The sequence below is a fragment of the Mesoplodon mirus genome (genome assembly GCF_964341445.2).
Source record: "Mesoplodon mirus genome assembly, chromosome: 11".
In the NCBI taxonomy this organism is placed as follows: Eukaryota; Metazoa; Chordata; class Mammalia; order Artiodactyla; family Ziphiidae; genus Mesoplodon; species Mesoplodon mirus.
This window is the reverse complement of record NC_138987.1, coordinates 94619459-94680406: the sequence shown is the minus strand read 5'-3', so window position 1 is coordinate 94680406 and position 60948 is coordinate 94619459. Positions and strand designations below refer to the sequence as shown.

At 40.4% G+C, this 60948-nt stretch overlaps 1 protein-coding gene across 3 annotated transcripts; it reads right to left on the bottom strand.

Annotated features, from left to right (window-relative positions):
• Window positions 1–675: 675 nt before the first annotated feature.
• STYK1 (serine/threonine/tyrosine kinase 1) lies at window positions 676–58382 on the bottom strand. Of its 3 annotated transcripts, none has more exons than XM_082636531.1 (10): window positions 58102–58382; window positions 23872–24026; window positions 23327–23461; window positions 20091–20357; window positions 19199–19380; window positions 17353–17436; window positions 12373–12581; window positions 10346–10386; window positions 9585–9681; window positions 676–1702 (listed from the first exon to the last, which is right to left on the bottom strand). In XM_082636531.1, the coding sequence occupies exons 2-10, from the start codon at window positions 23933–23935 to the stop codon at window positions 1498–1500; spliced, it is 1284 nt and encodes a 427-aa protein (XP_082492657.1). In that variant the 5' UTR covers window positions 23936–24026; window positions 58102–58382; the 3' UTR covers window positions 676–1497. The 3 variants fall into 3 exon arrangements, with proteins under 3 accessions (XP_082492657.1, XP_082492658.1, XP_082492656.1); XM_082636532.1 differs by lacking the exon at window positions 58102–58382 and adding an exon at window positions 25503–25593; XM_082636530.1 differs by lacking the exon at window positions 58102–58382 and adding an exon at window positions 25074–25243.
• Window positions 58383–60948: the final 2566 nt, after the last annotated feature.

Sequence of the window (60948 nt, the reverse complement as noted above, 5' to 3'; positions counted from 1 at the left end):
TAGAGTATCCAAGGTATTGTTTAAAATCACAGACCACATGTTCAACTGAACGTCATTATCATGATATTTCCAGTATTTTGAACTAGTAGGAGATGACTGTCATCATCCAGGCGCTCACACAAAAATTATGACTTCCTCTTTTTAGTCAAGTGGTATTTGTACCATACCATCATCTTTAAGCATGTCCTCCCTTGCAGTGTGACTGACAGACCGAGGTCCTCTTCTTGGCCACCGTAGGTGTTAAGTGAAAAAGATATGAAAGATTCTAGGCTAGTAAGGATGAGAGTAAGGAAATTAACATTTATTGAGCACATAGTATGTGCCAGATACGGTACAAATATATACTCTCATTCAATCCTCATGACAACCCTGTGAGGTAGGCAGTATCCCCTTTTCACGCATGAGGAATCCCTTTTCTGACAACGGAGATTGCCTCTTGAATTTTTCTGTTGACATTCGCTTTCATTTATCTACTGTTATCCTCCCTATTGGAGAGATTTTGGCAACTGTATAACCTGAAAAGCCTACTTTCACTCAATAAATATGAATTTAATGAAGTAAGTTTCACAGTAGATCATTGGATGATTGAAAATGGGAACCTATCCTCCTTCCATCTCAGGTTACATCCTTTTCTAGCCCTTGTTAAAGACGTCCTTGCCTACTAAGCACTCTTGCTTGATTTCCATATTTCCCATTTATTAAATACACAGTGTATTCATCAATTGACCCTCTGGGCTCAGTCTCCCTAGTCGCATAGGGGCCAGGAAGCCAGACTGTTGAAAAGTACATGTTGAATGTTCTTAATCATGAAATGACCCCTCCAGCTTCTAGTTCAAATAGTACCAACATGGTTCACCTACCTCAGACTTAGATCAAAGGGGACCATATTTCTCCTATATACACCTTAGGGGGAGCTCAGAAGACTTCCTTAATGGTTCTCCTTCAGCCCTGCATGAACGGACCAGGAATGAAGTCCTGTATGTCCTTCCTCCCCCTTCTCTCTGAAGGATGACCTTGGTCCTCATCTGTACTCCTGAGCAAGTAGAACCTTCAATTTTCTTCTCATCAACTTCTTTATCAGCTTTCTCTTCCCTCATTTGATTCCAATTTTCTGGACCTTATAATAGTCTAGATAAAAGCATGTTTCAAAGGAAACCAGCCTGTGTTGGGAGGGACCAGCTTATCTGTGCCATGTTGCGACAAACACCGCAGACTTGTAAAACCTCCCTTGCGTTTGACACGGTCCATCCCATCTACCCTGCATCTTCAGGACTGGGATAACAGAAATGAAACTGTACTTCTCAGTCTTGAGGGTATATGCTGTGTGCAGCCTCATCTAGCATCACTTCAGGTTTCTAGGGAAATGTGTAGGGGAAGATGCAGGATCCATGTCCCATTCCTCCCTTTATGTCCCACTAGAGAGTCTTTTCTCTGTTCTTGGAGGAATTGGTTCCGAGAGTATAGGATCTCCCAAAAATGTGTGTTGCCCCAGGATCTTCAAAGGATGCTATAGCTATAGGAGAGACTCTCCACGCTGACGCCTGCCACAGCTGCGTACAATTCAGGCACCACCAATTCTGGTACTTGCAACACAGCCTTGTCATTTGCAGTTCGAGCAGCAGTTTCTAGGCGTGAGTGTAGCTCTCTAAGTGAGGGGCGGCTGTCCTCACTCCAACGCCAGCAGGACTTCATGAGACCATACCTGAAAGGAAAACAAGAGAAACAAGAGAAACTGTCTCCTCTCCTAACAAACCTTAACAAAAGAAACCTATGAGTCTTTAACCTACTTCTCACTGCTGTGTCCCATATGCTTCCCAGAGAATACTGTTCCTTCTCATCTTCCTAATGCTAAGTCTCTTAATATCATCTTCTCAACAGGACCCTTTTTATCAAAGGAATGACTAAATATTTCCTAAACTACAATCAGTATGACAGAACAGTTTTTTTTCCCATTAGATTACCAAAAACTCTGAAGTGTTTTCATCTTACATGTTATTCATTTGCATCATTCCAAACCATTGCTATAACTTATCTACCAGTATGAGCTACATTACAGCAAGGAAAATAAGAAGGTATGGAATAATACGATTCATACTAATTTCAGATAATGTAATTAGATGGTTCCTTCCTTTAATCCAGGTCATTTCCCCCCTTTATTACTTACCTTCTCCAGGAAATTGCCTTAATCGAGATAGAAGTACTTACCACCTTTAATCTGTCTTCGCTTCAATCCAGTGTCTAGAGAATTTACAACATGGCCTGTTTTCAAACACTTTTCATCAAGTCTCATTCCTGCCCAGGAACCTACAGTGATTTACCACTGCTCACCATATAAAGTCAACATCCCACCCCCCAGCTTCTTAGCACATAGTTCTTGCCTAACTGAAGCCCTCTCCTCCTGGCAAGTCAGTGTCTTGCTATACCCTAGATATGGTTAGTAACACCCAACTCTGTCTTTGCTCATGCTCTGCCCAATTCCTTGAATATCCTCTCCATAGTTATCCTTTCCTACAAGTTTAAGTCTCAAATCCTTTCCTTATAAACCTCAGCATGCACTGTGTTTCCCACACTCTCTAATGTTGTACGATGAGACTTTGTATAAGATGCTACTTTAATAATACTGCTAACGTTTTACCAAGAACTTTTTTTTTTTTTTTTTTTTTTTAGTTTTCTGCATACAGGTCTTTTGTTTCCTTAGGTAGGTTTATTCCTAGGTATTTTATTCTTTTTTTAATTTATTTTTTATTTTTTATTTTTTGCTTTATAACAAATTTAATCAGTTATACATATACATATGTTCCCATATCCCCTCCCTTTTGCGTCTCCCTCCCACCCTCCCTATCCCACCCCTCCAGGCGGTCACAAAGCACCGAGCTGATCTCCCTGTGCTATGCGGCTGCTTCCCACTAGCTATCTACCTTACGTTTGGTAGTGTATATATGTCCATGCCGCTCTTTCACTTTGTCACAGCCTACCCTTCCCCCTCCCCATATCCTCAAGTCCATTCTCTAGTAGGTCTGTGTCTTTATTCCTGTCTTACCCCTATGTTCTTCATGACATTTTTTTTCTTAAATTCCATATATATGTGTCAGCATACAGTATTTGTCTTTCTCTTTCTGACTTACTTCACTCTGTATGACAGACTCTAGGTCCATCCACCTCATTACAAATAGCTCAATTTCATTTCTTTTTATGGCTGAGTAATATTCCATTGTATATATGTGCCACATCTTCTTTACCCATTCATCCGATGATGGACACTTAGGTTGTTTCCATCTCCAGGCTATTGTAAATAGGGCTGCTATGAACATTTTGGTACATGTCTCTTTTTGAATTATGGTTTTCTCAGGGTATATGCCCAGTAGTGGGATTGCTGGGTCATATGGTAGTCCTATTTGTAGTTTTTAAAGGAACTTCCATACCATTCTCCATAGTGGCTGTACCAATTCACATTCCCACCAGCAGTGCAAGAGTGTTCCCTTTTCTCCACACCCTCTCCAGCATTTATTGTTTCTAGATTTTTTGATGATGGCCATTCTGACTGGTGTGAGATGATATCTCATTGTAGTTTTGATTTGCATTTCTCTAATGAGTAAAGATGTTGAGCATCCTTTCATGTGTTTGTTGGCAGTCTGTATATCTTCTGTGGAGAAATGTCTATTTAGGTCTTCTGCCCATTTTTGGATTGGGTTGTTTTTTTTTTGTTATTGAGCTGCATGAGCTGCTTATAAATTTTGGAGATTAATCCTTTGTCAGTTGCTTCATTTGCAAATATTTTCTCCCATTCTGAGGGTTGTCTTTTGGTCTTGTTTATGGTTTCCTTTGCTGTGCAAAAGCTTTTAAGTTTCATTAGGTCCCATGTGTTTATTTTTGTCTTTATTTCCATTTCTCTAGGAGGTGGGTCCAAAAGAATCTTGCTGTGATTTATGTCATAGAGTGTTCTGCCTATGTTTTCCTCTAAGAGTTTGATAGTGTCTGGCCTTACATTTAGGTCTTTAATCCATTTTGAGCTTATTTTTGTGTATGGTGTTAGGGAGTGATCTAATCTCATACTTTTACATGTCCCTATCCAGTTTTCCCAGCACCACTTATTGAAGAGACTGTCCTTTCTCCACTGTACATTCCTGCCTCCTTTATCAAAGATAAGGTGACCATATGTCCGTGGGTTTATCTCTGGGCTTTCTATCCTGTTCCATTGATCTATCTTTCTGTTTTTGTGCCAGTACCATACTGTCTTGATTACTGTAGCTTTGTAGTATAGTCTGAAGTCAGGGAGCCTGATTCCTCCAGCTCCATTTTTCGTTCTCAAGATTGCTTTGGCTATTCGGGGTCTTTTGTGTTTCCATACAAATTGTGAAATTTTTTGTTCTAGTTCTGTGAAAAATGCCAGTTGTAGTTTGATAGGGATTTCATTGAATCTGTAGATTGCTTTGGGTAGTAGAGTCATTTTCACAATGTTGATTCTTCCAATCCAAGAACATGGTACATCTCTCCATCTATTTGTATCATCTTTAATTTCTTTCATCAGTGTCTTATAATTTTCTGCATACAGGTCTTTTGTCTCCTTAGGTAGGTTTATTCCTAGATATTTTATTCTTTTTGTTGCAATGGCAAATGGGAGTGTTTCCTTGATTTCACTTTCAGATTTTTCATCATTAGTGTATAGGAATGCAAGAGATTTCTGTGCATTAATTTTGTATCCTGCAACTTTACCAAATTCATTGATTAGCTCTAGTAGTTTTCTGGTAGCATCTTTAGGATTCTCTATGTATAGTATCATGTCATCTGCAAACAGTGACAGCTTTACTTCTTCTTTTCCGATTTGGATTCCTTTTATTTCCTTTTCTTCTCTGATTGCTGTGGCTAAAACTTCCAAAACTATGTTGAATAAGAGTGGTGAGAGTGGGCAACCTTGTCTTTTTCCTGATCTTAGTGGAAATGGTTTCAGTTTTTCACCATTGAGGACGATGCTGGCTGTGGGCTTGTCATATATAGCCTTTATTATGTTGAGGAAAGTTCCCTCTATGCCTACTTTCTGCAGCGTTTTTATCATAAATGGGTGTTGAATTTTGTCGAAAGCTTTCTCTGCATCTATTGAGATGATCATATGGTTTTTCTCCTTCAATTTGTTAATATGGTGTATCACGTTGATTGATTTGCATATATTGAAGAATCCTTGCATTCCTGGAATAAACCCCACTTGATCATGGTTTATGATCCTTTTAATGTGCTGCTGGATTCTGTTTGCTAGTATTTTGTTGAGGATTTTTGCATCTATGTTCATCAGTGATATTGGCCTGTAGTTTTCTTTCTTTGTGACATCCTTGTCTGGTTTTGGTATCAAGGTGATGGTGGCCTCGTAGAATGAGTTTGGGAGTGTTCCTCCCTCTGCTATATTTTGGAAGAGTTTGAGAAGGATAGGTGTTAGCTCTTCTCTAAATGCTTGATAGAATTCGCCTGTGAAGCCATCTGGTCCTGGGCTTTTGTTTGTTGGAAGATTTTTAATCATAGTTTCAATTTCAGTGCTTGTGATTGGTCAATTTTTATATCTTCTTCTTGGATCGATCCCTTGATCATTATGTAGTGTCCTTCTTTGTCTCTTCTAGTAGTCTTTATTTTAAAGTCTATTTTGTCTGATATGAGAATTGCTACTCCAGCTTTCTTTTGGTTTCCATTTGCATGGAATATCTTTTTCCATCCCCTTACTTTCAGTCTGTATGTGTCTCTAGGTCTGAAGTGGGTCTCTTGTAGACAGCATATATATGGGTCTTGTTTTTGTATCCATTCAGCCAATCTGTGTCTTTTGGTGGGAGCATTTAGTCCATTTACATTTAAGGTAATTATCGATATGTATGTTCCTATTCCCATTTTCTTAATTGTTTTGGGTTCGTTATTGTAGGTCTTTTCCTTCTGTTGTGTTTCTTGCCTAGAGAAGTTCCTTTAGCATTTGTTGTAAAGCTGGTTTGGTGGTGCTGAACTCTCTCAGCTTTTGCTTGTCTGTAAACGTTTTAATTTCTCCATCAAATCTGAATGAGATCCTTGCTGGGTAGAGTAATCTTGGTTGCAGGTTTCTCTCCTTCATCACTTTAATTATGTCCTGCCACTCCCTTCTGGCTTGTAGAGTTTCTGCTGAGAGATCAGCTGTTATCCTGATGGGGATTCCCTTGTGTGTTATTTGTTGTTTTTCCCTTGCTGCTTTTAATATGATTTCTTTGTGTTTAATTTTTGACAGTTTGCTTAATATGTGTCTTGGCGTATTTCTCCTTGGATTTATTCTGTATGGGACTCTCTGTGCCTCCTGGACTTGATGAACTATTTCCTCTCCCATATTAGGGAAGTTTTCAACTATAATCTCTTCAAATATTTTCTCAGTCCCTTTCTTTTTCTCTTCTTCTTCTGGAACCCCTATAATTCGAATGTTGGTGCGTTTAATGTTGTCCCAGAGGTCTCTGAGACTGTCCTCTGTTCTTTTCATTCTTTTTTCTTTATTTTGCTCTGCAGCAGTTATTTCCACTATTTTATCTTCCACCTCACTTATCCGTTCCTCTGCCTCAGTTATTCTGCTATTGATCCCATCTAGAGTATTTTTCATTTCATTTATTGTGTTTTTAATCGATGCTTGATTCATCTTTAGTTCTTCTAGGTCCTTGTTAACTGTTTCTTGCATTTTGTCTATTCTATTTCCAAGATTTTGGATCTTGGAAATAGAATCTTGGATTATCTTTACTATCATTATTCTGAATTCTTTTTCAGGTAGACTGCCTATTACCTCTTCATTTGTTAGGTCTGGTAGGTTTTTATCTTGCTCCTTCACCTGCTGTGTGTTTTTCTGTCTTCTCATTTTGCTTATGTTACTGTGTTTGGGGTCTCCTTTTTGCAGGCTGCAGGTTCGTAGTTCCCGTTGTTTTTGGTGTCTGTCCCCAGTGGCTAAGGTTGGTTTAGTGGGTTGTGTAGGCTTCCTGGTGGAGGGGACTAGTGCCTGTGTTCTGGTGGATGACGCTGGATCTTGTCTTTCTGGTGGGCAGGTCCACGTCTGCTGGTGTGTTTTGGGGTGTCTGCGGACTTTTTATGATTTTAGGCCACCTCTCTGCTAATGGGTGGCATTGTGTTCCTGTCTTGCTAGTTGTTTGGCATAGGGTGTCCAGCACTGTAGCTTGCTGGTCGTTGAGTGAAGCTGGGTGCTGGTGTTGAGATGGAGATCTCTGGAAGATTTTTGTCGTTTGATATTATGTGGAGCTGGGAGGTCTCTTGTGGACCAGTGTCCTGAAGTTGCTTCTCCCACCTCAGAGGCACAGCACTGACTCCTGGCTCCTCAATTTGGGATGATTTGTTGTCTATTCATGTATTCCACAGATGCAGGGTACATCAAGTTGATTGTGGAGCTTTAATCCGCTGCTTCTGAGGCTGCTGGGAGAGGTTTCCCTTTCTCTTCTTTGTTCTCACAGCTCCTGGGTCTCAGCTTTGGATTTGGCCCCGCCTCTGCATGTAGGTCGCCAGAGGGTGTCTGTTCTTCGCTCAGACAGGACAGGGTTAAAGGAGCAGCCTCTTCGGGGACTCCGGCTCACTCAGGCCGGGCGAGAGGGAGGGGCACGGAGTGCGGGGCGAGCCTGCAGCGGCAGAGGTCGGCGTGACGTTGCACCAGCCCGAGGCGCGCCGTGCGTTCTCCCAGGGAAGCCGCCCCTGGATCCCGGGACCCCGGCAGTGGCGGGCTGCACAGGCTCCCGGAAGGGCAGTGTGGACAGTGACCTGCGCTCGCACACTGGCTTCTTGGCGGCGGCAGCAGCAGCCCCAGTGTCCCACGCCCGTCACTGGGCTCCACGCTTTCAGTCGCGACTCGCGCCCGTCTGTGGAGCCCCTTTAAGCAGCGCTCTTAATCCCCTCTCCTCTCGCACCAGGAGACCAAGAGGGAAGAAAAAGTCTCTTGCCTCTTCGGCAGCTCCAGAGTTTTCCCGGACTCCCTCCCGGCTAGCTGTGGCACATTAGCCCCCTTCAGGCTGAGTTCTCGCCGCCAGCCCCAGTCCTCTCCCTGCACTCTGACCGAAGCCCGAGCCTCAGCTTCCAGCGCCGCCTGCCCCGGCGGGCGAGCAGACAAGGCCCTCGGGCTGGTGAGTGCCGCTCGGCACTGATCCTCTGTGTGGGGATCTCTCCGCTTTGCCCTACCCAGGTATGTGGGGAGTTTCTTGCCTTTTGGGAGGTCTGGGGTCTTCTGCCAGCGTTCAGTAGGTGTTCTGTAGGAGTTGTTCCACGTGTTCCACGTGTAGCTGTATTTCTGGTGTATCCGTGGGGAGGAAGGTGATATCCGCGTCTTACTCTTCCGCCATCTTACCCGGAAGTCAAGAACTTATTTATTACAAAAGGCATGGTAGGGAAACTTAACATGCATTATTTCATTGTAGCCTCAAAATAAATTTGAGGTAGGATTATCATTATACCTATTTTAAGATAAGTAAACAACGCACAGTAAAGTAGTAGGACTAGGACTGAACGTGTGTCTTTTTGACTCTATGAGATGAATCTGAGCTTTTAACCATTCTACTTATTGCCTCAAACTTGATGTTGATTTTCATGTTGTTTCTGATATCCTTCTTCAAGACCAGGTACTTTATCAGTTAAATGTCTCTCCCCAGTATCAAGGACAGCCTTTTATACACATAAAGCCTATCAGAAATATTTGTCAACAACTTCATTCTAGTATACCCAGCCAGTATCACTATACTGTGTGTATGTGTGTGTATATACACATAAAAATATATATCAACAGTTATGATATTTAACATTTTTAACATGCTTGATGCTGTAACTGTTTCAGGTTGGGAAACCCAGGTGCTGGAAATTTACCCTTTCAGTGCTGAAAAATTTACAAAATAGCAACAACTTTAATAGAAATGTATATTAATATATTAACTCCTGTCTTCTTAAAAATAATTTACCTTTCCTTATGTTCTATAACAACCTTTTTTGTACTTTATTGGTTATAAAATTCTGAGTGTAATTTTTAATTTTTCCATTTTCTGCCTCTACGTTAGTTCACCAACTGTCCCTTTCTGCTGACAATTTGGTATCCTCCTTCTCCTGCCTCATTTCTTCTCACCCCCACTTTTGGTTGGCTTCCAACATGCGTAGAACTGGGAAAACAGATAATCAATACGTTTTTAAGTTAAATATTAAATAGGAACCAGTGAGTAACTGTAGTGCAATGGATTTTATGACAACTATATTAGAACTGAAGCTAGTAGTCTCTAACTGAGACTGACATTTAAATAGATAAAACACTACTGTATTTGCATTGGATTTGGCCTATTTTAAAAGCTTCCAGAAGAACTAAGCTTTAACAACATTAGTGAACTTAAATTTCTAATATAGTACTCGGTGGTTGCCTCAATATTTTGTGTGTGTGTATGTATACACACATACGTATGATATACATATACATGTACATCGTATATGTGAGCAGATGTGTTTTACTGCAGAGGTTTGGTTTAGTGTTGTACATTAGCACATAAAGGACAGCTGAGGGTCATCTGAGCCACTCTGAAAGGGGCACGACTGATGAAGAGCAAAAAAAGATTTTAAAAACCATTTACATGCTGTGTGTGCAGCTACTGGGTCTCTTCATGATTTTCCTTCTTTGGAGATGCTGTAGGATGCTGGTAGGGGGGATTTCAGGATATGGAGGTGCCCCTGTTGGTATGGAAAGAATGAGAGTAGTAAGAGAACTTAAGGGTCCTTAGAATATAAAGTATAACTAACACTACTCTCCATCCACCTGGGCTAACTACCTGCAAAAGCATAGCAATAGGAAAAATAATAGATATAATATAATTGCTCCCTGGTGATCAAGTAAGGATATAGCTTAGAGAATTTTGGAAAAAAAGAGATGGGGGTGGGTACTGATAACTTAGCAGAACGTGAGTCTTTAGGAAAGTAACAAAATAAAGCAAAGTGAGAGATAAGATCTGCCCTCTACTTCCCAAACATGAGAAGGTGCTCTAGTTTCTCCATCAAGTGGATTAATAAATCTAAAGACAATATTTTTATGTTTATGCAAGATCATCCTTGGAATCATCCTTGGATTTTAAAACATCCCATGGAATTGGTAAAGTCTTGAGGGAAAGAAAGAGAAAGAAAGCAAAAGAAAGTTAAAAACAGAAGAGGGAAGGAGAGAGAGAGGGAGAGAATCAAGACATTACAAGACTATCTCAAAAATCAGGGTTCTATGTCAACTCAGTTCAACCTTCAGAGATTGTACCGAAACCCCTTCTCATAGCAAGTGTCGTCCACCACCCAAATAAACACCCTTGTATATTTTTGTAGAGGTGCACACTGCTTTGGGGATCCTCCTTACCTAGAGTCACCATCTCGTAGAGCAGTATCCCAAAAGACCAGCTGTAAAAGAAACAAGGCCATGGATTTAATTTCTATTTCTGCCTTTCGTAAAGACTGCTCACTTAAGTACCAGAGGCCTTCAGTAAGAACCCCATTACAAAGGCAGTGAAAGGGAATCAAGGGTGACTGATACAGTAAGCAATGAGGTAGTGCCATTAGAAAGCACTTCTGTCCAATTCCCTTAGAATCTAATCTACTTGAGTACTGAATTTAGGTCTCCTTGTTTCTATATTACACATTAATAGATATTTACCATTATTTGCTAAATTGTGAGTGTTTGTGCAAACATGCAAACATATTCACCCAAACATACAGAAATTCCCCTCTGCGTCTTTTTCATCCTTCCCATTTCTCCCTGCTGAAATTCTAGCCTTTATTCTTAGCTCAAGACCAAGCAAGTTTTATCATTTATCTACTATTTCCTCAGTAGGTCTAATTGCCCAAACCTAGGAAAAATATGAACAAGTTTTATACATAACTGGAGTAGGCATTTGCCTAAACAATATGATTCAAGAGATGTATATTTCACTATTCTATAATATCATCATTAAATGAGCAATATTTCCCAGTTAAGCTTATTATTCCCAGACCTCTATTCAAAAGGAGATGTCAGCGAAACAGCAATGAAATAAAAAAGCAGTCTTCTGGGGACTTCCCTGGAGGCCCAGTGGTTAAGACTCTGCACTTCCACTGCAGGGGGGCATGGGTTTGATCCCTGGTCGGGGAACTAAGCTCCCACATGCCATGTGGCACAGCCAAAAAATAAATAAATAAAATAAAAAAGCAGTCTCTTAATTGACTCACCACATCAACTGATGTTCTAAATTTCCCCCACAACTCATAACATTCATGGCTAGTAAGATGTTCTATATTGTGTTTATGTGCTCCTCCGAGCAGTTGAGTTGTATGGCTACCAAAGGTCAATCGCAGTTCTTTACAATCCTGTTTATGCCAATCCTACATGTAACTGTAATTATGTAATCAATTAAATATTATGTAAGCTGATTAAATATACATGCCAAAAGCATTAGCTCCCTGAAAACCAGATTGAATGCTTTGAAAATATTCTATAAAACCAAGCTGCTGGGCTTCCCTGGTTGCGCAGTGGTTGAGAGTCCACCTGCCAATGCAGGGGACACGGGTTCATGCCCAGGTCCGGGAAGATCCCACATGCCGCGGAGCGGCTGGGCCCATGAGCCGTGGCCGCTGAGCCTGCACGTCTGGAGCCTGTGCTCCTCAACAGGAGAGGCCACAGCAGTGAGAGGCCCGCGTACCACAAAAAAAAAAAAAAAACCAAGCTGCTAAAAAGAAAGTGTTGTCAAATTGTGTGGGTGAGACAACTGTAGAAAACTGGGGAAAAATTAACAATAAATGCCTGTAGTCAAATTGCGTCACAATTGTTTTCAAGTTTCTCACTCTATTTAGAGTCATCCCAAACTGAAACTCAAAAATAATTCATTATGGATGCTATTTATACAAGAAACACAACACGTAACTTCATTTAGCATAGCAGGTCTATCCCCTTGGCCCTCCTCCAAAAGATTGATAATTAAATATCTATTTATATGTTTTAAGTTAAAATAAATTGAGTATACACACACATATGTATTTATTTTAATAAGTCCTAGTTTAACTAAACTTTTGATTAAGCGGACCTACCTCTTTCAGATAAAACTAGATAAACAGATAAAACTCCACCAGATTAAGTCCTCAGATACTAGCATGAATAATCTATTCATTCTTTTCTCTCCTAATTAAGGTTTCTAATCTCACAGGGAGGGAATACTTCAAAAGGCACTAAAAAGGATTGCAGGCAGATGCCAAGTATGAGCTCTGCCACATAACACACATTTTTGCTTGAGAGTCTGACTTCTCAGTAGAGATTTCATGTGGAGACATAACGACAATAGACCCAGTCATGTTCATGAGCTGGAGGACACCTGGGTCAAGAAAGGGAGAAATCCACAGGGCAGGAACAAACCATACATGTCTCCTTTGATGCCAGCTGGTCTCAGCAGAAGCCGTTCTGGGGCGAGCCACTTGAGAGGTATGATGCGAGTAGACGAGATGGCCCCTCGGGAGTGGACTTCATAAGCCAGGCCCAGTCCGCAGAGTTTAGCAGTGAGATCACACTGGATCAGGATATTCCTGGCTGCCACATCCCCATGGAACAGATGCTTATCCTGGAGAAATTCCTGTCAACATGAGATCAAAGACGGATCAGCTCTCTGAGGTCATGGCTTAGCTCACAGATAAAGAGAAACAAATCCTTGAAAAGACAAGTATATTTTCTACTCTGAACAAGCCTCATTAATAATGACATATTGCTTCCAAGTATTTATTAATTTTTAAATTAATTTTTATTTATTTATTTTTGGCTGTGTTGGATCTCTGTTGCTACATGCAGACTTTCTCTAGTTGCAGCGAGAAGGGGCTTATTGTTGTGGCTTCTCTTGTTGCAGAACACAGGATCTAGGCACGCGGGCTTCAGTAGTTGTGGTACGTGGGCTCAGTAGTTGTGGCTCTTGCGGCACGCGGGCTTCGTTCCTCCACAGCATGTGGGATCTTCCTGGACCAGGGATGGAACCTGTGTCCCCTGAATTGGCAGACAGATTCCTAACCACTGTGCCACCAGGGAAGTCCAGCTTCCAAGTATTTATAATGAATCAGACATGTTTGCATTGTGTTTAAGATTAGCAAACTGATACCTATACTTCATTCCTTTTTTAAAAAAATTAAAAGACTTTATTTTTTTAAGAGTTGTCTTAGGTTGACAGCAAAATTGAGTGGAAAATCCAGAGCACTCTGACATCCCTTCCCTCCCACTTCATAGTTTCCTCTATTATTAACAACTAGCATCAGTGTGATACATTTGTTACAACTGATGAACTGATACTGATACACTATTTTCAACTGAAGTCCAGAGTTTACTTCAGGGTTCACTTTTCACATTGTACATTCTCTGGGGTTGGACAAACGATTTACACATTTTGGGTACACTGATATACCCATATATATATATATATATATTTTTTTTTTTTTTTTTTTTTTTGCTGTACATGGGCGTCTTACTGTTGTGGCCTCTCCCGTCACGGAGCACAGGCTCTGGACGTGCAGGCTCAGCGGCCATGGCTCACGGGCCCAGCCGCTCCACGGCATGTGGGATCTTCCAGGACCGGGGCACGAACCCGTGTCCCCTGCATTGGCAGGCGGACTCTCAACCACTGCGCCACCAGGGAAGCCCTACCCTTATATTTTTGAAGACACATTTATTAGTAAATACACTAGCTTTGCTTTAAAACAAACAAATAAAGCTTAGCAAGCTGAGCAGTTAATTCAAATAACATTTGTACTGGGTTTGGAAATTATAATCTCCTACTCTGACCCTGACCCTGGCCTGATTTTCCTCTCAGATAGGACCCAGCTAGACAAGGGGAAGGAGAGTAGGTTTCAAGTTTCTAGCAGCAGTCTTCCAAACAGGGTAATATATACATAGCAAAATTTAGTGTCATAATAATAAATTTATATACAGTTTTACATCATCTCATTTTGTCCCTAAAATAACTAGATGAGGTGAGTTAGGGAAGTAACTTTCAGATAAATCTAAATGATTATATAAGGTCACACTGGTACTAAGTGGTAGTGACCAGAACCCAGTATTCTAATTCATAGGAAGTACTACAAATTCTACTAATACTTTTCAGGCCAGGCTGCAAATCAGAATTGCTTGAGAGATTTATAAATTCATAAGGTTTTCTCTCTGGATTTACTTAACCAAAATCTAGGAAGAGGGACCTGATAATCTATATTTTTAAGAAGTATCAAAATGATTATAGCACAGCCAAGAAGACATTTGAGAACCACTGCACCTGAATGACACCAATGTGTTGAAATCATTTCCCCCAACATCAAGGTGTTCAAGGCATACAGAGATGCTGAAAACCTATACATGACTGAAGTGCTAGAGACTGAGGTCTATGATTACTAAACAAGAATGGTGTGAAAAAATAAAAGGTGAAGGTGGTAATTTCCAGTCATTGATGGTGAAGCAAACAGTGACTAGCAGGGATTTTTTTGTTTTTTGGTTTTTTGGTTTTTTGTCTCAGGTGAGGTCTCAGAACAAAGATATTATACTCTAATGAGAAGAACTGAAGAATATATTGATCTTGAGGTTGTTAAAAGTTAGAAAAAATAGTATGATATTGCCTTATAACTGGTAATCTTGGGCTCTGAGGAATGCTGCAGTGTGATCACTGCATCTCTATGGGGCACCCCTGCAATTATGGTTCAGAATACAAGGTAAGCTCTGTCCTGATACCCTAACTTTTTATTGAAGTATAGTTGATTTACAGTGTTGTGTTAGTTTCAGATGTACAGCAAAGTGATTCAGATATATATGTATATATATATATATATTATATATTTATACACATATACATATATATATATTCTTTTTCAGATTCTTTTCCATTATAGGTTATTACAAGATATTGAATATAGTTCCCTGTGGTATACAGTAGGTCCTTGTTGTTTATCTGTTTTATATATAGTAGTGTGTATCTGTTAATCCCAAACTCCTCACTTATCCCTCCTCTCCCCTTTCCCCTCTGGTAATCATAAGTTTGTTTTCAATGCTGTGAGTCTATTTCTGTTTTTTAAATATTTCATTTGTCCTGATACCCTAACTTTTTTTTTTTTTTTCTGGTACGCGGGCCTCTCACTGCTGTGGCCTCTCCCGTTGTGGAGCACAGGCTCCGGACGCGCAGACTCAGCGGCCATGGCTCACGGGCCCAGCTGCTCCGTGGCATGTGGGATCCTCCTGGACCGGGGCACGAACCCGTGTCCCCTGCATCGGCAGGCGGACTCTCAACCACTGCTCCACCAGTGGTTAGGGTATCAGGATACCCTAACTTTATCAAGGAAATATACCAGCTAGGCCATCCAAACACCACAGTTAACATTTATTTGTATGATGTGCTCTCTCCCTCGCTCCATGAGAACTTCAACTAACTTTTTCTCACTTCATCACCTCTTTTTTCCTAAGCTTTCTCTGATTCCATTTATATCCCTTGTATATTTCATACCTCAAGGTGGCAAGATATATCAAATACTAAAATAGTAGCTTCACAGAGCCCTGATTTTCCGTAACTAATTTTAAACACAATTATCTAAATAATTTCATAGGAATAGTCATCTAAATTTCCTGAGTAATTCTGGTAAAGGTAACTTTTTTTTTTCTTAAACCTTGAGTTCTTTCTCTTCCCTGTTTATTTAGGTTAGTTTAAAATAAAGAAATGCTCTCACCTTTGCCCCTTCTTATTCCTCCTCTTCCACTTGTTCCTTGTTCTTTTTAAAGTATCTGTAACTCCTATCACATTCAGTATCGAAGCAAATCTACAACCTAACATGTTCTGAACTAGTATTTCTTGTTTTACAGGTATAAATTATAAGCTTCCTTCTGGTTCTGTAGCCTTTCACCCATTCAGTTTCTATTCCCATTTCTTCTCCCAACTTGCTTCCCCGTTCCCCTTTTACATCTGTTAACATTAGTATATATCTGGAAGTATGTGGACATACAGCTCTTAGCCCTGGCGTTTTACACTTAAGACTGAGAAACCTTTTAAAACCCTTCCTGTTCCTTCTTTTTTTTCTAAAAAAAAAAAAAAAAAAAAATGTATTTATTTTTGCCTGCGTTGCCCTGGTTTTTTACCCTTAAGACTGAGAAACCTTTTAAAACCCTTCCTGTTCCTTCTTTTTAAAAAAATTTTATTTATTTATTTTTGCTTGCGTTGGGTCTTCATTGTTGCACCTGGGCTTTCTCTAGTTGCTGCAAGCAGGGGCTACTCTTCATTGTGATGCACAGGCCTCTCATCGCGGTGGCATCTCGTGTTGGGGAGCACAGGCTCGAGGCGCACGGGCTTCAGTAGTTGTGGCATGCAGGCTCAGTAGATGTGGCTCATGAGCTCTAGAGCACAGGCTCGGTAATTGTGGCACACGGGCTTAGTTGCTCCGTGGCATGTGGGATCTTCCCAGGGCTCGAACCTGTGTCTCCTGCATTGGCAAGTGGATTCCCAACCACTGTGCCACCAGGGAAGCCCCCCTGTTCCTTCTAAAAACCCTAAATTGGGACTTCCCTGGTGGCACAGTGGTTGAGACTCTGTGCTCCCAATGCAGGGGGCCTGGGTTTGATCCCTAGTCCAGGAACTAGATCCCACATGCATGCCACAACTAAGAGCTCACATGCCACAACTAAGGAGCTGGCGAGCTGCAACTAAGGAGCTCACCTGCTGCAATGAAGAAGCCCAGGGCTTCCCTGGTGGTGAAGTGGTTGAGAATCTGCCTGCTAATGCAGGGGACACGGGTTCGAGCCCTGGTCTGGGAGGATCCCACATGCCGCGGAACAACTAGGCCCATGAGCCACAACTGCTGAGCCTGTGCGTCTGGAGCCTGTGCTCCGCAACAAGAAAGTCCGCGATAGTGAGAGGCCCACGCACCGCGATGAGGAGTGGCCCCCGCTTGCTACGACTAGAGAAAGTCCTCGCACAGAAACGAAGATGCAACACAGCAAAAAGAAATAAATTAATTAATAAACTCCTGCCCCCAACATCTTCTTTAAAAAAAAAAAAGAAGCCCACGTAATGCAACTAAGAAGCCAGTGAGCTACAACTAAGGAGCCCGCCTGCCACAACTAAGACCTGATGCAACCAAATAAATAAATATTTTTAAAAACCACTTTAAACTGACTACTTTCTTCCTAGAATTACCAATCCTGAATTATATTATCTAAATAATTTCATGAAAGAATTGAAAACAATTTATTGGTGCTTGAGTTTCCATCCCCTGACTTCCATCTTCTTTCCTTTATAATATATACCCCATTTGAGAGCATAACTGAGAAACATGACATTAAATACCAAGCTAACAAGAAAAATCACTGCCATCTGTTGTCATTTCTCCAAGCCTTACCACAGCCAAAAGGACCTGCTTCCCTATGTGATATATTTGTTTTTCTGTGAGGTCATACGGAAGGCCATCCATGGTCATCACATCCTAAATAGATAGAGAAAAAAGCAGTATATCAAAATGACATGAACAGATCTGAAAGAAAAAATAGGGGCAGAGATATTCTTAAATGCAGTTATCAAAGCTAAGGAAAATACACAAAAATATAAGGACTATAAGATTCAAGGACAGATGATATGAGAGATTCTCAGATATGCAGAGAAGTACCATGATTTATTGGACCAGGAAAACAGTAAAGAATGTAGATGAATAGCAGAATGAAGGAAGAACAGAATAGCAGGTAAGAAAGACAAGTATATATAAGACTATCCATTGGATAAAGCAGCAGTTTTCCTAGGGCAGAATGTGTGTGTGTGTGTGTGTGTGAGAGAGAGAGAGAGAGAGAAAGAGAGAGAGAGAGAGATTAATTAAGCACATTAACTCAACACATCTTGACTGAATGCCTACTATGTGCCAGATTCCATCTTAGGAACTCAGAATACAAAAGTGAGCAAAATAAATATGTCTACTGCCTTCTGGAGCTTATACTGTGGCAAACACATGTGAATCAAAATAAAATAATCATACATAAATACATGGTTACATATCTATAAGTGCCATGAAAGAAATGTAAAAGAGATCATATGATTGTGAGGAAAGAGAGCTCATTCAGTTGGAGAAGCAAGGAAAGCTCTTGACAAGATCCGAAGAGCGAGTGGCCATTGACCCTACAAAGAAGGGAAAGGGAGAAGTCTGGTGTAATGAGAAAAGCATGTGAAAACAATCTGAAATAGAGAGGCATGCAGTCTGAAAAATAAAAAGAAACAAGTGAGGTTAGGGCACAGACCAAGTGACTGATGGATAACCTCTTAAAAAGTTTAAAATCTCATGACGTGCACATTGTCCTATTTGCATCACTGGATGGAAGAAGTCAACAAGGTCTCTTTTTCATACACATTTAGTAATACAATGATCAGCCTACCTAGCAGGCTTGATTAATATTGAACTTTGTTCATCAGCAAGTGACGAGCTAACTAGGAAAACATGGAGCACTTCAAAAAGAGGAGTAGATAGAGAAGTGGTGAAATTGTAAGGAATAGGACTTGCACTTTAGCCTGGAAATTTCTGAACATTAAAATTTTTTTAATATGAATTGGAGATATACAAACTTTCAGGCTGAATTTCTCCTTAACTCAGCCTCGGCACACTAGGGTGATGATACAGAATGGAAAATATACTTGACACTAACAACAAAATTATTACTAACAGTAGTTAGGTTGTTATGCAATTATCATTAAAACAGCTACCATTTTGAGTGCTTAATATGTTCCAATCACTGTTTTTACAGACATAATTTCCTTGAATTTTAATAAGTATTTATTATTACTCCCACTTTACAGATTCCGAAAACTCAGACTCAGAGAGGTGATTTGCCCAAAGTCACATAGCTTGTAGGAGATGGAGCCCAAAGTCCACTCTCTAAATCTGCACTGACCAATATGGTAGCCATTACCCACATATGCCTACTTGAACGTATATTATTTAAAATTAAATAAATTTGAAAATTCAGTTTCTTAATCATATCAGCCTCATTTCAAGGGTTCTGTAGCCACATGTGATTAGTGGCTACCATATTGGACAGAGCAGATATTCCATCATCACTAAAAATTCTATTGGTTGGTGATAATCACTCTCTGTTATGCTATTATAATGTCTCTCTAATTTGTCATTTATCAAGCTAATTGACAAATGAACAGCTAATAAGCCAGGTCAAGCCTTTCCTTCCCAACACCTCTACCCTACCACTTACCCGGCGACAGGTCCAGAGAAAGCTGAGCAGGTCCCCCTGGGCCACATCCTCCAACACCATATAGAGCGGCAGCCCTTCTGTGCAGCAGCCTTCCAGCTGTACCAGGTTCTTGTGCTTCCCCAGGTACTGATAGAACTGGATTTGCCCTAAGAACTCCTGCACCTCTTGGAGCCCAGCTGGTTCTGTGGAGGACAGAAGAACCATGGGGAGTGAGCAGTCAGAGTATCACCAATAAAATGGGGGTTCAAGTCAGGAAGCAACCTCAGATGATAAATTTCAAGGCTCCAAAGAGGAGTGAGTGTAGACAAAAAGTAAAAAGAAAGAGAATCAATTAGAAGATGACCTTCAATGTCACTGATCTTTTGTCAAAGGTAACATAGAACCGTAGGTCTTTAGAACTGGATGGGCTTTCCTCTGCCTAATAGACAAGTGTTCTGTTCACATTAAAATATTATCACACATTAAAATATTACCACTTCTAGACCTTTGGATTAATATTCTTGCTAATCCTATCCTTGTTCTGTTTTATGTATCCATCATTACTGGTCCATATCATGAGTATCAGCAAAAAGAAGAAAAATGCAGTAACTGGAAAAGATATCAAAACAGTGAAGAAACAACCACAAAATCCTCATTCAAGTAATATCTAATATGGAAAAATCAGTTTTAACAGCCTTGATAGGCAAGGTTGAGCTAGGGAAAGACCCAAAGAAGAACCTTTCTGTTGTGAGTTTTTACTTTCTATTCCCTTCTTATTCTGTGCCCAATTGTGACCACAACTATCTGTTGATTAACATCGTAATGTCTGCAAAGCCTTTTAGCATTCACTGTTGAGGGCTCACAGTAAAAAAAAGTTAAAAGAGGAAAGGAAGTCCAACACTTCTCCTTTTACCTTTTAAAGCCTTGAGGACAACACTCTTGGGCTCACCAGGGTCCCCAGTATATATCTTGGTTCGGTAGATGGTCCCAAAACTACCATTGTGGATTTGCTCCAGAACTTCAGAGAGGTGCTCCCGGGGCAACTGCAGCTTAGCCAGGGCATGTGTGGAAGTTCGTAGAAGGCTTTCCACCGATGTCTCCTTAAGTGGTACAAACACACTTCCTTCAGGTCTTGCTGCTTCCCAGCTTAGGCCCCTAGATGGAGGCACGTGGGCAACACCTAAAACAAAGAGGTGGCACCAACAAGCTTTTTCCTAGCCTAGGGACTCCAAGAAAGCAGAACCTGGAACAAACCAGCAAGGAGTCCCTTCAGCAATTTTCTCTCTGGCCAATGTGAGGATACCTTCTGATGCTTCTCTATGAACCAGCATCAATACAAACCTTGTAGAATTTATGTAATAATCCCATTACTTCTAAGACAACTGAAGATGGACCTCTGAAAATGGGTAATGACATTTCATCTCAGTCTTCCTCAGGATTACAGTTCAGTATGAGTATAGTATGAAGACAATTAAGGAAGTTACTGAATAGGTATTCAAACAACAGACACCTAAATGTGGTGGTAACTGCCAGTGGAGACTATCATTAAAGTCAATCAAATGGCTTCCCAAGGTGGAGGGTAGGTATGGATAACTACTCAGCTTTAAGTTAAAGTATTCCTCCCTCAAGTGGTCCCCAAAATTAAATTATTCCATATTTCCAAGAGTCTCAATCAAAAAATTCTTTTGGTACTTTCCCCCTTTCTAAACCAGCTTTTCTCCATTAGAGAAGAGAGATTCATTCTTTTTATTAAATCTTTATTCATTCATTAATTCATCCATTTATTCAACAAATATCACCTCCTCCGTGCCAGGCACTGTTCTAGGGGATAGGAATAGTCAAAGTCCAGATTCTCATGAAGATTACCATCTAGTGGTAGGAGAGAGGAAGCAGATAATAATATACTAGGTAAGGAGTGTTATGGAGGAAAAGAGAGGAATAAGAGGCATCAGTTATGCAATTTTATGTTTGAAGGTCAGGAGAGGTCTTTCTGAGAAGATGACTTTTGAGAAATAGAAGCAATTTGAGAGCAAACCATACTGGTATCAGGAAGAAGTGCAGAGGTTGAGGAAGGAGCATTCTTGACATATTTGAGGAAGAGTAATGAAATCAGTGCCCCTGGAACCAAGGGGACAACTGGAGGGTTACAGGAGATGAGGCCAGAGAGGGCCCAGATCATGTAAGACCGTTAAAAGAAATTTGTCTTGTACTTCCCTGGTGGTGGAGTGGTTAAGAATCCGCCTGCCCATACAGGGCACACAGGTTCGAGCCCTGGTCCAAGAAGATCCCACATGCCGCGGAGCAACTAACCCCGTGCGCCACAACTACTGAGCCTACGCTCTAGAGCCCACGAGCCACAACTACTGAAGCCCGCGTACCTAGAGCCCGTGCTCCACAACAAGAGAAGCCACTGCAATGAGAAGCCTGCAAACCACAACGAAGAGTAGACCCAGCTCACCGCAACTAGAGAAAGCCCGCGTGCAGCAACAAAGACCCAACACAGCCCAAAAAAATAATTAATTAATTAATTTTTTTAAAAAAATTTTGTCTTTTTTCATTCTAAGTTGAGAAGCAACTGGGGGTTTCATGCAGAGAATTGACAGGACTGACTTATGCCTTAAAAGAATCATTCTGCTGCTCTGGGACAATAGAGCATAAAAGGATACAGGCAGAAGCTGGGAAACCATTTAAGAGTGTATTACAATTATCTATGCGAGGTGAAGGTGGCTTGAGTCTATTTTGAAGACATAGTTAACAGGATTTGCTAATGGATTAGAGACGGAGTGTGACAGAAAGAGGGGTCAAGGACATCTTCAAGATTTTAGACTGAACATATAGGGAGCTGGGCTTGCCATTTACTAAGATAGGGAAGGCTGTTGGGAGAGGAAATTGTGAGGGAATTTCAGGACCTTCGTTTTACAAACATTATGTATTAGGTGTGTACTAGGTCCAAACTGCAAAGTACGTGGTTTAGTATAAAAATCTGAGTTCAAGGGGACTATGGTCAGAATCGAGAAAGTAATTGAATCCATAAGACTGAAAATGAGATCATTTACGAAGTGACTGTAGATTTAAAAGGAAAGAAAAAAGTGTTTCAAGGAGGAAGGGCAAAATAGTGTCAAATGCTTTTGACAGGTCAAGTAGGATGAAGACCCAACAGAGCTGACACTGGTGATCTTGGAAAGAGTTCTTTTGGTGGATTGGGGGGGTGGAAAGCCTTGTTTTAGTATGTTCAGAAGAGAATGTGACAAGTAGAAGTAGTGAGAGTGAGTTTAGACAAGTTCTTTGAGACGTGTTTTTTGGGGGTTTTTTTTTTTTGGTTTTTTTTTCTGTACGCGGGCCTCTCACTGTTGTGGCCTCTCCCGTTGCAGAGCACAGGCTCCGGACGCGCAGGCTCAGCGGCCATGGCTCACGGGCCCAGCCGCTCCGCGGCATGTGGGATCTTCCCGGACCAGGGCACGAATCCGTGTCCCCCGCATCGGCAGGCGGACTCTCAACCACTGCGCCACCAAGGAAGCCCTTGAGAAGTTTTTTGTAAGAGTGTGTTATAAGAGAATTGGGATACAATTTAGAGAAGGATTAGGGATCAGCCACTGTAGAGCTTCATTTACTGTCAGGATCTTTTTTTCCTTCTTTTTTCTCTGAGTTTCCTGTATGAGCTGATTCTCTTCCATTATATGCTCAGTGGTACTCCAGAATAGCACATTATCACCTCCTACCTAATGCTTCAAAGACTATTATGAAGGCTACCTCTTCACATAGTAAATTCCAGAAGCACAGGGTAGGGCTGTAATGCATTTTAGAGTAAAATGTCATCCTTCAAAGCTGGTTACAAAGCCTTAGGCTTTACCCAAGCCTTGCTCCCCAGTCCTTAGACACTCACATGGCCAAAGATTTGATAGTGCAATAGGACGAAGAAGACAGAAACAGGTTACAGGAGGCCTCTCTTGCCTACTCTTCTTTCAGCTAACAAGCATATATTACATGTCCTTGAGAAGAGCTCACCCCCCTCTCAACTACACAGGAGGGGACCCATACCCACTATCTCATTGCAGGGTCCTCTAGACTTGGGTTCATAGAGGCTTGTGCCTTATTTTCTACAATCTCCATCTTCCCCAAGCCACTGCCCAGCCCTGGTTTGAACTTTACCTCGTAGTCCAGGAGACTGCTGTTGCTCTCTTTGTTCTCTGATGAAAAGCCACAGGATGACCCCAAGGAGAATGAGGAAGATCCCAACCAGAAGGGTTGGGATGATGATGATTTCATACTGCTGCTCCCGGACAACTAGGTCGGAAATCAAGCAAGTAGAGAAGAGATTGAAGAAGCAGCCTAACCTGACTTCCCCTACCCATCAGTCTTCAGCTCACCCCACACGATCATCTCTTCCTTCTGATCCCTCTACCACAATTGGGATCAACTCCCTACTCTGAAATCCCAATGTCCCTGTCTCTTAGCCCATGAAGTATGCTATGCGCCTCATCTCTCATTTTTCCCACTGAGATGGAGGATGCAGCACATCTGGATCTATGATTGCCAGTCTCTCCCCCCGCCCAAAGCCACTAGTGCCAATTCAGTTCTCACCATTGTCTGCATTTCTATTAGAAATCAAATGACCTTCCTTCCAGAATCTATTCAGATCTTAATCTCCATCATCCTAAACTCAGAGGGCAGATCTCTATATCATCTGTACTTACTACACAACTTGTCACTGAGACTGCATTCCAACAGCATCCGCGTCATGCGCCTCTCATCTCCCATTGCCACACCGCAGTCCAGTTCAGCGCTTGACCCCCAGAGGATGCAAAGAGCACTAGAGAATAATCCCCAAGGACTGAGTTGTTCTGAAAAACTAAAATAGAATGGAGCACACAGAGAATTTTAAAACACCTCTCCAAATAACTAGTTATTAAGTACACAGGTACCTGGAATGCTCCAAGCCACCAATTCATCTCTATCCAACTATCTGACATTCAAACTGGGAGAACTTTTTTTTCCTGCCATTTTTCTTATACAGCTAATCCAGCCCTGATCTGGTGTTATCCTTTCATGCCATTGTTTCTCAAATTATTTTAAAGGCTCCCCTCCCACCCTAGACTGCTGCTCCACTGGTCAAGTTCATGAATGGTGCACAACTGTGGTCCATGAGCTATGTGGGAAAGATCTATCTCTCTCTCTCTCTTTTTTTTTTTTTTTTTTTTTTTTTTGCGGTATGTGGGCCTCTCACTGCTGTGGCCTCTCCCACTGTGAAGCACAGGCTCCGGATGTGCAGGCTCAGCAGCCATGGTTCATGGGCCCAGCCGCTCTGCAGCATGTGGGATCCTCCCGGACCAGGGCACGAACCCGTGTCCCCTGCATCAGCAGGCGGACTCTCAACCACTGTGCCACCAGGGAAGCCCAAGATCTATCTCTCTTACAGTCCTTAAGAAGGTCTAATTTTCTATTTCTGTGTATCCCCTAATTTTTAAACACAACACAATTTCATTTTTATACAAAACTAATTCAGACAATGAATCCATAGTTGGCAGATTTCAAGAGAGATGAGTTATGCATTTGCTTTCCTTCTCTGAAACATCCCTCTACCGCATTCTCACTACCAGTGAGCAGATAGCAGTTATCAATAAAACTATTTAATTCTGCAACTCTCGGAGCTTTCCCTGCCCATCATATACAGATAGACACTCATTCTTACCAATATTTGGATGAAAGCAAGTGTCAGTACTAAGCCGTCTTCTCTTCCTCTCTTTTTTTTTAACAAAAAGGAAATATGTTCATATGGTCCAAAAATAAAAATATAAAATTGTATACCATGAAAATCGTTTCCCCACCCCATCCTTCTCCATCTGTCCAGTTCCCAATTCTCCTCCAAGTAGACTATAGTTGCGAGTTTCTTGCTTACCTGGCCAGAGATTCTTTACATGATTATATTCTATATCATCAGCATATATTTCTATAGAATTCTATATAATCGGCATATGTTTCCAAAAACCCAATTCTTTCTTTCTGAAGAGAACTGGTGGTCACCACTCTTCCATGTATATAAAAACTTTATTTTGCCCTTGGTTAACTTGATTCCATGGCCAGCAAAGCCAGCTTCTTTCATTCTGATTGATCTGAAACAAATATGGTGATTTTTCACTGCCTAGGTAACTCTGAATATGTGATCCAGTTCTGTAGTGATTTAATAACAAGGTAAATTTTAGAAAATCATAACTGTAGCTTATACGATATTATACTATATTGTACACATGTGACATTAGCCATATTATGGTCCCGTCTGTTACATTACATGTTGTGTTTTATTATTAATACTAATAACCACTAATACCTTATCGAGGCAGAGTGTCTCAGTGCCGGAAACACATATGTAAAGAAACCTCCCAGCCAGCTGAGTCTTCTTTTCACTCTTCCTGGAGTTGCATGAGTTTGTCTGAGGGGATGAGAGTTAAACAATCCCCTTACAGCTCAGAAGAGAGACAGGTGTGTGGCTGGTTGACAGAAACCTAAGTAAACAGAGGAGTAGCCAGGAGAAGGACCATCACAGAGAGAAAGGGAAATTCTTATCTGTGGGCTTGCGCATAGGGAGGGATCTATGAAGCCAATGAATGGTAAGATAGCAAAGTCCATCTCATCGAGTTTGTAAGCCAAAAGGCAAGGTGATGGTTCCCACAATTCCACAAGACTGCATGAAAGGGAAAACACTTGTAAAAGGGCAAGAAACAGAGAGCCTTGAGAGGGCAGAGCGAAGAAGGTCCTAAAAATAAAACATTAGCTCAACCAGGAGAATTCAAACATAATTTGCAAATGTCATTCTGATTCTTATTTTCCTTTCCTCTTACTTCCTTTTCGGTGCATTATCAGATGTAATTATTTTCGTTCAGGGAGCAGCCAGTTAAACGAGTTTGGATCTCTGGGGAGTCGGTTCTGGGAGTATAATCTCCCTTACCACAGTACAAGAGGAAAAAAGGGTCGGGCAGCAGCCAGCTCCAACTTGTGAGCTCTGCCCAGAAACCAAACTACACACATGCTGACGCATACTTGAGCACGAAATGTAAAGCCCTGTGCACATGTCCCCAACGTAGAGCTGCTCAGGTGGCCACCCACAATGACAGCACATGGCCAAACATACCTGTGGCCAAGGACCCAAGTCCAGGCCTATCCCCTTTCACCTGGGTATCACACTTACTAAAGAGCACCCACCTTGGGATACAACGTGACCTTCTATTGCATTTCCTGAGCAAGGTTCTCACCATCAGTTGTAATTGTGCTTAGACAGTTTATAGAGACTGAGCTTAACAACACGTAGTGGCCCGACGAAACTGGATGCTGAAGCAAGAAAATAAATCTATAACGTGGCGAGGCCCACTCAATAAATTGCTTTCCAGATGTTTGTATAATAAGCCCTTTCCGAAGATTACACTTTGGCTAGAGGCATCTATAATATACCAAATAAATGTAGAATTTTTAAGGAATACACGCCAGGTATACGCCTATATCCATGAATGCCTACACAGGAAACTTACCACACAAAGCCCTCCAGAGCACTTAGGTCACAAAATTCTTATAATCACTTGTAAGAACAGTATTTCTCTCCACATCATTTTTCTCTCTGCAATTAGTTGAATACTAACATTCAATTACCACATGACTTGGCCTGCCCACTCTGTGTCAAGCTAAGAAAAGCCATGGCTCGATGAAAAAACCTTCTGGGGTGGCCGTTCTTATGCGTTTGATTCTAACCCATCTGATTATTAGAAGAATGTACCTGACCAGCATTTCTGTACAATATGACCAGTACTCTGTTCCCTTCAACTATATCTCACTGGGTTAAAAGAAAAAAATATGTTTGCTACTGCTTCGTCTCTTAATTGGAGTGTAACGTCCTTAAGTATGTAAAACACAACCCTATATGCCTTATCCTTTCATGCCATTGTTTCTCAAACTATTTTTAAAGGCTCCGCTCCCACCCGAGACCCCTGCTCCAGGGCTCAAGTAAATGTTCACAGCACCTGTCTGAACAAGTGTGGTCCGTGGGTTATGTGGGAAAAGTCTACCTCCCCTATGGTCGTTAAGCAGGTCTAATTTTCTATGTGTCTCACTTATTTTCTAAACAAAACATTTAATTTCATTTTTATACAAAGCTAATTCAGACAGCGAATAAAGAGTTGGCAGATTTCAAGTTCTCCCTTTAGTGCCACGTATTATTACGCGCAGGGCATTGGAATCAAGGGTCCAAGTGAGGTTGTGAAACTGTTAATTCTGATAACTATATTTGACAGTGGAAAATATGTACATAGCTTGCCTAAAGTTTACACATACGTATGGTGCCAAATCTCTCAGGCAGGGCTGTAATTAAAACAATATTATTGCCTCATTTGTGGTTATCCTTCCTTATTTTTTCTCTTTTCATTTGCTCCTGACTTTCTGTTAGCATATTAAAAGATTTAGTTCCCCCGCCCCCCAAATCGAGAATCTAGAGGGACACAGAGCACTATGAAGGAGATACAAATAGGGAGAGAATGAGAATAAAATCGGAAGCGAAATCCACCCCAAATTTTTTCAAGACTGCAGTCTAGAGACCATAGAAGTGATTGATCACAACTGGAATTGAACTAAGTATTCATATTAGCTCTCCAAATTCTTACACATATTTACAATGTAAGTACAATGCACACTGCATCTTTGCATCTGTTTTATTATACACAAAGAAAGACAGTTCTGTTTGCAATAACACAACTCTGATGAGTGACATTTCTGTTCAGTTAGCATAATAATGTCCCGGACATAAACAGCGATTTACTCGTGAGTGTCCAGAAGAAACTCTTCTTACCAAAATTCATCTACAAATAGAACTTTAAAAATTAGATGCAGGGTCTTCCCTGGTGGTCCAGTGGTTAAGACTCCAAGCTTCCACTGCAGGGGGCAGGTGTTCCATCCCTGGTCGGGGAACTAAGATCCTGCATGCCCCAGGGTGAGGCCAAAAAAAAAAAAAAAAAAAATTTAGATGCATTCTCCTGTACTCTGTCTGCCTATGTGTTGTGAGAACTTCCTCAAAAGACTGTATGACACATGGTCCCGTTCCCATAAGGTGTGATTAAATCTGTTATGCCTGCCTCACCCTCAATCTTACCACCTGCATCTCTGCACAAGTGGATCTGCCAGCCATGTTCTCTTCATACAGACAAGTGCCCCGTTGCCTAGCTGGGCACTGTACTGGGTCAAGGGGGTTATTAGTAGCTGTGGGCTATGGGGCAGAGGACACAAAGACCCAAAGTGAGGAAGATAAAATATATGGAGATGTCACCCCGAGACGGAGACCGTCTGCCTTCTGGCTCTGTCACTCAGCCTTCCCTTCTCTTCCCCCATCATCCTTACCCCTGAGCTGTCTAGCCAAAAAACTCACTTAATGGAGTAACAACGTTAAGTTGGAAGCAAGATAGAAAAGAACTGCTCAGATCTAGAGGATTCCAGAATTACTTATCTCCAACATTCTGAAAACCGAGCTCTCCTTCCTGTTTTCAGATCCAATAAACATATATTGATGAACTGCAGTGTGCATGTATCATGCTAGGCTAGCCACTTTCACACACAGGAGGAAACTGAGGCTCAGAGAGATTAAGTTCTGAATTAGGGTTTTAAAAAAAACAAAAGGCAAGTAAATAAATGTCAGAGAAAGGTTTCATACCCCAGTCTTTTTTCTTTCTTTTGGCCGTGCAGTTTGCGGGATCTTAATTTCCCAACCAGGGATTGAACCCTCACCCTCAGCAGTGAAAGTGCAGAGTCCTAACCACTGGAGCACCAGGTAATTTCCCATACCTCAGTCTTTTAACTACAAACCCAATGTTCTTTAAACTACTTCATTGGGACTTCCCTGGAGACGCAGTGGTTAAGAATCCACCTGCCAATGCAGGGGACATGGGTTCAAGCCCTGGTCCAGGAAGATCCCACACGCCGCGGAGCAACTAAGCTCATGAGCCACAACTACTGAGCCTGTGAGCCACAACTACGGAAGCCCGCATGCCTAGAGCCCATTCAACAAGAGAAGCCACCGCAATGAGAAGCCCGTGCACCGCAATGAAGTGTAGCCTCTGCTCGCCGCAACTAGAGAAAGCCTGCGTGCAGCAATGAAAATCCAATGCAGCCAAATAAATAAATAAATAAATAAATAAATAAACTACTTCATTACATGTATGTCCTTGCCATTCAAATGGACAAGACACATAGTGTCAAGAAGGAATTATGTCATAATCCAAAACAATCATGGAAACCACAGTGCTGAAACTAAATTTCACCAACAAATATACCATAAATTGGAGAGAACAGGTGAGTAGTATCTGTGTGTTCTCCAAGGTCACCTAGGGGCACATCTGCATGTCTGTCTTCAAAATGCATTCTGAATATAAGTGTCGAATCAGAAATGGTTTCCAGTACTCACCAGATGATGGAATCCAGGATCATTTTCTTTGCCTGTTCATTTTCCTGGATCTGAGCCTAAGCCTATTTCTATCTTCCATTTTGGGGAAAAGGGCCTGGTTCCCAGGACTAGCTATCTTCCACTGAAAGCCTGAGGATCAGGAAGGGGCCAGAACCCCCAGGGGACACAGCACTGGCCTGATCATTAGAGTTGGTCTCAGAGCGCCTCAGGCTCTACCTTTCTCCTGCAGCACACTCGTGAGAGGACAAGTAGATGAAAGGGCTTGCTCTCTAAACCCAGAGAATCAGACTTGCACAGATAACTCACCTTATGCCCAGTGATATCTCCTGGTACAGATAAGGCGGAGAGGAGAGGAGGTAGCCAGAGAGAACCCCTCGTCCTCCCGTTCTTCTCAGATATGGAAGGATTGTGACTGTGCTGATCTCCACCCTCTTCCACCTTCCTAGAGACCTAAGGCTTGAAATGCACTTTGAACCATAAAAAAAGAGGCCCTGCCATGCTGCCTGGGAGTCCTGACCATGTTTAAACAAAATCTTTTGACAACAAGACAGAGCGTCATCAGCTCTTCTTGCTTATTTTTACCTGTCAGGAATGTTTACCTCTTTGAGAATTCCTGAAATATACGTGATATACAGTAGAGATGAGGAAGCCTAAATTTTATCTTGGCTTCTCCTGAAAAGCTTGCTCCGAAGGGGAGGACATGGAATGCAAGATAGGCAGCCCCAGGATTCCTAGGCATGAGGTGCAGTGCTCACATCACAAACAGCATCAGATGTTAAATATCATTACAGACATGAACACATTTTATGTCCTTTGAGGTGTTATACAAATTCGAGACATTTTATTTTTATTATAATGATCATTTTACTTATCACATTCCCGATTCCATAACCCTCCATCCACCACGTGCAAACCCCTAAAGCCCGGAAATAATATATATATGTATATATATATATATATATATATATATATATATATATATATATATAATTATATTCTCTCTTGCTGGCTATTTTCTCTTCCTGGGATTCCTAACCAACAGTAATTTCCCAAGCCCATAATAAAGATTATTGATAGGAAGGAAAGGTCAATGGCTTTTTAGCTCCTTTGCTGCCTCCCAACATTAACTCCCTGCAAGGTGCTGTCCACTCCCTTATTCATTCATTGAATATCAGTGACATGCTGGGCACTGTGGGTTATTACAAAAAAAAAAAATGGAAAGGCCAAGAACATACAACCAACACCTGCTCTGAAAACAGAGTTGCCTCTGATCCATTTATTCTCTCCTACCTGATGGACACAGCAAAGATGCCTGTATGTGCTGCTTGGGGCTTGTTTCAAATACTTTTGTTTTTACTGTAGTCAGTCACACTGCATTTCCAGGATCAGTCCCCATCTTTGTGGTTCACCCCGCTTGGCTTTTCCTTCTAAGGGGGAGCTTCTGGTACTTTAAAAATCTTTTGACCATTTCCCCTATAAGTGAGGAGATGTATTTTGTTGTCGTGCCACGCCTCGAGCCTTTTCTAACACACAGCCCTCTGCAGAGAGGAGGGCGGAAAGAAGACAGTCTGATTAATTGCTGAACATGTCTACATTTCACTACTTTATCTTCTTATTAGAGAAAAACTGAAGATGTTTCTGTTCACTGGACAAACACCTTATATCACATTGAAAGAAGTTATGCAATGAGAAAATTTGTATTTGTAGAGGTTGTGGAATATGTTTATAAGCTTGCCAATCAGGAAATGCTAATATGACAAACAGTTCACAGTATATTAGTCTCTCCCTTCTTCACCTGTTTCCCAGGTTGGGAGGTAGTCACACACCTGTACCAATCAGGTAAGCATATATAACTACAAATAAAAAAACAAAACAAAAAAAACCATTATCAAAATATTTATAATATTTGTGGATCTAAGTATATGTAGTCCTGTGTTTGAAGCGTGAGTTAAAGTAATCACAAATTAATGTGGGTTTTAAAAATCTGCATACAGGGACTTCCCTGGTGGTGAAGTGGATAAGGCTCCAAGCTTCCAGTTCAGGGCGCCCAGGTTCGATCCCTGCTCAGGGAACTAGATCCTACATGTATGCCTCAACTAAGAGTTCCCATGCCACAACTAAGTAGCCTGTGAGCCACAACTAAGGAGCCCACCTGCCACAACTAAGACCCACTGCAACCAAATAAATAAATAAATATTTTTTAAAAATCTGCATACACCAAAAAGGTGTGATTTGACAGCCTAAGTATTACACCTGCTAGGAGGTGTCTGAATTTAACAATCATGTTGGACTTCCCTGGTGGCACAGTGGTTACGAATCCGCCTGCCAATGCAGGGGACACAGGTTTGAGCCCTGGTCTGGGAAGATCCCACATGCCATGGAGCAACTAAGCCCGTGCGCCACAACTACTGAGCCTGCGCTCTAGAGCCTGCAAGCCACAACTACTGAAGCCTGCACACCTAGAGCCCGTGCTCCACAACAAGAGAAGCCACCGCAGTGGGAAGCCCGCGCACCACAACCAGAGAAAGCCCACGCACCGGATGGAAGAGTAGCCCCCGCTCACCGCAACCAGAGAAAGCCAGTGTGTAGCAACAAAGACCCAACACCGCCAAAACTAAATAAATAAAATAAATAAATAAATCCAAAAAAAAAGAAAAAATAATCATGTTGAGGAAGGGAGATTTAAACATGGTGGATCAAAGAGCATAATGCTGTGAACAAAGGTACAAAAACAGATAGAATGCTATAATAAATAGTGATATAATTAATTAGTTAATTAATTAACCTCTGTCTCTAAATTCCTCAACTCCTTCTAGCTGGTTCCATTGATACCACCTATCTGCTGGCTCAGTCTTCACCCAGGTCCTAAGCCCATCTTGACAGAGGCAGTAAGGAGATCAATAGTGATCAGTAGTGTCAGTTCCCTTCTCCCCTTCCTCTCACCATCCTCCCCAGTTTGAGAGGACAAAACCTCGATCCATCTTCACAAGGCATGTCTGGTTACCCGTGCTTTGGATCCAAGCACTCTCAAATCTGGGGTCCCATCCTGAATCCATCCTCATGGGTGGATAGGGTCTTACTGTCCTCTCTGCCTAAATCAATCCTCCCTCATGAGATTAGAACTTTGCTCTATACCCTGGTTACTGAGGTTCTGCTACAAATGGGAAGACATCTCCCCCCAGATAAACACCCCTGCCAGCCTAGAGCCTGAATCATGGCCATCACCCCATCCCTGCTCTATTTCATGTCTACCCACACACCCCGGGACCTCTTGCCCCTGTGTTCTGTTCACGCCACCAAAAACCCAAGTTGCTTATTCTTGCCTGCATTTGACTCTATAACTGAACTGTCCATCTTTACCTACCGTCTACCTCTGCAACCTAGTTAGTTTATCTCACATCTCTTGCTCAGGCGATTGGTCGTAAAGCTGATGAAAATTAAGAGAAAAAAGTCACCAATGGATACAGGCAACATGGAGATCACTCTTGGCCATAGAAAGAGTAGTGTCAGGGCAGCAGCAGAGCCAGAGAGTGGTGTGGTTCAGGGAATAAATAGAAAGTGAGGATGTGGAGAAAATGTGTTTAAAAAGATGTTTAAACATCTTTTCTAAGATGTTTAGCTATGAATGAGAAGGCTAAGATAAGTTCAGGGAGAGCTCTTATAGGTGGTTTGTTTGGAAACTTAGGGCTCCAGCAAGATGAGGAAGGGAACTAGCAACATCCCAGCATGAGGTAATATTTTATTCTAAAAACAAAACAAAACAAATCAAACTTTGAGCCCGAGAGGCATGTTCTAAGCCTGAATATATGACAAAGACTAACACACACATACACACACACACCCCTACCCAGACACACTCACACACAATGACACTGAAAAATAGAGAGAAAGATTAATAGAACATGTAAATATCCTATAAATAAAACGTATATTTAGAAATTTAATATAAAGAAGTCAGCATGAAAAAAACAAGCAGATTCTCAAACTTGGGCTGTACATTCGAATTTTAGTGAGCTTCTAAAAAAATACTAGTACTAGTGCTGGGGCTCACCACCCCCCAACCCTGGAAGAGATTATGATGATTATGAATCCAGTAGAGTATGCTTTCACCTATCAGCATTGAAAAAAGGAAGAGTATCTCCATGTTTCCCAGGAGATACTAAACTATACCTGGTATTGAGAAGTACTGAGATAAATTATATGAATTATGCATAATATGCATATTATGGGTTACTCATTTGGCAAAAATACTTTAGATCCTTGCTTCATCCCTATGTAAAAATAAATTTTAGTTGGAAAAATGACTGTAGGTTTTAAGAAACATAAAAAATAACAGTATAAATTATATTGGATTGGCAAGGACTTGCTAAATTTTAAAGAAAAGATTCTTTCCAACAGGAAAAAAAAAGAGATCAACCAATGAACAAATAAAAGCATAGAAATTTTATAGCAATAAATAAGAAAAGTATTAAGATGCCAATAAATAAATGGCCATGGAAAATGAAAAACTGAAGAAAACAAATTCATCAAACCAAAATGTTTAACAAATATGGAACCATGGGGGAGTAAGATTAAAGATATTCAATTTAACTAGTAATTAAATAATACACATTAAAATAAAAACAAGATGCAATTTTTTTTTCTTTGCTTATCCACTTGAGGAAAAAATGAAAGAAAGAACTTTGATGCACTGAGGAGACTTATTAAAATGCTCACTCTTTTTTAGTGTTTTAAGGAACCTCCATACTGTTCTCCATAGTGGCTGCACCAATTTACATTCCCACCAACAGTGCAAGAGGGTTTAAAAAAAAAAAGTCACTCTTTTTTTTTTGACAGGTTATCAAAATTTCAACATTTACAGAAACAAATTTGGCAATATGTAAATGAAGAGCCTTAATGACATTTATAATTTTGACCCAATAATTTCTCTCCTAGGAGTCAATTATAAGAAGATCTTTTTTATTTTTAAATATTTATTTATTTATTTTTGGGTCTCCATTGCTGCATGTGGACTTTCTCTAGTTGGGCGAGCGGGGGCTACTCTTCGTTGCCGTGCACGGGCTTCTCATTGTGGTGGCTTCTCTTGTTGCAGAGCACGGGCTCTAGGCACGTGGGCTCTAGAGCATGGGCTCGGTAGTTGTGGCACACGGACTTAGTTGCTCTGCAGCATGTGGGATCTTTCTGGACGAGGGTTCGAACCCATGTCTCCTGCATTGGGAGGCTGATTCTTAACCACTGCACCACCAGGGAAGTCCCAGAAGATCTTTTTTAAATGGAAGATGTTTCTGAACACAGACAAACATTTTTACTGTACTGTCATCTATTTCTCTTGAAAGCCAAAATATACATTTACTTCAAAATAATCCCAGGACTTGAAGGAGAGTGGGTGGAGATGTAAAAAAAAACAAGATTGACCATGTGTTGAAAAGTGTTGAATTTGGGTGATTAATACATCGGTAGCCATCTTCCCATCCTACATACTTTTTTCTGTTTTTGTATAGATTCGAAATTTTCTACAATAAAAAAATATAAAAATATAAACAAATTGTCATCAAAAAGAGTGTAATGGTTATTTTTTGTGTCAACTTGGCTAGGCCATGCTACCAAGATATTTGGTCAAACATTATTCTAAATGTTTCTGTGAAGGAATTTTTAAAATGAGATTAACATTTAACTCAGTGAACTTTGAGTAAAATAGATTACCGTCCATAATGTGGGTGGGCTTCATCAAATCAGCTGAAAGTCTTAATAGAAAAAGACTGACCTGCCCAGAACAAGAGGGAATTCTGCCAGCAGACTACCTTTGGATTCAGACGGCAACTCTTCCCTGGGTCTTCACCTACCCTGAAGATTTTGAACTTGCCAAGTATCCATGGATTTCCTATATCTTGATAGATTGGATAGGTAGATAGATTGATGACTGATAGCTAGATAAATACACACACACACACACACACACACACACATACTTCTTGCTGATTCTATTTCTCTGGAGAACGCTAACTAATACAAAGAGGGATGTTAAATTTTTATATAGCTATAGAGTGGAATACTATAAATACATTAACTTTATGTTCATGAAAATTTTTAATAAATGGGGAATTTTAATGGTAGCACATTAAATGATAAAAGCAGATTTTTAAAATATACATATATAAGCGAAGACCACACCAGTACTGGTTAGGGGGAAACACCCATACAGGGGAACCCAAAAGAGAAATATATCAGAATGTTATAGTGACAATGGTGACAGTAAGATTGATTTTTTCCTCCATTTTTTATTTTTCAGATAGTCTGAATTAAGCCTTCATTATTTTATAATAAAAAAATGAAAAGGAAGAAAGTCTGGAAGGCAGAAAAATTTGAAAGAGAGACATCAAAAGAAAACTGGCTGAGGGTGACAGAAAAGACAGAAGAAAAACTCTTCTCTAAAATCTTCTTCTTAACTAATGATCAGAATTAAAGATAAGGTAGAATCACTAAGTCAAGATTTATGGCTTCAAAGAGGGCTCTCTTAGCCTAAAGTCAAGGGGAAGCTCTGAAGTTTATCAAGTCCTTTCTTATTGCTTGCTGGAGGCATTATCTTTCCTATCTGGGAAACAGCCAAGTTGGAACTTTCGGGAACACAGTTAATATATCATCTTCATCAAACTGTGGTATAGTAGAAAGAACACAGGCACCAGAGATGGAGATGCAGAATGGATTTATCTCAATCTTGTAAAGCTTTGGTTTTCTAATTTTTACAACTGAGATCATCATGACCACTTAGCTCCGAGGATTCTAGTGAGAATTAATAAGACTGTAAAAGTGTTCTTCAATGGTAGTAGTTATAAGTTCCTCTTCTAACAAAAATTCATGTGTGTAGCATAATTACTTTTCAGACCAAGGGGTCCAATGTACCGTTCCTGAATAATAGACTCTACTTGACGGTCTCTAACTCTGATTACTACTGGCCCACCATGATGATCTCAAGAGAGTGTGGCTTTCCTTCAAAGCACTGGCATAAATGTGCATAAAGCCCCTTTCTTCTTAACACAGGCACAACGTAATGAAAGTGCCAAAAGACTTGCTAAATGTTAAAGGAGAATAGTTGGAAAATAAATTCAGTGAGCAAAAAAATGCAGAACTACTGCATGTGCGCACACGAATATGGCGAATGTGGGTGTGGGTGAGTAGGGTGTGTAGGCATGTATCTTCTTAAATAGAAGTGAGCGATTCTTCTATAGCTGGCCTGTTGTCTTAATATAGCCCCAGTGCAGCCCAACAGCTGGCCCCGTCTCAGCCATCTGCCTTTGTCCCTTTCTTCCCTGCTCTGAACTTATATGCATGAGGAAGATGCTTTGTTTTTAGATGCTTCCTTCCTTGAAGTCTTTTATATCTTCCACAACAAAGGCCAAAAAGGCATACTCCCAGGTTTCAGCTACCTTTCAGTTTTTATTACAAGTCTCAAAAGTATAGCCCAATGCATTTCTGAAACCCAATATACCCATTTCTGCTACTAATTAGCTGTGTACTCTTGAGCAAATTACTTAATTTCTCTTAAACCTCATTTTTTTAACCTGTTAAATTGGGTTTACAGTATTATCTAACTCCAAAAGTCGCTGTAAGAATTAAAGGATCCTTAGAACAATACCTAGCACATAGCAAACAGTAGCTATTATTAATTATTCCTATAATAATTATAGAAATAAAAATATTCCTATAATAATAACTATTATTATTATTATTCAAATTATGATACCTTCAAATGACCTCTCCTTTTGGATAAGATTTCATACCAATATCATGACATAATAACACAATTAGAATACTCATACGTCTGTGTATCACAGGAATAAGAAAATTATTTCCTGAAATCTAAATTTAATGTATTCTTATAGTAAATATTACCAAGCTTCTACTACAATTTTCTCACCTTCCTTCTGTGAAGTACCTGATTTTTTTAAATCTTAAATTCTCTACTTTCGTGTTCTTTTTTATAAATTGCTTCATAGTTTTTTAATTTAAAACATCATATATTTACAATAAAAGTAGATAAAACTGATTGTAGATTTCCTTTCCCCGACTCTAACCCCCTCCCCCAGAGTTAAACCAGTGTGGCTGAAGGAGATTTTTAAAAGTTTCAATGCCCAAGGTGCATCAATTAAGTCAGAATCAGAGTCTCTGGGAAAGGGAACAAAGTACTGGGATCTGCTAAAGCTCTGAAGGTTAATTCCAGTATGCAACCAAGTCTGGGAACTCTGCCTTAAACCCGCATTACCTTCCTTTCTTACTTAATACAGAGGAAATTCACCAGGCTCTAATTTAATAGATAAGGTTCTGGGACTTCCCTGGTGGCACAGTAGTTAAGAATCCGCCTGCCAGTGCAGGGCACACAGGTTCGAGCCCTGGTCCGGGAAGATCCCACATGCCTCGGAGCAACTAAGCCCGTGCACCACAACTACTGAGCCTGCGCTCTAGAGCCCGTGAGCCACAACTACTGAGCCTGCGCTCTAGAGCCCACGAGCCACAACTACTGAAGCCCGCACGCCTAGAGCCCGTGCTCCACAACAAGAGAAGCCACCACAATGAGTAGCCCACGCACCACAACTAGAGAAAGCTCGTGTGCAGCAACGAAGACCCAACGCAGCCAAAAATGAAAAATATATATTTATTTTAAAAAATACTTAAGGTTCTTTTTATTTTTTCATCTTTATTGGAGTATAATTGCTTTACAATGTTGTATTAGCTTCTGCTGTACAACAAAGTGAATCAGCTACGTGTGTACATATATCCCAATATCCCTTCCCTCTTGAACCTCCCTCCCACCTTCCCTATCCAACCACTCTAGGTCATCACAGAGCACCGAGCTGATCACCCTGAATAGATAAGGCTCTAAATTGGCAACTATGTTTTAGTACTCTCTCTTTCTCTCTCTTTGGCCAAATATTATCATTCCCCTGGGTTTTAATTCCTAATCTATAACATAATGTATTGTCATCCTTGCACTACCTAACCAGAGACATTCTGACAAATGACATAAAACATATGAGAGGACATTTACAGTTTTAGAATAAAAGGATTTCAGAATCATGTTCCACCCCCCCACACCCAACACACACACACACACACACACACACACACACACACACCACCACCACCACCACGCCCACTGCCATCTCTTCTGAAGTACCCTTGCTTCCCACAGGTAAAGCTTTCCTACAGTAATAACTTGGGGATCTGTTAAGCTTTGTTAAGGTATTCCAGAGAACTTCAAGCCAACTCTGCCCATTGCCCTATCATTTATTAGTCATACTTTTTCTCATATATCACTACTAATAATCTTTAGGGAGACAAAGTTTAATGCATCTTTAAAAAGGTGATATGAGATTCATCTAGGAGAAAAATCTGATATTGAATGAATTTTAAATAATGCTATATCTGTACCAGCGTGGATGCCAGTATAATGAGGCCCTGGCATTAATCTTCAGGCTTCAGCTGCCTTCTGCCCTGGAATTCACCATATTTTCCTCACCCAGATTATTTCTCAATAGAAAGTTCTAGGAGAAACGTACAGTAAAAGGGAAGAAACCTCTCCTAATACAGGCAAAGGAGTCACGAGATCTAAGTAATGATTCTGGGTCAGCAAGTTCTTGTGTGTGACCTTAAACAAGTCAATTAACATCTCTTTGTCAAAGGGTTGTATGTAAAGCACCAAGAAATAATATGTAAAGAGTAAAAATACAAGGCATTATAATTATTTATTGATATCCAATGGAGAATATTCAAGAAAGCAGAACTATGATGAAACCAAGTATGCATAAAATATATTTACATAGTAGAAAAGAATTCAGAAGTGTAAAACCAGAGAAAGGTAGACAACAGGGTTTTTCTCTATCCTTCTAAGTAGGGAATTTAATACCTTATATCATTCCCTCAAAATGGGTATGCAATCCAGTCCTACTACTAGAATCTCTATTTGGTGTCTGTCAACAGATTGAGATCTACAGAAAAATCAATAACTGTAAATGCACCCCTACAAAGATGCAGAAAGCAGTTTAAAGCAAAGGGATGCAAATATTGCCTGAAACGCCCGCCACCCTCCTGGGTTCTTGATTTGTCCTGGGAATAAAAATGTGGCAGGGACATGAACTTTAAAGGTTTGCTTGATCTTACATTTTGAAATGAAAGAGCAAAAAAGATCCCAACAAAGACAGGACAAGGGAACAAAGATCATGAGGTTAGTGTCTAAATTCCAGAGGAAAACCCTCAGAATTGTTGCCTAACACATTCAACTGAACAACAAAAATATATTAAGTACTGTTCACCATCCCTTGCTCTGTTTTTTCTCTATATATCTCTCCTAACATATTTTGGACCTTTTACCAGGACCCAGGTAGCAAGATTAAATTCAGGTGTTGTATTCTTGGACCCACATTATCTTTCCCTCCTTTTCCACTAAACCCAGGCTCTTTTCACAAGTGAGCATGGAGCAGAGTTCAAACAATAAACCAAGTGAAGCAATCTGCTTTGGACTCCACCCTTAACTGATATTTATGCTCAGCACAGCTTCCTCAATACTGGTTTTTGCTTCCCGCTACTGCTTAGTACATTTTATGGCATATAGTTAAAATGGCAAACACTTATACAGTGCTCACCATGTATTTGGTACTGTTCTAAGCACTTTACATATAGATAAAGAAACTGTGTCACAGAGAGGTTAAGTAACTTGCTCTAGATCACACAGCTAGTAAGCAGGGATTTGGAACTTCAACCCAGGTTGTGTGGCTTTAGAATCTGTGTTTTTACATTATACTATATACTGCTTCCACAGCAGATTCTCAAAAACTTTTTTTTTAATTAAAATTACCAGGATTTCCTGGTGGCGCAGTGGTTAAGAATCCGCCTGCCAATGCAGGGGACATGGGTTCAAGCCCTGGTCCAGGAAGATCCCACATGCCGCGGAGCAAATAAGCCTGTACCACAACTACTGAGCCTGTGCTGTAGAGCCCTTGAGCCACAACTACTGAGCCCGCATACTACAACTACTGAAGCTCGTGCCCCTAGAGCCCATGCTTCGCAACAAGAGAAGCCATCGCAATGAGAAGCCCGTGCACCGCAACGAAGAGTAGCCCCCGCTCGCCACAAGTAGAGAAAGCCTGCGTGCAGCAACGAAGACCCAATGCAGCCATAAATAAATAAATAAATAAGTTTATATTTTTAAAAATTACCTTTAATATTGCTTTGGGTTTTTTTTAATTGAGATATAATTTGCATACCATAAAATTCACCCTTTTAAAGTATACCATTCAGTGCTTTCTAGCATTTTCAGAAGGTTGTGCAACCACACTGCTAGACTATTTTAATCCCCCGCACACAAAAAAAACCCTGTACCGGTAGCAGTCACTCCCCAATGCCCACCTCCCCACTCCAAGTCCCTGGGCAATCACTAATCTAATTTCTGTCTTTAAAGGTGCGCCTATTTGGGATATTTCATATAAATTGAATCATACAATTTGTGACCTTCTGTGTCTGGCTTCTTTCACTTAGCAAGTTTTCAAGTGTCATCCATTGTATTAGTGAGGGTTCTCTGAGAAACAGAACCAACAGGATATGTAGAGAAAGACATACATAAGAGGAGATTTATTATAGGAATTGGCTCACAAGGCTATGGAGGCCAAGAAGTCCCACAGTCTGCCATCTGCAAGCTGGAACACCAGGAAATCTGGGGCTATAATTCAATCTGAGGCTGGAGGCCTGAGAACAGGGGTCCCAGAGTCTGAAGTCCATATTTCTCCTTATGCCAATAACGCATGTCTTAATTACCGCAGCTGTGTAATACGTTTTAAAATTATTAAGTCTGGGGAAATTCCCCAGTGGTCCAGTGGTTAGAACTCAGCGCTTTCACTTCTGAGGACCTGGGTTCAATTCAATCCCTGGTTGAGGAACTAAGATCCCACAAGCCGTGTAACGTGGCCAAAAAACAAAAAACAAAATTAAAATTATTAAGTCTGAGTCCTACAACTTTGTTCTCTTTTTGAAGATTGTTTTGGATACTCTAAGTCTCTTGTGTTCCCTCTTATATGAATTTTAGAATCAGCTTGACCATTTCTGAAAAAAAAATCTGGAATTCCGGCAGAGACTGCATTGACCGTGTCCATCAACTTGGGAGGACTGCTGTCTTAACAATATTAAGTCTTCCTACTTCCTACAGGATGTCTTTCTACTGATTCAGTTCTTTCATTTCTTTCAATGATATTTTGTAGTTTTCAGTATACAAGTCTCATTTATTGTTAGCATTGCAGGTCCATGGCCTCTAAAGGTTAAATCAGAATTTGTGTATGGTTTGGTGACACCACAGAATGTTCTGTGTCTGAGAAAATCAGTTCTAAAACAGGTTGCACAGTACATGTCTCCTAGAAGCTGACCAGACATGCCTTATATAAGATAATAGAAGCCCACTGCTGATCTTTCTCATATCTGGGTAAGTCCACAGAGTATAGGGACGACATTCTGTAGCTCTCAGTGTCAGAAACCAGTTTCTTTTCTTTGACCTCCTGAGTTGGTCTCAGTTTCTTAGGTTGCCATGAATTGGCAGGACTAGAGAATGTAACAGAAGAGTCACATCTCTAAATTGTTAGCAACATAAATGTTCCTATAAACCTAACCTACAAAGAAATCTGTTCCCTGGGCACCCAAAATTTGTTTGATTAAGGTTGAAATAAAAGCCACAGAGGTGCAGCCTCCAATACAGCTGTTAAACTCAGGTACGAAGATATGGGGATTTCCATCTAGCACAGAGTTCTATCCCAAGGTTCAGTGAACTTTTGCTGAGCGATTGATCTCACACACTATCTAGCTCTCTATAAACCCACAATTTGTGGCCTTGCTGATACTATCAAGTCTTCATTGCCCATCTGTTTGTAGATAACCTAAGCTCATACTTTTATCTGTAAGTCAGTTTGCCTCTAGTTCCCAGTGCATTAACTCAGTGAATTAAAAATAATCAATTTTAATATCAGCCCAAGAAAAGCAGACCTAGAAAGATAAAGGTGGTGGTGATGAAGGGGAGGTGCTTTACAGATAATGACAAAATAGCGTTTGGTTAATCTACATTTCTTTTTTTTCCAATCCTAAAAACTTGGAGTGTTCTTCAAAGTTATTTATTTATTTATTTTTGGCCATGCAGCATGTAGGATCTTAGTTCCCTGACCAGGGATTGAATCCATGCCCCCTGCAGTGGAAGTGTGGAGTTTTAACCACTGGACTGCCAGGGAAGTCCCTTAAGTTATCTTCATTTTTATGATAGCAAGCCATTCAGAATAACCCATGGCTGTTTTAAGGACTTCATACTGTATGTGGAAACTAAGATCTAAGTGAAAAGGTGACTCGCCTAGGGTCAGAAAATAAATCAGAGATCTAATCAGATGTGGGACCTTCTGATCATGAATCCATTATTAGACCATCTTAAGAGTGGAACATGGGTGAGGACAAGAAAGACAGGGCATGAAATCGAGGTCACTTGGTGTTAAGGGAGCTATTTGGGCTTCAAGAAGGGACGCAAATGCAGCAGGTTCAACTTTCAGTGTCAAAAAGCCATTCTACTCCCACACCATAAACCACCACTGTATCTCCTGTGCCATTACAGACACAGCTTCCCTGCTAAAGAAACTATAAAAATAGCAACCCTGCCTTCCATTTCTTATTCTGCTTTACAGGTACACTGTGAGATGCAACATGAGCTCCACAAATGCTTTCTAAACATGTACAACCAGAAGAGCCCTTTGAAAGCAACCAAAAAAGCCCTAACCTCCATAAGAAGCTGATGAGGAAACGGAGGCACAGGATTTAGGTGTCTTCCAACAGCTAATTAGAACTTAAGCTAAGACTAGCTTTGTGTGCCTTGAATGTCCATCTGGTGCTCTTTTACTGTAATTTTCCACCCTTCAAAAGGCTGACTGGACATTTGATCTCTTCTTTAAGTTAAGTTTTGTACAGATGAGGATAAGAAGGAAGACCCTAGTTCTTAGAATTCATAACGTGTCTATAGTTTCATAGTTTTTTCTGCCTGCCAGGCCTTTGGGTTGTATATGCATCTGGATTAACCTCTGGAAATCTACCCCATACGTTTCCAAGGTTTTAGAGACTTTACATTCCAGTTGTATTTTCCTTGCTGGCACTGCAGGGCTTTAAGAATATTCTTGTGAATATTCTGCTTATTTATCCCTCCCCCAAAACTCATTTTGATTCATACTAAGATATCAGCCCCAAGGAACACTCAAGGGGTGAGGCATTGGGACCTACCGGGAAAGACCATGGAGGTAGGAGGCAGGGCAGCTTTAGACCAGACTCGTTGGATTTGTGGAACCTGCTTGTAAGTCCGGTAGAAAACAAGGCAGTCAAGACAGATTTTCAGCATTCCCTCAGCTCCCCTCCCCCTTCCTTGAACCACAAGCCAAGCTTGTCACTTCTACTCAGATAAACAAATCCTTTCCTGCTGCTGTAGCCTCTAACTAGCCAGAGGCAGCACTGACTTTGGGTCTCAGCTGGAGGGGCATCGTACAGCATGTTGGCAAGGGTCAGCAGGAGATTTCCTTGTCTGCGCTAAGCTAACCCCATCTGACTTAAAAGGGACTTCGGAGAAGTTGATCCTAACGACACAAACTAGGGGTGGCTGGGTCTACAATTGGTCTTGAAAACTGATTATTGTCAGAAAAAAAAAACGCTTAAGATCATCTTCTCTAAGCTCCAAATTACCATCTTTGGCAAATATTTTTCCTCATTCAGGTGATAGCATAATATGAATGTAACATAAATGGTGTCGCCCAGAGTTGTTCAACCCAACACCCCACATTTATCCAACAAAACAGTACATTTGGTTAAATCATTCAAAACGATGATCAGATGAAAACTAATAATTTTGAACTCTTCTCCAGGAAACTAACTGGCTTAACATATGAGTAATATATATGTATTATTGAGATTTTTCTATGGCTACAACGTACACTTTGAAACACATTTTTTCTTAAACTTTAGCATCTGCTACAATTTATTCTTAGTAGAATTCTAACATAGCCTAGAATTATATATATATAATAATTTTAATTTAGCTCAATGTTCTAGAAACAGCACCATATTTCTATGTATTTTGTCACCTGACAACTTTAAGAACCACTGTTAACTATACAAAGATGGGGCAGTTTACTATGACTGAAGGTATAAGATGTTAACAGCTGTACAAGAAAAAAACTGAAGTGGGTTCCCCTTTCATTTATCATTCCTGCCAGTAATTTAGTCCATGAAAGTACAAAAGTATAGGTCCAAAAACTTCAACCACTATCTTCAAGTTGCTCTGATCATGCAATTGTCAAGAATTGGTTTTATTGAGGTGGAGTGGCCAAGAGGGTGGAGTAAAAGACCCTGAGTTCACCTCTGCCCACCAGCACACCAAAATTACAACTATTTACAGAGCAACTATAGATGAGAATGACCTGAAGATTAGCAGAGAGGAGTTTTCACAATTAAAGATACAAAGAAGGAACCACAATGAGATGAGTAGGAGGTGAGGAGAATGAGGAGAATGAGGAGAATGGTCTAGTCAAGCCCCACACCTGCAGCTGGGTGACCCACAGACTGGAGGTTAATAACAGCTTCAGAGGTTCTCACCAACGGGTGAGGTTCTGAGTCCCACATTGGGCTCCCAAGCCTGGAGTTCCTGCACCAGGAAGTTGAGCCCCTAGAATGCCTGGCTTTGCAGGTCAGTAGGGCTTGCATAGGGCGAGTTGCATAGGGAGAGCTGCCTTGGAAAAACAGACTCACTCTTAAAGGGCTCACACAAAATCTCACAAGCTCCAAGCCCCAGTGAAGAGGTAGTAATTTTAAAGGAGCCTGGGTTAAGCTCGTGTGCTGATCTTGGAGAGCCTCCCAGAGAGGCAGGAAGCAACTGGGGTTCCCTCTGGGGACATAGATGCTGACAGAAGCCATTTTGGTAACTCATTCTACTACAAGAACACTGGTGCTGGTGAAACCTAGTGGGGCAGGCACGGAGGCCTCCTTTTGTCCACCACTTCTTATAAGCAAGACTCCAGCCTCCATGACCTTCCCTGAGTTCCAAAGGGCGGATTTGAACAGTTGCTAATCTAGGGAGCAGCAGCCAAGAAACCACCTGAGGAAAGATTAAAAGGACCAGAGAAGCTCATCAAGATTAAGAGATGACCACCTGAGATGAGATTAAGGGAGAGCAAGCCCTGCTCACACGTTAATCTTGTCAGAGACCCCACCTTTGAACCACTGCTGTAAAACCCTTCATCAAATCCTCTGGGGTTCAGACACACAGTTTTTCGAGGCAGAAGCCCAGTGTGTCTCCCTTTGCCTGGCAGAGTATTGAATAATAAAGCTATCCTTTTCTACTTCACCCAACACTCTGTCTCCAGGATTTGATTCGGCACCCGTGTACAGAGAGGCCGAGCTTTCGGTAACACTGGCAAGCATCGTTTTGGAATCGTCCCTCTAGCCTATTAGCACCAGGGGCTTACCTGCCCACCAGCCATTAGGCACCAGTCCTAGGACCCCACAGGCCGAGAAACCAGCCACATGGGGGGAACCAGCCCTGGGAACACCCCCAGCTCAAACCCCACAAGCAGTCACCCAAGGACCCAGTTCCACCCTCCAGTGGGCCAGCATCCTTCACATGAGGCAGGGCCTGAGAGCCACTGGCTGGGGGCAAGCTCCGCCTACCAGCACACCTACAGTAGTCAGCTCACCACAACAGAAGGATCCATGCAGCCCACATAGGGGGTACCCTTAGAGCATATGGCTCTGGTGGCCAGAGGAGAGTGTGATGATGGGCCCTATAGGATGTCTCCTATATAAGCCACTTCTCCAAGATCGGGATGTATAACCAACCTATATATATATATATATATATAGAGAGAGAGAGAGAGAGAGAGAGAGAGAGAGAGAGAGAGTTAGGCAAAATGAGGTGACAGAGGAATACACTCCAAATAAAGAAACAAGGTAAAACCCCAGAAGAAGAATTAAGCTAAGTGGAGATAAGCAATATACCCAATAAAGAGTTTAGGGTCGGGCTTCCCTGGTGGCGCATTGGTTGAGAGTCCGCCTGCCAATGCAGGGGATGAGGGTTTGTGCTCCGGTCCAGGAAGATCCCACATGCCGTGGAGCGGCTGGGCCCATGAGCCATGGCTGCTGAGCCTGTGCGTCCAGAGCCTGTGCTCCACAACGGGAGAGGCCACAACAGTGAGAGGCCCGCGTACAGCAAAAAAAAAAAAAAAAAAAAAAAAAAAAGAGTTTAGGGTAATAATCATAAAGATGCTCAATGAACTAAGGAGAAGAATGGATGAACAGTGAGAAGTTTAACAAACAGAAAATTAAAAGAAGATCCAAAAAGAACAGAAAAATACAATAACTAAAATAAAAAATATACACTAGAAAGAATAACAGGAGATTAGATTATACAGGGAATGGATCAGCAAACTAGAAGACAGAGTAGTGGAAATCACCCAAACCGAACAGAAAAAGGAAAAAATAATTCTTCAAAATGAGGATAATTTAAGAGGCCTTCTGGACAACTTCAAGTGTACTAACATTCACATTTTATGGGTCCCAGAAAGAGAAAAGAAGGTAAGGGGCAGAGAAGTTATTTGAAGATAAAAAGCTGAAAACTTCTGTAATATGGAAAAAAAAAGACATCCAGGTCCAGGAATCACAGAGCATCCTAAACAAGATGAACCCATAGAGTTTCACACCATGATACACTGTAATGAAAATGGCAATACTTAAAGAGATAATCTTAAAAGCAGCAAAGGAAAAGCAACTACTATGTACAAGGGAACTCCAATGAGACTATCAGCTAACTTTTCAGCAGAAACTTTGCAGGCCAGATGGGAGTGGCAACATATATCTAAAGTGATGAAAGAAAATAACCTACAACCAAGAATACTCTTCCTGACAAGATTATCGTTCAGATCTGAAAAGGAGATAAAGAGGTTTACAGACAAACAAAATCTAAAAGAGTTCAGCACCACTAAACCAGCTTTTCAAGAAATGTTAAAGGGACTTCTCTAAGCAGAAAAGAAAAAAACACAACTAGAAATATAAAAATTATGAAAGGAAAATTCTCATTGGTAAAGGCAAATATACAGTAAAGATAGTAGATCAACCACTTACAAACCTAGTAGAAAGCTTAAAAGATGAAATTAGTAAAAGCATCTATATCCACAAAGGTAGTTAAGGAATATACAAAACAAAAAGATGTAAAATATGGTGTAAATAACATGCAGTGTGTGTGGGGGGGAGGGTGTTAAATGCAGGGTTGTTAGAATACATTTGAACTTGAGATCATCAACTTAAATAATCATGTACATATTTAGGTTGCTGTATTTAAACTTCATGGTAACCACAAATCAAAAATCTAAAATAGATACACACACATACACAAAAGAAAGAAATCCAAATACAGCACTAAAGATAGTCATCAAATCGCAAGGGAAGAGAGTAAATGAAGAAGAAAGGAACAAAAAAGGACAAAAACAATCCAAAAACAATTAACAAAATGGCAAAAAGTACATACCTATCGATAATTACTTTAAATGTAAATGGACTAAATGCTCCAATCAAAAGACAACTAGTGGCTGAATGGATTAAAAAAAAACAAGACCAATATATATGCTGTCTACAAGAGACTCACTTCAGATCTAGAGGCACATACAGACTGAAAGCAAGGGGATGGAAAAAGGAATTCCATGAAAATTAAAACCAAAAGAAAGCTGGGGTAGCAATACTTATATCAGACAAAATAGACTTTAAAACAAAAGACTGTAACAAGAGACAAAGATTGATCAAAAGATCAATCCAACAAGAATATACAACAGTTGTATATATAGATGCACCTAACATAGGAGCACCTAAATGCACAAAGCAAATATTAACAAACATAAAGGGAGAAGTTGACAATAACACAATAATAGTAGGGGAAATTTAACACCTTGCTTATGTCAATGGATAGATCATCCAGACAGAAAATCAATAAGGAAACACTGGCTTAAATGATAGATTGGATCAGATAGACTTTATATATACAGAACATTCCATTCAAAAGCAGCAGAATATACATTCTTTGCAAGTGCATGTGGAACATTCTCCAGGGTAGATCACATGGCAGGATAAAAAACAAGTCTCAATAAATTTTTGAAGATTGAATCATATCAAGCATCTTTTCCAACTACAACAGTATGGGACTAGAGTCAACTACAAGAAAAAAAAACTGCACAAACCACAACACATGGGGGCTACAAAACATGCTATTAAACAACAAATGGGTCACTGAGGAAATCAAAGAGGAAATCAAAAAATACCTGAGAATAAATTAAAACAGAAACACAATGTCCAAAATCAATGGGAAACAGAAAAAATAGTTCTATGAGGGAAGTTTATAGCAATATAAGCCTACCTCAGGAAACAAGAAAAATCTCAAATAAACATCCTAACCTTGCAACTAATGGAACTAGAAAAGAAAGAACAAACAAAAATCCAAAGTTAGTAGAAGGAAAAAATTATAAAGATCAGAAAAGAGATAAAGTGGGACTTCCCTGTGGTCTGGTGGTTAAGACTCCACTCTTCCACTGCAGAGGGTGTGGGTTTGATCTCTGGTCAGAGAACTAAGATCCCACATGCTGCATGGCATGGCAAAAAAAAAAAAAAAAAAAAAGAAAGAAAGAAAAGAAAGACAAAAAGAGAAAAGAGCAATGAAACTAAGAGCTGGTTCTTTGAAAAAAATAGACAAAATTCATAAACCTTCACCCAGACTCATCAAGAAAAAAAGAGAGGGCCAAAATGAATAAAATAAAAAATGAAAGAGGAGAAGTTACAACCAAAAGCACAGAGATACAAAGTGTCATAAGAGACTACTAAGAATGATTATACACCAATGAAATGTAAAATCTAGAAGAAATGAATAAATTTCTAAAAACATATAGAGTTCCAAGAATGAATCAGGAAGAATTAGAAAATATGAGCAGACCAATTACTGGTAATGAAATTGAATCAGTAATCAAAAAAACTCGCCAAAAATGAAAGTCTAGGACCAGACAGATTTACAGGTGAATTCTACCAAACATTTAATGAAGAATTAACGCTGTCCTTACCAAACTATTCCAAAAAATTGAAGATAAAGGAATGTTTCCAAACCCACTCTACAAAGCAGGCATTACCCTAATATCAAAACCAAGCAAAGACACCACAAAAAAAGAAAACCAGAGGCCAGTATCACTAATGAACACAGATGCAAAAATCCTCAACAAAATATTAGCAAACCAAATTCAACAATACGTTAAAAGGATCATATACCATGAACAAGTGGGATTTATCCCAAGGATACAAGGATGGTTCAATATCCTCAAATCAATCAATGTGATACACCACATTAACAAATTGAAGGATTAAAATTATATGATCATCTCAATAGATGCAGAAAAATCTTTCAACAAAACTCAACATCCACTTATGAAAAAAACTCTCAGCAAAGTATATATAGAGGGAACATACCTCAACATAATAAAGGCCATATATGTAAGTCCACAGCTAACATCTTACTCAAAAGTGGAAAGCTGAAAGCATTTCCTCTAAGATCAGGAAAAGGACAAGAATGCCCATCCTCACCATTTTTATTCAACATAGTATTGGAATTCCTGGCCACAGCAATCAAGAAAGAAAAAGAAAAAAAGGAATCCAAATTTAAAAGGAAGAAGTAAAACTCTGTTTGCAGATGATGTAATATTATACAGAAAATCCTAAAGATACCACCACAAAAACTATCAGAACTAACAAATAAAGTTTAGGATACAAAATTAAAATATAGAAATAAGTTCTGTTTCTATACACTAACAATGAACTATCAGAAAAATAAATTAAGAAAACAATCCTATTTACAATTGCATCAACAGAATACAACACCTCAGAATAAATCTAGCCAGAATAAATCTACCACCTCTTTTTACATGCATTACCTTTTGTCTCCCTAAAGATTATTAGTAGTGATATATGAGAGGAGAAAAAATATGACCAATGAATGATAGGGTAATGAGCATATATCTTTTTGAATTAGTATTTTTTTCTTCAGAAAAATACCCTGAAGAGGAATTCCTGGCTCATATGGTAGTTCTGTTTTAATTTTTTGAGGAACCTCCATATATTGGAGTACACTCCTATACTCAGAAAACTATAAGTCACTGATGAAAGAAACTGAAAAGGAAACAAACAGATGAAAATATATACAATGTTCATGGATTGGAAGAATTAACACTATTAAAACGAACATACTCTCCAAGGCAATCTACAGATTCAATATAATCCCTATCAAAATACCAATAGTATTTTTCACAGAACAAGAACAAATAATTCTAAATTTGTATGGAAGCACAAAAGACCTCAAATAGCCAAAACTATCTTGAGAAAGAACAAAGGTGGAAGTATCACACTCCCTGATTTCCATCTATACTCTAAAGCTACAGTAATCAAAACATATGGTACTGGCACAAACACAATAGGTCACTGGAACAGAATAGAGAGCCCAGAAATGAACCCATGCTTATACAGTCAATTAATCCATGATAAAGGAGGAAAAAATATACAATGGGGAAAAGACTGCCTTTTCAATAAATGTTGTTGAGAAAACTGGACAGCACTATGCAAAAGAATCAAACTGGACTCCTTTCTTACACCATATACACCATATACAAAATACACCATATACACCTTTCTTACACCATATACAAAAATAAATTCAAACTGGATTAAAGACTTAACTGTAAGAACTGAAACCATAAATTCCTAGAATAAAACATAGGTAATATATACATTTTGACATAGAAATATTTTTTGAATATGTCTCCTCAGGCAAGGGAAACAAAAGCAAAAGAAAACAAAACAAATGGGGCTACATCAAACTAAAACATTTTTTGCACAGTGAAGGAAACTCTTAACAAAATGAAAAGGTCACCTACTAAATTGAAGAAGATATTTGCAAATGATATATCTGATAAGGGCTTAATATCCAAAATATACAAAAAACACACACTCATCAAAAAAAATTAATAAATGGGCAGAGAACCTGAATAGAATTTTTCCAAAGAAGACATACAGGTGGCCAACACACACATGAAAAGATGCTCTTCACTAATCATCATGGAAATGTAAATCAAAACCACAGTGAGATATCAACTCACACCTATCAGAATGGCTATTCTCAAAATAACAACAAATAAACAAGTGTTGGCACAGATGTGGAGAAAAGGGAACCCTAATATACCGTTGATGAGAACGTGAATTGGTACAGCTGCTATGGAGAAAAGTATGGAGGTTCCTCAAAAAATTAAAACAGAACTACCATATGAGCCAGGAATTCCTCTTCAGGGTATTTTTCTGAAGAAAAAAATACTAATTCAAAAAGATATATGCTCATTGCCCTATCATTCATTGGTCATATTTTTTCTCCTCTCATATATCACTACTAATAATCTTTAGGGAGACAAAGGGTAATGCATGTAAAAAGAGGTGATATGAATACTGAGTGAAATAAGTCAGACAGAGAAAGACAAATATCATATGATATCACTTATATGTGGGATCTAAAAAAACAAAGCAAATGAACAAACATAGCAAAAGAGAAATAGACTCATAGATACAGACAACAAACAGGTGGCAGCCATAGGGGAGGAGGGAGGGACAACCAGTAGAAGTAGGTGAGGGAGATTAAGAGGTACAAACTTCTAGTTACAAAGTAAATGAGTCACTTGGATGAAATATACAACATGAGGAAGGTAGTCAATAACATTGTAATAACTTTGTATGGCAACAGATGGTAACTAGACTTATTGTGTTGATCATTTTGTAATGTAAAGAAATATTGAATTACTATTTTGTCCACCTGGAACTAACACAGTGTTGTAGACCAATTACACTTTAATTAAAAAGAAAAAGAATCGGCTGTACTGGCAATTGACTACATCAAGGCCAAGAACGATTATTATTATAAGTAAGAAAGCAGATTAAGTGCAGGGGCAGACAATGCTTAAAAGCTGAGATAGAACCTAGACTGATGAGGGTTAAAGAAAGCATGAGCATCAGGAAGTACTGCTGTTCCCTGAAATCTCTCGCTTAGGAAGGGGCCTCGTGGTGTTATATAGCTGGAGTCTACACCGCCCAATTCAGCTAGCGTTGTAGGCAGGGGAAAGTTGTGGAGAAGGCCACCTGAGCTGAGGGGGGTAAGACTAACTTTAGGAAATGAGGTTGAAGCCAAGGCATGGATAGGAACCCTCTCACTTCATCCCCATTTTCCTTTCCTTATCCAGAGTTGACTGTCTCCTCAGCTAAATTCTAACCTACCTCCTCATGATCATTCTGGTTAGGAAACTCAGAAAAATTATGAGAAATTCCACAATAAAAGACTCAGTTTTTTAATCTGGAAGAATTCCCAAGATTTGCCAGTCTACCTCAACCCTTTATTTTCTAAAATAGAAAAATAATAATAATAATAAAACAACTAAGTACACTGAGGTAAGTACCTTGTTCTTTGCTCACAAAAAGAGTACCAGAGCTTAAAACAGATTTCAGATCCTTGGACTCAGGACAGGACTCTTTGCACTTTACACTATCTATATAATATCTCCTTTTTCTTTCTGTACATTTATTCCCTTCTACTTGTACTTTCCCCAGTTAGAAACTGTATCCAAGAAATGATATGCTAATATAGAGCATTGAATACCCAACCTACTTATTCAGTACTTAATCAGTTTGCCTATGATTATCTGTTTCTTTCTAACCAGACAGTAATTTCCTTGAGGGCATACTCAGTTTCTTTACATCCTTTTATTAGCACAGCTGAGAAGCAGACACAGAGCAGTAGCCTGGTGGGGAGTTAGAAGAGAAAGCATGAAAGCCTTCACGAGAACAAGAATTTGGGGACTTTGGCTATTTTCTTCCTGGCTGTACCCCTAGCACTTGGTAACAGGGCTTTTTCCGGGTGCTTTTCAGTGTGGGTGTGTTACACATTACAGTAGCTTAATGCCTTTATCACCATAACTACCGATGGCTGCAAGTAAGTAGTGGGAAGAAAGCTTGGTCTGAAACGTAGAGCAACTCAAATGGGGAGAGGATTCATATCAGAAGGAGTCCACAATCACAGAAATAACAGGGAAAGATAGGAGACAACATGGGAATGAGGTTGAGGGATTGATAGAAAGGAAAAACAAATTAAGAAAAAAGAAGACAGAGATGGGATCAATCAAGATGGTGTCATAGGAGGAGGTGGAGCTCACCTCCCCCTGACAAACACATCAAAAATACACTTACATATGGAACAATTCTCACTGAAAACTAACTAGAGACTGGCAGAAAGACTCCTGTACAACCAAGGCTATAAGAAAGATCCACACATAACTGGATAAGAAGGGAAGAGAAGTGATCAGGTTAGGACCTGTGCCCCTGGAAGGGGACTCAGGGGAAAAGGAAGATTACACAGGTGAAGACCCATGTTGGGGACTGAGCAGTTCAAGCCACATATTGGGCAACCCAGTTCTGGGGTCCTACACAGGGGAGATGAGCTCCCTTGCCTTGTGGGAAGACCACTGGGGCTAACAGGAGAGCTGTGGGGAGCCTGGACTCACTCATGAGGAGCGCACATGTGCTGGCTTGCCCCTGAGGCAAAGTGGAGAGAATGGAGTGAGGACTACTCCAGTGGCTGCCAGGTTTCCCGAGACAGCCTCGGCATGTGCCCCAGCCCAAGCAGAGGGAACTTTCCAACCCCACTTACTCTGGGTCTTAGTGTGACACTGGATCTGGGGTGGGCACGGCCAGGAAGAAAGCTCAGCTGTGCAATGCAGAGGTGACCTGGGTGGGGCAGTGATCAGCTGTGAGGGGCAAAAGGGACTTGGACCCAAGGCTACTTCTGAGCAGAGCAAGGGAAACAATTGCAGGCATCTGCACATGCAGCACATCAGAGACAATTCAGACAAGGGTCCCAGAACAGAGGGAGGGGAAAACACACACTTAAAGGAAACAGAGCCAGCTTGGCCCAACACTCAGGGCTTCTGCTCCAGCAACTTGGGGTCATACCCCACCCCCAATAGGGTAGTGATGGCCACTGAGAAGAGGGGAAGTCCTTCCTCACACCAGCTCCAGCTCCAGCCCCTCCATGTCCATCCCCACCTCCTACAAAGATGATAGCTGCCAGCACACCCTGAGGAAAGACATGATTGCATACACAGTAAATCCAGCTCTCCCACCAAAGGCACTGGGCACACATAGTCTGTATAGGGATGCTCCTACACAAGAACACCCCTTCAAGACTGCAAGAGGTAACTGTTCACAAAGTCAATACAGTCAGAGAAAGCTAAGCCAAAAAAAAAAAAACCCTGAAAAAATAAATAACAAACAGAAATAAACAATTACCAGGTAAAGAATTCAAAGCATTAGTAATAAGGATGTTAACTAAATTAAGGAAAAGAATAGATGAACACCGTGGGAATTTTAACAAAGAGCTAGAATATATTTTTTAAAACTCAATCAAAAATGACGAACTCAGGGGCCTCCCTGGTGGCGCAGTGGTTGAGAGTCCGCCTGCCGATGCAGGGGATACGGGTTCGTGCCCCGGTCTGGGAGGATCCCATATGCCGCGGAGCGGCTGGGCCCGTGAGCCATGGCCGCTGGGCCTGCGCGTCCGGAGCCTGTGCTCCGCAACGGGAGAGGCCACAACAGTGAGAGGCCCGCATACCGCAAAAAGAAAAAAAAAAAAAAAAAAAAAAAAAATGACGAACTCAATAACAAATAAAAAACACACTAGAAAGAATGAATAGCAGACTAAGTGATACAGAAGAACACATACGTGATCTGGAAGATAGAATAATGGAAATCACCCAACCATAACAGCAAAAAGAAAAACAAATTTTAATAAATGAAATCAATCTAAGAGATCTCTGGGATAACATTAAGTGCACCAATATTTGCATTAAAGGGGTTATCGAAGGAGAAGACAGAGGGAAGGGGATCAAAACTCATTTATAAACACTTCAAAAACAATAAAATACCTAGGATTAAACCTACCTAAGGAGGCAGAAGAACTGTACTCTGAAAACTATAAGACACTGATGAAAGAAATTGAAGATGACACAAACAGATGGAAAGATATATCCTGTTCCTGGATTGGAAGAATTAATATTGTTAAAATTACCATGCTACCCAAGGCAACCTACAGATTCAATGCAATCTCTATTAAAATATCAATGGTATTTTTCACAGAACTAGAACAAATACTTAAGAAAGTTGTATGGAAACACAAAAGACTCCAAATAACCAAAACAATCTTGAGAAAGAAGAGCACAGCTAGAGGAATCACTCTCCCTGACTTCAGACTAGACTACAAAGCTACAGTAATCAAAATAGCACAGTACTGGCACAAAAACATACACATAGATCAATAGAACAGAATAGAAAGCAGAAATAAACCCACGCACTTATGGGCAATTAATCTACAACAAAGGAAGCGAGAATATGCAACAGAGAAAAGACAGTCTCTTCAACAAGTGGTGCTGGGAAAACTGGACAGCTACATAAAACAATGAGATTAGAACATTTCTCTACACTATATACAAGAATAAACTCAAAATGGTTAAAGGACCTAAATGTAAGACCTAAAACCATAAAATTCCTAAAAAAGAACATAGGCAGAACACTCTTTGACATAAATCATAACAATATTTTCTTGGATCAGTCTCCTAAGGCAAAAGAAATAAAAGCAAAAGTAACCAAATGGGACCTAATTAAACTTAAATGCTTTTGCACAGCAAAGGAAACCACCAACAAAACAAAAAGACAACCTATGGAATGGGAGAAAGTGCTTGCAAATGACGCAACCAACAAGGGCTTAATATACGAAATACACAAACAGCTCATCCAATTCAATATTAAAAAAAAACAAAAAACCCAATCAAAAAAATGGTCAGAAGACCTGAATAGACATTTTTCCAAAGAAGACATACAGATGGCTAACAGGCAAATGAAAAGATGCTCAACATCACTAATCAGCAAGGAAATGCAAATCAAAACCACAATGAGATATCATCTCACACCTGTGAGAATAGCTTTAAATAACAAATGTTGGAAGGGATGTAGAGATAAGGGAACTCTCATACACTAATGGTGAAAATGTAAATTGGTGCAGTTGCTATGGAAAACAGTATGGATGTTCCTCAAAAAATTAAACATAGGATTACCATATGACCCAGAAAATCCACTCCTGGGTGTATATCTGGAAACATGAAAACACTTATTTGAAAAGATACATGCACACCACTGTTCAAAACAGCATTATTTATAATAGCCAAAATATGGAAGCAACCCAAGTGGCCATCAACAGACAAATAGATTAAAAAGACACATATACATGATATATGTATATATATCGGAATATTACTCAGCCATAAAAAAGAATGAAATTCTGCCATTTGCAGCAACATGGATGCACCTAGAGAACAGCATGCATAGTAAAATAAGTCAGACAGAGAAAGACAAATACTGTATTCACACTTACTTGTGGAATATAAAAAATAAAACAAATGAATGTATATAGCAAAACAGAACAGACCCACAGATATAGAAAACAAAGTGGTAGTTACCAGTGGGGAGAGGGAAGGGGGAAGGAGCAAGATAGGGGTATGGGATTAAGAGATACAAACTACTTTGTATAAAATACATAAGCAACAAGGATATATTGCACTGCACAGGGAATAATAGCCATTATTTTGTAATAACTTTTAACAGAGTAAAATCTATAAAAATACTGAATCACTATGCTGTACACCTGAAACTAATAATATTGTAAATCAACTGTACTTCAATAAAAAAGAAAAAGAAGACAAATTAAGAAGGAAACTGAAATTCGGTAAACGAAGAACAGCATTATCAGACTGCACGATTTTTAAGCGTGATTACAGATATTATCTCATCTCATTTAAATACCACAACAACCCCGTGAGGTAATTACGTTCTTAATTATGCATAAGAGATGAGGAACTGAAGCTGACAGCAGGGAGCCCAAGGCGGCACGTCTGAACGACTGTATTGTCCTGTGACAAGTACTGTAATTCCTGTACATGCTTGTTTCTATATATCTCCCCTCTCCTGATGGCTTCCTCTCCAGTAGTACACAGAGACGCCTCATCACTGCGCTTTCTGGCTGCCTCTGTCCTTGCCAAAATTGCTGAGGCAAGTTTAGCCTCTCCTTAAAAAAAGACAGAAGCCAAAACCCACGAGATGCTTGTTCCAAAGAAATACAGATTCATTCACCTGGTGATCGCTGTTCACATAAAATAGAAACGGCCACTCGCAACCATCCCACTTTCGGCCGCCTCCCTTTTTTTCTTCCCAAACATCAAAGTCCACCCATAGCTGCATCACTGCCATCCCCCTCCCACCCTTATTACCCCCAAACCCTTTTTACTACCGTGTCCTTCCTCCGGTCACTCTGTATTTCAGATGAAACGGGCCCAGCCAGGGAAAAAAAAAAAAAAAAAAAAAAAAGACTGTTTTGGGTAGGGCAAGCTGTGCCGTCCTCAAGGAAATGCTTTTCAGTCCCTCCTTCCCACTGTGGGGCGTGGCTGCCAGCAAAGGATGGAGTTTGGGCGGGTTCCCCACAAAGGAAACTCTGCGGGCACTGAGGTTTCCGGGACTCACCACACATGAACCAGCAGGAAACCTCTGCCGAAACTGTAAAAGCTGGACTTGTTGCTGATCAACTTATTCATTTCCTTCACTAGCGATTGCTAGACCGGTATAAAGGAGACGCCTGTCCAGGTGAAATTATAGTCATGATAAAGCGCAACAGCGCCACCTCCTGTGAGACCTAATAACAGCTGCCTTCATTGGTTCTCAGAATGGTCAGGATTTGGCGTTAGCTCCAGGGACAATCGCAACCCCAAGTCTTTACTGGGTGCACCAGATTATATTGACCACTGCTATGACATGAGGCAATAGATATGGGACAAGTGAAAATAAAAATCCCAGGAGTAGGTAATCAATCATTCACAAATGCTTTTTACATAATCTGTGCGCTCGGTTCTCCTCTAGGGATATAGTGATGAACAACTAGTTAGGTTACTGGCCCATATGGAATTTATGTTAACTTTTTAAAAAATTTATTTATTTATCTATCTATCTATCTATCTATTTATTTATGGCTGTGTTGGGTCTTTGTTGCTGCGCCTGGGCTTTCTCTAGTTGCAGCGAGCAGGGGCTGTTCTTCGTTTCCGTGCGCGGGCTTCTCATTGTGGTGGCCTCTCTTGTTGCGGAGCACAGGTTCTAGGCACATGGGCTCCAGTATTATTTGTGGAATGCGGGCTCAGTAGTTGTGGCCCATGGGCTTAGCTGCTCTGCGGCATGTGGGATCTTTCCAGGTCTCGAACCCGTGTTCCCTGCATTGGCAGGCGGATTCTTAACCTTTGTGCCACCAGGGAAGTCCCCCCACATGCATTTTACAATCATAAGAGACACTGAAGAAAATACACAGCTGGGAGAATTCCAAATTAGATACTAACACCTAAAACACGCTCTATTCAAGAAATATAGGTTATAGATTGAATAGATGACCAGTTTGCTCAGCATGGTTAACAAACTAAGCAGAAATTGGGCATCATTAGAACAGAAAGAATTTGGGTGCAATGTGATGTGACACATTTAGAGACTGAGGTACTTCAGTTCTCTAGTCTTTGCTACTGACAGTTTTATTTCCTTCAGATCTCTTTTAAAATAGGATGAACTGTACTGAATGCCACTGAATTGTACATTTAAGAATGGTTGATGGTTAATTCTGTTATGGGAATTTTACCTCAATTTTTAAAAAAGAATGGATGAAGTCTCATCAGTCAAATTTTCTTCCCATCCTTCATGTCCTTCATGTCATAATTGATGAATAAAAGACACATGAACTGATCTGAGCTTTATATTATGTAATCTCCTACTCTACTTCCCCAAGAACCCTGATCCCCTTGAAGGCAGAGACCATGGCTTACTCATTTTTGTAATTCCTGCAGCATTCAACATACTGCTAGATATCCATTCTGATGAACAGAATTGTGTTTAAAAATCTAGTTTTTGTAAAGGACCCACTACAGTCATAGAAGTAATAACCTCTAGGACCTAGAAATTTTAAAAAATATATACAGATAGAACAAAGGGGGATTCAGAAGTTTATTCTCCAATTTTAATAAACAATTCAAATAAATGATGAATTTTTAAAATTTCTGAGATAGAGAAAACTCTGGAAATAACTGCACACAGAAACACCTACATACATGCTAGATAGAGAATCTTAAACAGAAGATATAAACAGGAGGCATTTAGGTATCACTGGTCCCACACATATATGCATGAATAAGGTGTCTAGATATCCCTTATTTCTCTTTTCTCTCCAAGTGTTCATTCCCTTATAATTTCAATTATTACCTCTGTCCCTCTTACTCATTTTCAGCAATGCTTCAGTCCATCCTTCCCTGCCAGATGGCTATTTCTGCCTCGCCATTCATTCAATCAGCATTTATTGAATGCCCATTTTCCGCTCTGCCAACATTAAGTACTGAACAGCAAGAGGTCACTCTGAAATATATACTGGGGACCTCTTCATTCTGCAGTTTAGTCCATACACGCCTCTACCAGATCCTCTAAATTCCTACAACAACACTCGTTCCTGTGGTATTTAGTGTATTCTGTTGGATTCTACAAATGTGAGGAGGAATTCCAGCTTGAAGACTGGTGGGGTGGACCCTCCTGAAATCTGTTTACGTGAGGCATGGAGAAAGCCCTAGAAAATTGTTAATTATAAGGAAAGAGTCAGAGCAAGAAGGCTTTGCCCAATGACAAGAATAGAATGATGTTCAGCATTGTGTCTGTCTCTTAAAGTCCTTTGGCCTAGACCTCATGACGTAACTGAGCCTCAGGAAAGGCAACCGTAAGTACAACTGGGAGAGTTATTTCACAAAACAGAAAAACAAAACAAAGCCAAAAAACTATGATAGACTTCGGGTAGCATTGCTTTGGAACTGTTTCAAAGGAAGTTAACACAAAAGCCAGGCAAATGGATTCTTCCAACTTTCTCTGAAAACAATCCAACTTCACCATAGGAGGGCAGCAGGGGACCATACACAGCTTCACAGGCCCCGAGGCTTACAAAGAAGGTTTGCATGGCACATGGAAACTGAACAATGATGCAAGCTGTGAACAGAGTCAGCAATAGACTCGCTGCAGCAATGTCCCCAACCTAAATGGGGCGTCTCAGGAATTGAAAGAACAGTAGATA

Coding starts and splice junctions, on each gene's coding strand:
- STYK1 (XM_082636531.1), bottom strand. CDS start 23,935: ATGGGAGATGAGAGGCGCATGACGCGGATGCTGTTGGAATGCAGTCTC. Junction 23,462..23,871: donor TCTCAGTGACAAGTTGTGTA/GTAAGTACAGAT, acceptor TTTCCGACCTAG/TTGTCCGGGAGCAGCAGTAT. Junction 19,381..20,090: donor TGTCCTCAAGGCTTTAAAAG/GTAAAAGGAGAA, acceptor TGTCCTCCACAG/AACCAGCTGGGCTCCAAGAG.